Source organism: Glandiceps talaboti, chromosome 3 (genome assembly GCF_964340395.1).
Source record: "Glandiceps talaboti chromosome 3, keGlaTala1.1, whole genome shotgun sequence".
Classification (NCBI taxonomy): domain Eukaryota; kingdom Metazoa; phylum Hemichordata; class Enteropneusta; family Spengelidae; genus Glandiceps; species Glandiceps talaboti.
In genome coordinates this window covers 21615115-21687203 of record NC_135551.1, presented here as the reverse complement: position 1 = coordinate 21687203, position 72089 = coordinate 21615115, and the positions used below count along the sequence as shown (strand labels likewise).

At 36.6% G+C, this 72089-nt stretch overlaps 2 protein-coding genes across 2 annotated transcripts; one reads left to right on the top strand and one right to left on the bottom strand.

The window, feature by feature from the left end:
* The first annotated feature begins 25626 nt into the window (after positions 1–25626).
* LOC144454020 (uncharacterized) lies at positions 25627–32241 on the top strand. The gene is made up of 5 exons (XM_078145425.1): positions 25627–25689; positions 29141–29211; positions 29895–30311; positions 30998–31083; positions 31845–32241. Exons 1-4 carry the CDS (start codon positions 25685–25687, stop codon positions 31075–31077), a joined length of 573 nt encoding a protein of 190 aa, XP_078001551.1. The 5' UTR covers positions 25627–25684; the 3' UTR covers positions 31078–31083; positions 31845–32241.
* A 9268-nt stretch (positions 32242–41509) lies between these two features.
* Positions 41510–45172, bottom strand: LOC144433210 (uncharacterized). Its single transcript, XM_078121519.1, has 5 exons — positions 45063–45172; positions 43797–43867; positions 42774–43181; positions 42130–42534; positions 41510–41950 (listed from the first exon to the last, which is right to left on the bottom strand). The coding sequence occupies exons 1-5, from the start codon at positions 45065–45067 to the stop codon at positions 41871–41873; spliced, it is 969 nt and encodes a 322-aa protein (XP_077977645.1). The 5' UTR covers positions 45068–45172; the 3' UTR covers positions 41510–41870.
* Positions 45173–72089: the final 26917 nt, after the last annotated feature.

The following is a 72089-nucleotide window of genomic DNA, read 5'->3' as shown; positions in this document are numbered from 1 at the left end:
TGCCGATCAAGACATGAAAACCAATGTCTGAAAGTAGTTTTTGCACATTGTAAAATAGAAACGATACATCAATATTTCGAGTATATGAGTGTATGCGACTTAGCGCCAGTGTATATAGGTAAAATGGGCCCATATATATATATATATATATATATATATATATATATATATATATATATATATATATATATATATATATATATATATATATATATATCAATTTGGTTGCGGATGGAAAGATTATAGTCAAAAGATCGAATTCGGCTAAAAATTCAAATTGCTTTAGCTTCGAGGGGTAGCAAACATAAACTTCCATCCCACGGGAATGACTAAAAACATTAAATGGAGCCATGCATTTTCATTTATCTATACTGTAACCGAAAGCTGGAATCGGAACGTCGAAGTACCGCGAGGAGCTCAGTGAGGTGGGAACCAAATGCGAATGTACTGTTGGCCATGAGGTGACATTCAGGACACCCCCTTTACGCGGCGTCAAGAGTTGGCTTAAAACTGTTCCATACCCTACAAATTCAAAATTGTGATAGAAAATCATATTTTGTGAGGTTTTGACTCATTCTTGAATCATGTTTGCAGTAAAGCACAATCTTTTTAGGACACCTGGTATATTAGAGAAATTCTAGTATATATACCGATAATATAATTAACCGATGAGTTAATACTTCTACGTACCAGCTATGTGCACTCCGACCAAAAACACGGTAAGATTCCTAGTGTTAGTCGGTGACAATAGGGTGCAACCAAGTTGTTGGTATCTTTCTGATGGAATACCCGAACAGATTTTAATCCCAGATGAGTTCGTCTTCATGAATCACTGTGGGATACAAATTATCTGTTCTTTGATGGTGTGTCAATATTTTTCGATTATTGTACGATTCAGATTTATACAAAGTTTTAAATATTACATTGTATCGCCTTTGTGGGAACGATCACGATTTATTTCACTTAATACCCCAGGCCTCCCTGTCCACGTACCTTGGAGCAAATGGACACTCCATGCAATAATCACAAATTTGTTGCTGAAGAAAAAAAAACACGTCAAAGAAGTATCCATGAAAAATGGCAACACCCAGTCCTGTACTTGAATACTTTTAACTCTGCTAACCAGAATACACGCAACAGAGCGTATGATATGCTGTATCACGTATCAATAAAATGTGTCTGTCTCTTTGTATACTGACTTTGTATTATACTGGAGATAAAATTCAGTGCGTTAGATAAAAAAATAAATGAGCTGACATCATAACCTACCTTACATAATACATCTAGTTCTAAGGTTATCCTGGACTTCACGGTTAATATTTTAGTTAATTGATACCACAGCCGCGTACCGTAGCCTGCTAGCCTACGGGTGAGAATTAGTCACTTAAATCGTTCTACTATGATTTGTGGAGTTCCTCAGTCGCTCCCGTAGACAGGCAAAGCGTACATTGGAACGTCCTCAATAGGGCTTGGTGAAAGCATTCTATTGCAACTCAGAGGGAAAATAATTATAGGTACAATTAGATGATTAACTGTCCAAGACACCAATTTTAAACAGATCGCCACGACTATGGTTTTTTTTAATTAGCGAATAAACATTTCTCTCTGTTATGGAATCCATCCCGATACACAATTATAGCAACTGTGGAAGGTTATCCTGTAGTTAGACCGATATTTAACCAAATATCAAAGAAAAATCAAGTCCATAGAAACCCTGAAGATAGTTAATAAGGTTTAACCGAAATCGCTAACTTAAAGATTTAATTTTCAATGATTTAGAAATGTTCACGGATTCAAGTCTGTTTATCATGTAAACTTACACGCCGCCAATACAGGACTAACTCTCCTTTTTCTACCTTTAATTCCCAACTTTACCTCTGCAAGAATTCCTCGCGAACAGTCCAAACCACGGCCGGATAAATAATTGGCAAGTGTGGATTGTAATTGATGTACGATCATGTACACTGAGAAGACACTTTGTGTTGATAACTTATTCCCTCTATGTGTAGTGTTGATTTGAGTGGTTTCCCAGCTTACGGAATGTAGCATTACTTTCTGTATTTTAAGTTATATTCGTGTTAGGATTTTTTTCTCCTACTTACGCATTTTACGTTGGTTTGATTCGACACAAGACGATGCACCATGTAACAAAATAAGCAGTTATTATATTAACACATTCCATAACACAGAAGCACGTCTTAGTTTTGTCGAAAACGTACGTAGTCGGTTCAATCGACCAGTTACGAGATGAGCGTCAACGAAGCGTTACTCTGGAGACACGTGGCTTTAGCGAGGACAAGTCATGATGTGTTTTTAGTCAAGAAAAATCGTAAATCGAAATGATCCACAAGTCCGGAACATACTTCTAAAAATTACCGGTTGTACAAGTTTGCCATGTTTATCCTGGGTTGGCGCCCACTCAGGATTTTAAAAAATTACAACACAGTGACTGTAAAGAAGATCAGAGTGTCTTTCTGTTTGACTCTACCGAACAGCACGTTTTCCCTAAGCACCCCAGTTCTCCTGTCATGGGGGCACTCCGGTTTCTCCTGTCATGGGGGCTACATGCCCGTTGGGGACCAAGTAGGATAGGTTGCATGTGAATATTTTAATCCTATGCTCATATAGATCTAGCGGCTGCAATGGGTGAATTGTATGCTCCCCAGGGAGTTGTGGTAGTATAAACTTAGTATTGTTGCGCCGTAACTTATGGTCTGTACAAGGCGTGATAAATTATGACTTATTATAATGTTTTATTAATATGTAGATGGGTACTTGGATGCATCAGAAATTGATGTCAATGAACTTGGAAAGTTGCAAATATGGTATATCTTGATGGCAAATAGCATAATGAGACATTTATGCCTCACACGCGATTCCTCAATCCATCCCTATGAGACGTGTACCGTAGCGGGAGTGTTGTTGATGTCAGTCAACTGTACAGCTTAAGTAAACAGTACTGTACTAGAACATGCATGGTTCCCGCGAATTTGAAACAGGTATTGCACAATAAATTTATCAAGTGTGTTGTATATGCCAGCTTGTTGATTCACATGGAAAGTTAAAGCTTCATGTAAGAAAAAAAGTCGTCAAGAAAGTATATGTACTGAGTAAAATCCCAGCCTATCAGTGTTAAAAACTAGCATTCACTTTCTTACTGATTTCTAGACAGTTTTCTGTGTTTGACAGTATAAGAAACGCAGAGGGCTGTCTAGAAATCAGTAAGAAATTTCCATTAAAATCTCCGTTTTTGTTCTGTATGTAATTTTCGAAATGCATATAACTAGCTATAGGCTTCTCTATCTAGTCTGATCAGTTTGTTAAACGTGGCTTGGACATTGATTTTCATCTCGTGTATTGATATAAGGTGTAATATGATGTCGATAAGACATTTCTATATCTTAAACTGGTGGAAACCACTTCAACCGAAGATATGGAGAAGCCTGAGGGGGGTGGGGGGTGGGGGGTTACGGAATATTATGTCATATTCTTCACCCTAATGTGTCTAATAGTCACACATGTCTATAGATTAAATGTAGGGCGTTTGTTTGTTGTTGTTGTTGTTGTTGTTGTTGTTGTTGCTGCTGCTGCTGTTTTATTTTATTGATATTTGTTGGAATGCTGGGCTTTTCAATTCCATACAACCCCTAAAGCTGTGCAAACTCAATCATTGCTGTAACGTTTAAAAAACTAAACAAGTACAGTGATGGGACACGAATTTTAAAGAAATATAAAGTACAAATCAATCAATCGATCGATCGATCGATCGATCGATCGATCAATCAATCAATCAATCAATCAATCAATCAATCAATCAATCAATCAATCAATCAATCAATCAATCAATCAATCAATCAATCAATCAATCAATCAATCAATCAATCAATCAATCAATCAATCAATCAATCAATCAATCAATCAATCAATCAATCAATCAATCAATCAATCAATCAATCAATCAATCAATCAATTCTTTCATTCATTCATCCACCCATCCCTCCATCCATCAATCCAACCAGCGATCCAGCCAGCCACCCAGCCAGAGATAAAGACACAGGCATAACATCTCTTTCCATTTATTGTCGCAATGATGTATTAAAATTGCTGGATGGGCGGAAGGTTGGTTAGTGCTAGTATCACTGCATGAATTATTTTGATTAAAGCAGAACCACAATTACAGTTTTGATAAACTGTACTAGAATTTTTACATTTTCAGATATTTAACTGAAGTCATATCTCTTAATTTCATCTCTTCATGCTTTCTACAGACAGTATGTATCAATTGTCTTCCAGAGAGTGTTGTATAAAAGTTATTTTTAGTTCTAATAATTACCATGCTGGGGTGCCTTCCCCAAGTCATCAAATCGTTTGTTAGAAGAATCTTCGTCTATGACTGTGCTTTCGTACAAACAAAATAACAAATCTCGATGTCTAAAAATCGAATGGGTAAAATAAAATACATGGTTTGGCTCTATTAAAAATATCTTTTCTATCGGATGAAAATTTATGTTGGAACCATGGCCCCCTGTCTTTAACTTGAATCAAAGAAACACACAGCCATAAGCTTGTGTTCAGTGTCATTTTTTGTCTTTAAACACAGGCCTGGCCGTGTACAGTTCTGATGGGCTTTTTGTCGTCGTCATCGTCATCGTCATCGTCATCGTCGTCGATTTTGAATGTTTTCCCATTGCTGGTCGTGCACAGACGATGGTGGAAAATGCAAATGTCGAAATCGTTGCCTATAGACGTAGATAGACACGGTAGCATTTATGAACAATGGAAAAATTAGTATTGTTATTTGATGGATAGAATAGTCGAGCTAGGTTACATGTAATTATGGCTAGATATAATCTTTTATCATGTGAAATGGCAGGTACCCAGACTGACCGTGTTCAGGGACCGTGTACGGTAACTTCACATGAAGTGGGCAAATCAGGGACAGCATGGTGAGTATGTGATCGGTCGGGGTCATGGAAAGTCGAAGCTTTGCAAGTAAACGAGCCAAATGGCCCTTTCATATTTTCCCATAGCATCACTTTTTGAAAACATTTGTTGTACGAAAGAGTTTTCTCTTCCACTAAAAGCAGAACCTTCCATTGAGTATTTAGAGCATTTGCAAATAGAGTAACTTGACTCTTGTAGTACGTACGTGATATCGTGCATTCTCATAGACCAGGAGAGAAAAACACCTTGTATTATGTTTGCACACGTTTTATCTCCATACTGACGTCTAGTTTGAAAATAGACGCCTTGAGAAGAGTAGGCTCAAATAAAACCATTGCAGCCATTGCGAATAAAGTACTTAGAAATACATGACCATCGGTCTAAACAAATACACAACGATAATTACTATTGCATAAGTTTATTCTTTTGTTCTGAACTAACTTTCTCTATAGCCCTAAATTTTAATAAAAAACCGAACTGGGCCATAAGCAAAAATCTACCGATACTGACAGAGGTATGTGGATTTCAGAGGCATGAATGCATTGAGAGAATTCAATACCTAGTCTGTCGTACATTTCTAGGAGTTTCCACTAATGCACCAAATGTAACAGTATTAGGCGAATGCGGTCGTTACCCAGTTTTCTTGTATAGTAACAAACGTTGTATTGGGCTAAAATTTTGAACATGCCATCATATAGATATCATAAGAAATGTTACAATATGTTATACATTATTAAAGAATCTGGGGTAAGAGCCTGAAAAACTTGGGTAAATGACATAAAGAACCTTTTATTTACTTGTCATTTACAGGAGTTTTGGGAATCTCAGACGGTGAGGAATGTTGATATGTTTTTGTTTGTATTTGTCGAGAGATTCAGGAAGGTTTTGTTTTCCCAATGGTATAGTGAAGTGTGTTCCTTTGATAAGTTATCTTTGTACCGTGAGTACAAATTTTCTTTGGAGCCGGAAAGATACTTACGGTCAATCAAAATTTCTAGACATATGCAAATGCTTGCTAGGTCTCACTGTTCGTCACATTACCTGCGCATAGAGACAGTCAGAAAACACGGCATTGAATGAAATCAGAGAATATGTTTATCGTGCGATTCAAATGAAGTCGAAGATGAATATCATATTTTATTACTAGTTCATTTTTCAATAACCATAGGAAAAAATATATTTCTAGATTTTACTTTGATCCTCCGTCTGTATAGAACTTTGTCGATTTACTTTCCTCTAACAATGTAGATACACTACAGCGTCTCGCAGTATTCTTATTTCATGCCATGAAACTACGTAAAGAAGTTATCAGTGTTACGTAACAGTTTCATTGCCTTTCAGTACTGCTTTACTGTAATATTTGTATATTGTATCTTTGGGCCGACGGCCTCCGAATACGGAATAAAATAGACCAGTTATTATATTGTAAACTACACCATTCAAAAAATAAAAGAAACCAATGGCCATTTACACAAACGTATTAAATACATATCAGAATCGGAAAATATTCTGGATGTATATTATGACCATGTCACTTTCATTTTGTGCTTTATCATATACGCAAAGTCGTACATTTCTTTGAAGACACACTTTTACACATTAACTACTTCGCACTTGACTTGTGGCATACCTGCTGATTTATTCAAAATAATGTAGATATATATGTATCTTTGTATTAGTTAGAGCGAAAAGGCCTTTTTCGCTGCCAAAAAAGGACTTCATCCCGAGAAATGTATCTGACAACCATCGTACTTTAGCCGACATTCTGAAATTCTGTGGTCCAGAAAAATTTCTACGTTCAGCCGTGGGCAACATTCTCATAGTTTGGACAAGTTAGGACATCTCTAATCCCCCTCCCCGCGTTGTGATTGAGTCATTAAAACACCTCTTGGTTCGCCAGATTTATCACAAACGCACATCATAAATTTTACCACCATACAAAACACTGACTCAATCTGAGTCATGTGAGCAAGATTTATTCAAATAGAATGTTTAGGCGAGATAACCTTTGGTCCGTGTAGCAATACAATTTGTGGTCCAAGTTTGGAATGCTAAGCTTGATAATTTCATGCAACACGAAACTTGTTATAACTAAATCATGTGAAAAAACCTGTCATAACTTTCAAACCACTGACAAAGTGAGCAGTGAGCAGTGAAGTATCTATCTATCTATCTATCTATCTATCTATCTATCTATCTATCTATCTATCTATCTATCTATCCACCTCCCTGCCTGTCCATCCATAATTAACAAATTTAGGCATTATCTTAAGAGTGTAAACTTTGAATTTCAAATAATGTGGTACATGTTAATATCAAAACGCAAGTGTCCTATAAAGCTTGAGGTGTAACTTTACAAAATTAATGACTTAGGGTAATAAGTTGCTATCTGAGGAATCTTACAATGTCATATAATGGGTAAGTAAACTGATAGTAACAAAGTATATGTGTCCCCTATAGCTGGTTGATTGTAATGGTCATTTCATAATTAATGAAATTTGCAAATTTAACGATATACCATCTAAACTATAGTAGTTAAGAATTCCACAATTTGATAATGGGGGAGGGAACTAATCGAACTGTCTTGCTGAAGGCATTCAGTTTACATCTGGTATGCTTTGTCTTTCTTTCAATGTAATATCATGTTTGGTCGAGGTTTCTTACTACAAAACGTATTATGGTAGAAATAAAGCTGTTTTTGATAAAGAATATAGATGCCACTGTCACAGATGACATTCATAATTTCAATAAATTCAATATTTTAACAACATCGCATGTCCTAGTTTGACTGAAAGGTCAACAGACAGTCTCAAGGATATCGGATTCAGACCACAAGATTCTAAACGTACTTGAGTACATTAGGCGACAGTCTGCATTTCATAAATAGCTAGGATTCATAGTGATCATTCATCAATATTTTGAGAATAGTCTTTTGGGCATGGTAACATCTCTTGAAGACTTTAATATGGTCTGCATTAATTATTTGGCCATTGGCCATGCGTTATGTAAATTTAGACTTTAAGGACGTCACAATAAAGAACACTTGGGACTGGCAGCAGGGGGCACTTGGCTTCGGGGAAGTCAATGAACGAGGCACTTGCTAGGTGCTTGCCTTGGTTTCCAGTGTAGATCTTTAAACACAAACTGTGTGTAGTCTGAGCTAATTTCCTAAGGTTCAAGTGGTGATCCCGGTACATACAGAAATTGAGTCGGTATAGAAGTTGAGCCGGACATAAGATGTGAGAGTGATTCGAGTGCAGTTACTTGGTCTGTCAGCTGTGTGCGAAGACGAAAAGTAACATTGGTGGCGATCCGGAGCTTGAACACCCATTTATGAGTATAATGAATCAAGTTTGAACCTTACGAAGACTTACCGACAACCTTTAAGAAGAAAAACACAACCCCACTGCGTGAGTAAAACAAATTAACACTGTAACGAAGAAATAATGCCTTGCACGAGAAGGAAAAGTATGTACAAAAAAGAATTCGGAGAAGATTCGAGAACTTTTCGAAAGGAAACCTAACGATGTGCCAATGGTGGGAATCCTACTCGAACTAGAACAGCTACCATTGCAGTAACGGAATATAAAATTGCAGAAGAGATTAAGTTTTAAGGAGAGATTGTGTCTGAAAGCGTGGAATTTTGAATAACGAGACAACGATAAAGACTATGACAAACTTCGAAGTGAAGCCTTCAACGCGACCAGCTGACATTCGATTGCTACAAGATCAGTTTAATTTTCAAAAAAGATCGGACGCTTATACAGCAGGACGCAGTAGTTTGCTCGTGAAGTACATATTTAAGACTTTTGATGGACAAAGAACTCATTAATCATACGGGAGTAAAACCTTTTTCAAAGATTGACATTTTTTTTGCTCAATTCATTTCTATTCATGATCGGCGATTTTGTTACTGTGTGTACAAAGCTAATCATGAGACATGTGTAAGAAATGATAATTGTATGCTCGATTTAGTTTGAGACGAACAATTCTTGAAATCTATTTCTTTTATCAGAACCATTTCAGTGATGCTGTTTTACATCTCTGTGGTCGCGTACAAGCAGAAATAATATCATTGATTTATCTATGCAGAAAATTTTAGGTTTAATAAGAATATTTATCGAAGTATGGAGTATTGGAAACTCCTCGAAGTTGTATTGACTCTGAGTTGCTGTGAGCCGAACACGCTACAGATAAATGCGTTGCTCACACGTTAAGTCGGACTTTGTGATTTAAAGTTCCTACAGTAAAGAAAGGAACCATGTTGATATAGTATTATATTGAATCTGCTGTACGAGATAACTATTTGAATTCAAATTTGAGTGTAAAACAGGGATCCGACCGAAATGAGCGGTATTATTGTCTATGTAAAATTCCTTTCAAATTCCGCAAGAATTTATGAAATTCCTCAGATGAACTGCTAGTCGTTCAAGTTTCTTTTTCAATCGTAGATGACGTAAAGTTGCTGTTTTTGTATAGAGAAAAGTATAAAAGGACGGTACAAAAATGGTCAATTGCAAAATCTTATCAAGTGGGCCGGATTTTTATCCGACAAAAACTCATGGGAACCTAGTCAGAATCTGAACAAAGCTGCATTAGAGGTCCTCAAACGTGCACCGGTTCCAATTATAGGGTCACCAAAGGGCAAACAAAAATGTCCATAATCATTTATAGATACAAAGAAAATTGCACCCATATACTCGATGAGAAAGGACTATTTTCACTTGAGCTGCGTGCATAATTTCTAGTGGTATTGATTCAAAGGGTATATTGAATTGCAAGGAGACAATTGCCAACCTACTTATGGTCGATCACGCTACTTGTAATAAAAACTTAGTTGACTTATTGGATTAATGTTAATGGTCTTACTAGTTCTGTACAAGTCGTTAACATACTGAAGATGTCAAATTTTAAACATGGATGAACAGCTAAGATGCCTGTAATGTCGGTTTAAATATTGTAGGGTTTCTTACACGACAATGATTGTGTCGGCGCAACTGACTTTTCTTGATGACTGTAACTGCTGGCTAGTTAGTGTAACTTAAGGATATACATTAATAATAGCTGGAGGACAGTGTTCTTGATAGTTGATACCAGGGTGAAATCACAAGTTATTGGACTTAGATTACTTGAATATAATTGACTGGCTAATTTTGACTTCGCTAAACACAGACGACATCATTGACATCAATAGTTTATCACACAATTTCATGCTACACATTTTTTCATAATACTGATTTCGTCTGCAGTTAAAGATTCAATTTCAAATATGATCACGAATATGGCATGCTGACATTTGTCAATGACAATTTTCAATATTGGTGTGATGAAATATTTAAGAGTTAATGTTTATTCATAGCATAGATATTTAATGTCATCATTTGATTTTACGAGACATATACCTACATTTCTTTCAGATAGGAATACTTATCTTATAATCTAGTTATGAACACGATGAATCGGATATATCTTGGTCAACATTATAACATTCTTCTATTTATATTTCTTTATGTTCAACTTTTAAGTGCTGCAGATATGAAATTCCTAGCAAAACTGTTTAAACCTGAGAATTCTATTGATGAATGTACTTGTCCGGTAGTGTTAATGAAAATAGTGGGGGCCCGAACGGTACTTTATGTATGGTCATATCTATCAGTATGTTTGTGTGAATGAATGAAAAAGACTGGCCAGTCGAACGTATGTTTGTGATGTGATTGAGAAGTACACAATTCAATAGCCAACTCAGGATATAATTATTCTACGATTCAATTTTCTATTTATCTGTGATGTCTATCTTTGATGTCATTTCTTCATTGAAGTACATGTTGACGAAATAAGTATATCTGATTCGGAATTTGAGATTTTAGTAAAAATTAAATCTTAGTTTTCAAGGGTCGTTTAACTTTTATATTTCTAACACGAAATACGAAACAGCGTTAATTACTCTTCTTTTCTATTTTCATTTATGAAAGGCAAATTATTTTGGATATTTTAATGTGTGACGGGGACGTAGGGTAAAGTGTCACAGATGACATATTCATAATTTCAGTAAATTCAATATTTTAACAACATCGCATGTCCTAGTTTGACTGAAAGGTCAACAGACTGTCTCAAGGATATCGGATTCAGACCACAATATTCTAAACGTACTCGAGTACATTAGACGACAGTCTGTATTTCATAAATAGCTAGGATTCATAGTGATCGTTCATCAATGTTTTGAGAATAGTCTATTGGGCATGGTAACACCTCTTGCAGACTTTAATATGGTCTGCATTAATTATTTGGCCATTGGCCATGCGTAATGTAAATTTAGACTTTAAGGACGTCACAAAAAAGAACACTTGGGACTGGCAGCAGGGGGCACTTGACTTCGGGGAAGTCAATGAACGAGGCACTTGCTAGGTGCTTGCCTTGGTTTCCGGTGTAGACCTTTAAACACAAACTGTGCATAGTCTGAGCTAATTCCCTAAGGTTCAAGTGGTGATCCCGGTACATACAGAAATTGAGTCGGTACAGAAGTTGAGTCGGACATAAGGTGTGAGAGTGATTCGAGTGCAGTTACTTGGTCTGTCAGCTGTGTGCGAAGACGAAAAGTAACACCACTTAAAAATAACCATTGCAGTACCAGGCCTAACTATTATACAAGGACTGCAATAAATATTCTGAATGAGTGACATGATCATGACATTTAAGTGAAAGGAAAGGCGGCACAATGCATGGAAAGATAAAATGAAGTCAATGTAGACTTTAAGACACGCACGTACATAGAACCCGATTACACATCAATAAAGAAATACAGTGTATCCCCTGTACAACATCTAAATTAGACACCCCCTCCCCAAAGAAACTTCCTGATGGTTGGTATCGTGGTCGCCTAACCTAGATCCTTCGCGCTGGTAGATTTCGACTAGGTCCGACTAAACGTTCCTCCTCGTATCGGTCTCGGGACGTTGGTCGAAATCCGCCAGCGCAAAGCTGTGGTGTATGCTAGCTGTATGGCCACGATTGCATTGCGTTTACAAACCCTGACTGATGCACGCGTCATCGTTACGGTAGCGTCAGAGGAAAAATATGCTCTGTTTGCGAGAATGTGAAATCTCACGAATTGCAAACTTCAGTATGAGCGCATGGTACATGGTACAAAGTGTCTGGTTTGATCAAATATTCTTAGTAAATAGTATTGGCCCATATCTGACCCAGCATTTAAAAGTGGACACGACTCGATCACATTAGCAGAACATGGAATTGAATGAACTAGTCAGGAAGATAAAATCGGAATCGGGACAACCTTCATTAGCGGTGAAATACAGTGAGGACCGGCATGGGGACCGATCCCCATGCCAGGCCCATGGGTCGGTGTTCGAGTCCTACACTAGTCAAGAGTTTCATTAAATTTGGCTGTACGTGCGAAGAGTGCGGTTCCACGGGTATTCTGGTTCCCCTCTGTACTGACACTTTTTCTGACATGGAATCATTTGAATAGACATCTAAATGTGATTCCACGATGAACTAAAGGCAGTCTACAGCATTCGCTATAACCCCCGTGTTGTCCGCGTAATATTCGAATTACGCATACGACATGTAGTTGCATCGTGTAATGACAGGTACACGTTTGCTTTAGCCTTGATCCTTCGCATGGTTGATTTTTGGAGTGTTGTGGGGACATAGAAGAAACCAATTGCAACTAAGCAAACCAGGGCTGAGCAAAGGATATAGGCTAGGTTTTCATCCGCTAGCATTTACTCCAAACGTTGACAACAGTGCATGGAATGGAGACGTGGACAGCATAATATTCAGATACCTAAATTATTCAGATTCAATTTCTTGTCGGCCCTGCATGCCCACCGAGGGCTGTCCCTGGTAAACGTTGTTATCATTTGAGAATTTCGACCATTTTTCAGCATGCTATAGTCAACAGAAAAGCAAGACTCTTGGCAAGATATCGTAGTGAGAGGAGAAGTTGCAGAAGTTGCACCCTCAGGTATGCACCACCCCTCTTTTGGTTAGCAGATTTTCGCACTATAAATTATTAACAAAATGTTGTTAGTAGATAGTCTCAGACTGGTTGTTGATAACACGATACTTATGATACTTAAAAAAGATTTGGAAACAATTTAAAGTTTTTTTTTTACGCATTCTGCAATCCTCCACTTTCTAAATCTCCGAATCCATTCCTAACGTAAATAAACGACACATGACTTAATTCAGTCACAGTATTTATCTTTAGGATGGAAATTGTTAAATTCATGTGTACCTTGGACAACTACGGGAAAGTGGGCTCGGTCTGTTCAGTGTATATTCAAATTCTATCAGAGACGATGAAATCCTACTGAAATTTTATAAAGTTGGGAGGAAAACTGAAAATTTTGAACCGGCGAATATTCAGTCCTGTAGTCGCCGGTGAAAACTATAGGCACAATTTGATGGTCACCTGCCCAAGACACCAATTTTAAACAGATCACCACGACTATGTTTTTGAATTAGGCTAAGCGGATAAATATTTCTCTCTATTATGGAATCCATGAACATACACAACGTCAGTATTTATAGTAACTGTGGAAATGCCACTGTACGTCGTCAGGTATACATGTACTTAGACAGACATTTTTACCAAATCGAGGAAAAATCAAGTCCATAGAAATCCTGAAGACATTTAATTTTTAATCCCAAATCGCTAACTTAACTATTTAATTTTCAATGATTTACAAATTAATGTTCACGAATTATTGTCTACTTAATATCATGTAAACCTACACGCCGCCAATTAAAGACTAACTCTCATTTTTCTCCTTTCAATTCCCAACTTTGCCTCAGCAAGAATTCTTCGCAAACCGGTCAAACCGAGGCCATCTAATTAATTGGCACTGTGGATTGTATCTGATGCATGGTAATGTACGCAGAACTTCAGACACGTTGTATTGATACCTGCACATACATGTATCTAATTCCCTCCATGCCGTGTGTGGTGTTGAGTGGTTTCCCAGTTTACGAAAGTTGCTCGTAGTGCAGCATAAAATGAAACATCGTCTTCTATGTGCCATGTAACACAATAACTGGCTATTATGTTAACACATACAACAACATTGAGAAGTGCTTAGTTTTGTCGAAAACGTAGTCTGTTCATTCATACTCCTGAGACACGTTGCTTTGGCGAAGACAGTTCACTGGTGCATTGTAGTCAAGAAAAAATCGAAAACAGAAATAGCCAACAAATCCGGAACATATTTCTAAAATCACAAGTTGTATAAGTTTGCCAGGTTTATCCTGGTTCAAGCCCACTCGGGGTTTGATTAAAAAAAAAACTTGCAACACTGTAAGGCCTAACAAAAAAATGTCTGGTTCCGATTACGCTCAATTTTAGAATAGGTGGGGTAGGTAACTCTGTTTGACGTCACATTGGATTTGTAATACCTAGGAGGGAGGGCTGTTTACAAAGCAAACTAATTCCAAAATATGCAAAATTATGTGTAAATTGTCAATATGAAAAACGACAAAGTTTGACCTTCAATACTTCTTTATTCATGATGTATTACAAACAAATTGGCATAGCAAGGCACAACAACACCAATACCATGATTGAATCTGTCTATTTGGCACATATTACTGTCATATAGGTTCAGTTACCACTGTTTCCATGGAATACCACAGTGGCAATGTATAGTTCAAAGTCCCTATTACACGCACTGGCTTCTATGGGTATCACAGTAAAGTATCATGCCATTCTTTATCATTTGTAGTTTATTCGGAGACACACCAAAATTGTCCTACAGTCAGTACTTGACTTTTTGCCATGTTTCACAACCTTTTTTTTACACCTTTTCTTTTACAGCTGACTTTGTAGTTTTGTATGCAGGTTTACCTTCTTCTGAGACTTCAATGATATCCCCATGACTACAGTCTTAACATACTTCTGTCTGAGGTATGTTCTAACTGTAGCTTGAAGTACATTCTGCATAATTGAACTCATGTGTGTTTGGCACATAAGTATACCATTCGAAATATTAAGACCATCTCTAAGCACCAACTGTAGTTGTTTATTTTCCTCTTGTATTGTGTGGTTTCTTTAAAAGAATGAATACACGTCTACGACAAATGACAAAAGAAGAAAAAAGATTGTATAGGAATATCGTTCACTAGTGTATTTACATGTGTTACTATTCACATTCAATTCATTCTCATGTACTAATGTTGTTTATCAGTCTCTGCAACTATACGTGGCTGAAATACTAGAGTATAGGTTCGTGGCATACTGTGCAAACCGGCACTGAATTGAGTATACCACACACTGGTAAACTGAATGTTTTACAATTACAATCATGAAACTAAATGGGTTTCAAAACAAAAATGTAATATTTCTGTTATTCATATATATAACATGCTCCATTTCTAGCTTTGGGCTAACAGTTGCAGAGGAATATATTTGACAGGTGGCCAGACCGACAGACAGACAGACAGACTGACACGAAAGCACACACATGTGCTTTCGTACAGGCTAAAAACGGTGATTTAAGTCACCAACTACAAAATGGATACAACAACTTGATATAAATACTGTAAATAGTGTGGTTTTATATTAGATAAGGTTGGTTTGATTGTCTAAAAAATGTTTGAATTTAAAAATTAAAATCTGAATGCTAAATCTTTAACTGAGCACACAAGGTCTTATTCAGGGTATGTGTACATAATGGCCTATCAGAAAGAGTTGTTGCTTTGATTTTATTATGTGGGAACTGGTGGACCATGTTTAAAAAGGCGAGCAAATAGCATACCCTGGCTTTCTACAATCAGGACATGATAGCACCCTGCTGTGACAGCACTACAATTATGGAATTGGTCACTTTTGCACCCAGTAAATTTCAATTCTGACCTAGTTGGCAATACATATCACCAAATGTCTTGAAGTTGGATCCACAGTAGACTCTAGTCGGTAAATCAGGAATTCTATTTATATACATAAATTATCAGGTGTATATAAAACCAATAAGGAACGTACATGAGAGTTCATTGATATAAAACAAAGACTGGAAACAAAGTTTGAAAAATTTCTAATTTCAATATATGTGTTACGAAGTTTTTATCATATGCTCATGCCTTGAGTTAAAGAAATAGTAAATGTACATATGGTTCCTCAACTTTCCATTTTAACATAATTGGCACCAATTTACACATCGGAAATCACCACCACCACCACCTCCTCCACCCCACACACATACACAACACACCTCCACTATTAGTACGTATGGACTAACAGCTAATTCTTGAACGACAAACGACCATTTCTTTCATATTGTTTAATTTAACCAATTCTCTTGTCCGTTTATGGTGTGTATAAGCCCCCCCCCCCATAAAGATGCAAGAGGTATTAAAACGTCTCTTATAATCAATTGCCATCAAAACCCTCGTCTTCTAAGACTCGACAGGCTACGATATCTCTCACTACACTGCTTTCTTCTCTACTTCGATTCGCCATTGTGTTATCGAAAGACACCCACCCTAAATACTAGTTTTAAAAAACAACTTACCGTGAACTTGGCGACGCACTAGTCGACGTTCTATATCGCAAAGTACAGAAATGGCCTCCTAGTACAAAATCTTTTCGAAAGAGTGCATTTACGGCAATGGCGGCTAGTAACGCTCACTCATGACAGGTAGCGAAATGCTCCGGAAGTTGATGAAAAGAGTGTATTGACAGTACTAGTAATGATGTGTATATACTAATGTTGCACAATGACGGGTGGCGGAAAGCATGTTAGTTGGAGTTTACTGATACCACAGCGTACAGTAGCCTGCTAGTCTACCGGTGAGAATTAGTAACTTTATCATTCTACTGTGACTTGCGGAGTTCCCCAATCGCTCCCGTAGACTGGCAAAGCGTGTATCGAAACGTCCTCACGGGGTCCTGGTGAAATACTACATGTAATATATAGAATGCAGCAATCCATTGTAACAAAGAAGAAAACATAGACATGATCATATGGTTAATTTTCCAAGGCATCGGTTTCAAACAGAGCACCGCGACTGTACCTTTTAATCGCCTATGACCAATTCTCTCTATCATGGAATCCATGCAGTTGGCTACTGGAGCTATTAAGGTAGTCCTGCTTGCACACGGAGTAATCCGGGACTCGATTCTAACAATTGTCCCTCCCGTCTCTTGTGTCAGTAATATAGACACGTGCACCGTCTGCAAGCAGGCCTACTATTAACGCAGATGACAAGTTTGTAAATGTCACTGTACGGTTATAATATACATATAATTAGACCGACATTTTTACCAAAATAAATAAATAAATAAATCTCAAGTCCATCGAAATCAAGTCCATTGAGGACTCCATAGCTAGTTGTATCCCAAATCACTGTAATTTGCAATTTTCAATGGTTTACAAAATTTTGCTATTTCTTGTCTGTTTGTCAGGTTAACTTACACACCACCAATAAAGGGCTTACTCTCCTTTCGACTTTGAATACCTCAATTTTGCCTCTGTAATAAATCCCCGTGTACAGTCTAAATTATCGTAGATTTAACTGATAATCACTGATGTACGATGTACGATGATGTACAGAAGACAATTTATTTTAATAACGGCACAAATGCCATATACACCCTGCCCTCCGTGAATGGGTGACCCTAAAACGATTGACAACCCGAATGACAGAAAACGAATGACATCATTTACAGTGTGTAAACAGTGGAATGACACCCTTTTCAACATTCAGTTAGTTGAATGACACCCTCTGCACTGTAAAACAAGTCGAATGACAGCCGCCACTCTATAGCATAGTGGATGACAGCATTTCCAATGCTTTGAAACTGGAATGACAGCATTTCCAGTATGCAAACAGTGGAATGACACCCTTTTCAACATTCAGTTAGTTGAATGACATCCACAACAGTGTAAAACAAGTCGAATGACAGCCACCACTCAATAGCATAAGTGGAATGACAGCATTCCCAAAGCTTTGAAACTGGAATTACAGCATATTCAGTGTGTAAACAGAGGAATGACACCCTTTTCAACATTCAGTTAGTTGAATGACACCCGACGCAATGTAAAACAAGTGTAATGACAGCCACCACTCTATAGCATAAGTGGAATGACACCATTTCCAATGCTTTGAAACCGGAATGACAGCATTTCCAGTATGCAAACAGTGGAATGACACCCTTTTCATCATTCAGTTAGGTGAATTACACCCAGAGCACTGTAAAACCAGTGTAATGACAGCCACCACTATATAGCATAAGTGGAATGACACCATTTCCAATGCTTTGAAACCGGAATGACAGCATTTCCAGTATGCAAACAGTGGAATGACACCCTTTTAATCATTCAGTTAGGTGAATTACACCCAGAACACTGTAAAACCAGTGTAATGACAGCCACCACTCTATAGCATAAGTGGAATGACAGCATTTCCAACGCTTTGAAATTGGGATGACAGCATTTACAGTAGGTAAACATGTACAGTTGAGTGACATCCTTTTCAACATTCAGTTAGTTGAATGACACCCACTGCACTGTAAAACAAGTGGAATGACAGCCGACACTCTATGAAATAAGTGGAATGACAGCATTTCCAATGCTTTGAAACTGGAATGACAGCATTTACAGTGTGTAAACAGTGGAATGACACCCTTTTCAACATTCAGTTAGTTGAATGACATCCACAGCACTGTAAAACAAGTGGAATGACAGCCACCACTCTATAGCATAAGTTGAATGACAGCATTTTCAATTATTTGAAATTGGAATGAAAGCATTTCGAATATGCAAACAGTGGAATGACACCCGTTTAAACATTCAGTTACTTGAATGACGCCCACCGCACTGTAAAACAAGTGGAATGACAGCCACATCTATAGCATAAGTGGAATGACAGCATTTACAATGCTTTGAACCTGTAATGACAGCATTTACAGAAGGTAAACAGTGGAATGACACCCTTTTCAATATTCAGTTAGTTAAATGACACCCACTGCACTATAAAACAGATGGAATGACAGCCGAAACTCTATAGCATAAGTGGAATGACAGCATTTTCAATTCTTTGAAACCAGAATGACAGCTTTTACAGTAGGTAAATAGTAGAATGACACCCTTTTCAACATTCAGTTAGTTGAATGACACCCACTGCACTGTACAACCAGTGGAATGACAGCCGCCACTCTGTAAAAAATTACAGCATTGAAAATACTGGAAATGTTGTCTTTGTAAATGCTGTCATTCCACTTATGCTATAGAGTGGCGGCTGTCATTCGGCTTGTTTTACAGTGCAATGGATGTCATTCAACTAACTAAATGTAGAAAAGGTTGTCATTCCACTGTTTACATATTGGAAATGCTGTCATTTCAGTTTCAAAGCAATGAAAATGCTGTCATTTCATTTATTTTATAGAGTGGCGGCTGTCATTCCACTGGTTTTACAGTGCAGAGTGTGTCATTCAACTAACTGATTGTAGAAAGGGTTGTCATTCCACTGTTTACATACTAGAAATGCTGTCATTCCAGTTCCAAAGTATTGAAAATGCTGTCATTCCCTTTATGCTATAGAGTGGCGGCTGTCATTCCATTTGTTTTACAGTGCAGAGGGTGTCATTCAACTAACTGGATGTATAAATGGGTGTCATTCCACTGTTTACATACTGTAAATGTTGTCATTCTAGTTTCAAAGCATTGAAAAGGCTGTCATTCCATTTATGCTATAGAGTGGCGTCTGTCATTCCACTTGTTTTACAGCGCATAGTGTGTCATTCAACTAACTGAATGTAGAAAGGGGTGTCATTCCGCTGTTTACATACTGTAAATGTTGTCATTCGTTTTCTGTCATTCGGGTTGTCATTTGTGTTAGGGCCACCTTCACTTGGATGTAATTTTCAATGGTTTACAAAGTTTTGCTATTTCTTATCTGTTTGTCAGGTTAACTTACACACCACCAATAAAGGGCTAACTCTCCTTTCGACTTTCAATACCTGAACTTTGCCTTTGCAATAAACCCCCGTGTACAGTCTAAATTATCTTGGATTTTAACTGATAATCACTGATGTACGATGATGTACAGAATACACTTTATTTTAATAACGGCACAAATGTCATTATATACCCTGCCCTCCGTGAATAGTGATAATTGTAGTGGCTTCCCATGCCGGTTTCCGAAAACTAGTATCGTCTGCTGTATTTTGACACAGAAACGATGCACTATTAAAGAAAACAAAAAAACATGCCAGTGGTACAACTCAGATCTGAGAAGCGCCTAATCCCGGCGCCCCAATATTTTCTATTCAATCGGCCAGTTACGAGAAATTGTGTTATTTGCTGGCCTTTTTATGTATTTGAGAAAACGACAAGTCCACAACTTTTCCACATAACCGCAACTCTTTCTGATATGCCTGTATGTACACATACCCTGAATAAGACCTCATGTGCTCAGTTAAAGTTTTTATGAGACAACGAAACCATCCTTTACGCTCTCTAATATAAAACCACACTCGTGAACTTCAAGTCAGTATTTATATCAAGCTGTTGTGTCCACTTTGTAGTTGGTGACTTGGTGTGTGTCTGTGTGTGTGTGTGTGTGTCTAATACATTCCACTGATATATCATCAACTGCTAGCTCAAACATAGAAATGGACCATGTTATATTGATCACAGAAATATTATATTCTTGTTTTGAAACCCACTTAGCTTTACGGTTGTAATTGTAAACCATTCAATTAACCTGTGTTTTTATACTCAATTCCATACCAATTTCCACATTATGCTATCCACGCCAAGTTATAGGCTTGAATTTCAGCCATGTATAGGTGCAGAGACTGATAAACAACATTATTAGTATATGAGAATGAATTGAATGTAAATAGTAATACATGTAAATAAATTAGTGAAAGATATCCCCATTCAATCTTTTTTCTTCTTTTGTCAGTTGTTGTAGGTGTATTCATTCTTTTAAAAACAACACACAATACAATTGCAAGAGGAGAATATACAGCTACCGTTGGTGATTTGAGATGGTCTGTATATTTGGAGTGGTATACTTACGTGCCCAACACGTACCAATTCGATTGTGCAGAGGGATTGAGTGCTTCAAGTTAAATCAGATATGTAACTTTCACATTTCAGTACACCACTATTCTACCAAACATCCACTGACAGAAGTATGTTATGATTGTAGTGATGGGGATATCATTGAAGTCAGAGAAGAAGTTAAACCTGCATACAAAACTACAAAATCAGCTGTGAAATTAAGGTTGTGAAACATGGCAAAATATCAAAGAACTAGCTGCAGGACAATATTGGTGTGTCTCTAAATAAACTGCAGATGATAAAGAATGGCATAACACTTTACTTTGATACCCATGAAAACCAGTGCATGTAATAGGGACTTTGAACTGTACATGTGCATTGCCACTTTGATATTCCATGGAAACAGAGGTAACTGGACCCCCATGACTGTAATATATGCCGGGTGTTATTTCTGTTTTCGATATTTTCTTGACTACAATACACCAGTGAACTATCATTGTCAAAGCTACGTGTCTCCGGAGTACGAATGAACAGACTACGTTTTCGACAAAACTAAGCACTTGTCTATGTTGTGATATGTGACAATAACCAGATATTTTGTTACATTGTACATCGTGTTATGGCACATAGAAGGTTACATTTTCTGGTGAACTACGAGCAACTTTCGTATGTTGGGAAACCACTCAAACCAATACTACACATGGAGGGAATAGGATACATGCAAGTATCAAAACAAAGTGTCTTCTCAGAGTACATGATCGTACATCAATTATTACAATTTGTAAATCATTGGAAATTAAATCTTTAAGTTAGCGATTTGGGTTAAACCTTAACTGTCTTCAGGATTTCTATGGACTTGAGTTTTCTTTGATTTTGGTTAAAATGCCGGTCTAAGTACACGATAACCAGATGACGTACAGTGACATTTCCACAGTTGCTATAAAAGCTGATGTTGTGTACCTTTATCTGCATGGATTCCATAATAGAGAGAAATGTTTATCCGCTAATGAAAAAACTCCACAGTCGTGGCGATCTGTTTAAAATTGTTGTCTTGGGCAGTTAACCATCTAAAAATTGTGACTATAGTTTTCCTGCACTGAGTTGCAATGGAATGCTTTCACCAAGGTGAGGACGTTCCAATGTAAGCTTTACCTGTCTACGGGAGCGATTGAGGACTCCGCAAGTCATAGTAGAACGATTTAATTAGTTACTAATTCTCACCCGTAGCCTAGCCTACTGTACGTTGTGGTATCAATAAACTCCAACATAGTGAAGTTCGCAGGATAACGTAGAACTAAATTTATTATGTAAGGTAGGTTATGCTGTCAATACATTCCTCCATATACATGTATACTAGAGTTAAGGAAAGTAAATTATCATTTTCAAATTTATAATCATTTTCACGACATCAGTAAGAGTCGTCAATAGTTTAACGTCCAGAGTACAGTGATACAATACGTATGTTTGGCGTCTCGTCAAGTGATGGGAGCAGAACGCTATTAACAGTTGACAACAAACCCAATGATTACAGACACTTTTTAATGTACTCCTTTCCTTGCGAGATCATACTCTCTATTACATGTATTCGGTATTCTGGTCAGCAGAGTTTCAAATCAAAGTATTCAAGCACAGGATTGGGTGTTTCCATTTTCCATAGACATTTTTTAAGTAATATTAATTGCCAACAAATTTGTAATTATTACACAGGGTCTGTATTTTCATACACCCACCCACCCACCCACACGGCTGGGAATAGATATTCACCGAAATTAACGGTAATCTTGCCCCCAATCTTGATACAATAAATTATTTACAACTTTGTGTAAATCTAAATCTTACAATGGGCCTAAATCGAATACTATTGAAACGCTATTAAAGAACACATATTAATTCTTATCCCATGATGATTTGTGATGACAAACTAATATTCATTGGGTATTAAAATCTAGTTTCAACAGGAAAACCCCCAGCAATAATGAATTGGTTCCATCTTTCTGTACTGTCATCGACTAACACCAGGAATCTCATTTTGTTTGTTTGGATCGGAGCGCGAGCGGACACTGCTGGTATTTAGAAGGGAGTTAACTATTCGGTTAATATATATAAGCTTGTGACCGCTCTAAAATTTCTCTGATATACCAGGTGTGCTAAATAGATCGTAGTTTACTGCAAACATGATTCAAAAATGGGTTGAAACCTCGCAAATTAAGTTTTTTAATAGTTTAATTTTGAATTTGTAGTATAACAACTTTGGGACAGCTTTCCGCCAACTCTTGACGCCGCAAAATGTTGGCATATTGAATGTTGCCTCGTTCCAAACGGACACATTTGGTCCCAACGTACCTCCCCGGTATATGCATAGACAGTGGAGGCATATGCCTAGACGGTGTGTATGGTATATATAGACGATCAGATCTGGTTTTTCGGTTACAGTATAGGGTTAAAACACGTAATTGCTTTAGTTTAGAGGGGTCGCCAATATACATTTTCATCTGGTAGAAATGATTTTTTTCAAAATAGAGCCAAACGGTGCATTTTATTTCACCAATTCAAGATTTATTGTGTTGTTTGCACTAACCAACCTTCCGTCCATCCAGCAATTTTAATACATCATTGCGACAATAAATGGAAAGAGATGTTGTGCCTGTATCTTTATCTCTGGCAGGCTTGCTGACTAGCTAGCTAGCTAGCTGGATGGATGGATGGAGGGAGGGAGGGGTGGAGGGATAGGTGGAGGGATAGGTGGAGGGGCGGGTGGAGGAAATGATTGATTGATTGATTGATTGATTGATTGGTGTACTCGCTTCTATATACCAAAACAGAGAATGCGATGCTACATTCCGTAAGCTGGGAAACCACTCAAACCAACACTACACATGGATGGAATTAGATATATTATTGGGTGTCTATTTTGCTACAAGGCATGTAGACCGGGAGGCCTGGTGTATAATTGAAATAAATCAAGATCTTTCCCACAAATATGATCTTACAATAAGCCTAATCCGAATAAAATTGACACGTCATTAAAGAACAGATCATTTGTGACCCATGATGATTCATGATGACGAACTAACATTCATTGGGATTAGAATCTGTTAGGGGGTTTTGGAATCAGAAAGATAATAACAAATTTAATTGATAGCACCCTACTGTCACCGACTAACACTACGAATCTTACCGCGTTTGGTCGGAGCGGACATCACTGTATTTAGAAGTGTTAACTCGTCGGTTATATTATCGGTATGTATACTAGAATTTCTCTCATATACCAGGTATCCTAAAAAGGTTGTCGTTACTGCAAACTTGATTCAAGAATGAGTCAAACTTCACAAATTAAGACTTTCTATCACCTTGAATTTGTAGGGTATGGAAAAATTGTCCGTCAACTGGTGGCGTCACGCAAAGTGGACGTCCTGAATGTCATATCCGGTTCCGTTCCAAATATGCACATTTGGTAGCCAACTCATACTCCGTGAATTCCCCCGGTGTATAAACGTTCCAATCCCGGCGTTCGGTTACAGCATAGGTAAAATAAAATGCACAGTGCTATCTTTTTTAAAGATAATTTCCGTTGGATGGATATTATATGTTTAGCTACCCCTCTAAGCTAAAAGCAGTTAGAATTTTTAGCCTAATTCGACACCATTACTTTCCATCGGAAAACGATTTATGAATATATTGGCCCATTTTACCTATACACGCTAAAGTCGCAAGTACACGTATACTCGAAATATTAATGTGCATCGTTACTACTTTAAAATGTGCAAAAACCAATGCCTGAAATTGTCTTTCATATCATGATCGGCAAATGCTCAGCATTGATACTTTGTCATCAACATCAAGTAGTTTCTCGTACGTACACTTCCTTCACCAGACAGACAAACCGCATCCAGCACCGATATTTGTTGGGATTAAACGGACTTTACGTGCAGCTTCAGGGAACTCGTCAGCAACGATTACCTGCATTCAAATATCGACCTTGCAATCGGTATTTAGAATTAGCGACAAACAAACGTCTTGTCAAATGATTCCTTTCATTGGAGTGCAACTTGAATTTAAGAAACGCACCAACTTCGATCTAAATGTTTCATAAATAAATTACTCATGTCAGCGCCAATTGGAAATTGGATCGTTATGAACACATTTGATCAGACAGAGAGACAGAGAGACAGACAGGCACAGGCAGGTATGCATATGGACTAAGAAAGATACAAAAGCAGACCGAGAGAGAGAGAGAGAGAGAGAGAGAGAGAGAGAGAGAGAGAGAGAGAGAGAGAGAGAGAGAGAGAGAGAGAGAGAGAGAGAATTTCTAACAGCTAGACAGACAGGTATGCCGACGTAGAGCCACACATAGAGGGGAAAATTGAGGGATTGACTCGTTTCGGTGAAATAACTTTCTCGTTCTTTCTGTACTTGTTACATCAAAACAAATCAATCATGCATATGAGCCACACCTGTTGATACACGTGTCGTAGCGGCATAGCAACCAAGTAATATGTTTCTATTTGTTCGCGTAAACATTCAGATTGCAAATGGTTACGAAAATAATTGTCCAATCAATCATTATTCATCTGTAGTAACATGACAGACTTTGTCTGGACCAATCAGCGTACAGTTCCAGGGGACATGCGCAAAGAAATCTATAAAGCCATTTGAAGTTCGTTGTTTGATACCTGCATCTCAGTCGTATTCGAAGACAGAGGAAGAGACGTAAAATGAAGTAAGTTTTGATTTTTTGCGCTGAGTAGATGTGAAAGTCTGATGAAGTCCTGTAAACTCTACATGTTTGTAGCTATGCGTATGAGTGGTTGACTTTTTATCCGTATATGTTCCGTTAAATATTTCTGCTTTTTTGGCGCGCATTTATGATATTTTCGCGATGTGTTGATTGTTTCGGTTTATTTTTGAGATGTCTTCTTGTATTTGGTAGAAAGTTGTTGTTTATATGGGAATTTCAGAAATGAAATGGGATGTATTAAAGTTATGCGACTTTGAAATTCAATATTTCGGCCAAACTTTAAAAGCAGCCTCCTAGTCGGCGACCTGTTTAATCGGTGCGTGACTAACGACGTCCAAGTGAAATCTTAATCTATCCAGAGATGATGTGATCGTTTTTGACGTAATTACAAACAATGAATACGTGCTTAAGAAATAAATATTCAAAATTACATTTGACTTTGGAACTTGTGTTTAAGGTGTTGATATCAAAATTCAGAAATTCTTTTTTTGAAGCCTAATCAAAATCAAACCATAAACAACGTTTCACGTTTCAAAGTTTTATTGGAAAGTTAAATTCACCTTTTACTTGTACTGTCTGGAGTTTTCTTTGAAGTTTCCAGTTTGGCGCCATGTGTACTTAAAATGATATAGATTTAAAAGCGAAAACCAAGGGAAAGTGAAAACAGAAAATAACAGAGACCGTCCGAATATGAACATAGCATATCCTGGTGGACGTCCTAAATGTACAAATAAATTGTTAATTTGTAATCCATGGTTGAAGCGGGACCTCGTTTCAGGCGCATGTTGACTGACTAACACCATCCATATCCATCCATCCATCCATCAATCCATCCATCCATCCATCCATCCACCCATCCACCCATCCATCCATCCATCCATCCATCCATCCACCCATCCACCCATCAATCCATCCACCCATCCACCCATCCATCCATCAATCCATCCATCCATCCATCCATCCACCCATCAATCCATCCATCCATCCATCCATCCACCCATCCATCCATCAATCCATCCATCCATCCACCCATCCATCCATCCACCCATCAATCCATCCATCCATCCACCCATCCACCCATCCATCCATCAATCCATCCATCCATCCACCCATCCATCCATCCACCCATCAATCCATCCATCCATCCATCCATCCATCCATCCATCCATCCATCCACCCATCCATCCATCAATCCATCCATCCATCCATCCATCCATCCATCCACCCATCAATCCATCCATCCATCCACCCATCCACCCATCCATCCATCAATCCATCCATCCATCCATCCATCCACCCATCAATCCATCCATCCATCCATCCATCCACCCATCCACCCATCCATCCATCCATCCATCCATCCATCCATCCATCCATCCATCCATCCATCCATCCATCCATCCATCCACCCATCCATCCATCCATCCATCCATCCATCCATCCATCCACCCATCCACCCATCCATCCATCCATCCATCCATCCATCCATCCATCCATCCATCCATCCATCCATCCATCCATCCATCCATCCATCCATCCATCCATCCATCCATCCATCCACCCATCCATCCATCCATCCATCCATCCATCCATCCATCCATCCATCCATCCATCCATCCATCCATCCATCCATCCATCCATCCATCCATCCACCCATTCATTCAGTGACGGTTGTTTTGGAATTCTTTTTAGGTATTTAGTTATCGTCAGCATTACTTTTTTTAATAATCAAATGTATTTATTGTAATGCCATTCCGATGGTGTTATTCATTTAAATATGTTTTTGTGTTGTGACCTAGACGGGGGTGGGGAGGGGCAGGCTGCACAACTCTGTGTAAAATGAAATCAGGTGACTCTGGTGACACTTCCAAATCCAAACCCAAACTCTTGACAATTCAACACACCCAAAAAGGAGACCCTCGAACTATGTACTTACTTGACACGGCAGGTCGTATGATAAAATGATAGCTAAGACCTGATCAAAACAATTGATTATTTTACAAATGAAATGATAACAATTGTAAGCATAATTTTGAGAATGCAACCAATATTCTGAGCAAAATCTAAGTAACATCTACCCATGAATTTGGGCAGGTCTTTAAAACAATATTCCAACTTAGAATACAGAATTAATGCGCACAAAAATACCCACCACTTTCCAGCACAATTTGGCCGCGAATCGACCTAACCGGCATTTCGTTTGTGTAACTGTTAACGAACACAAGGTCACCGTGTCGCTGGACTTCCGTGCGATCGATCAGCTAGTACTACGGTCTGGGAACTCGTGGTAATAGACTTGACACAGTTTAGCGAAAGATCAAATTTAATGAGATCTAATCAGCTTCGCGTCGTACATTCTTTCCCCCATGCACGCGCCTCGGATAGTTTTCCTTTTTTAATAACACTGACAGCTAAGATAAGCTTATCTTTCGCTAAACTTTGAGGAGTGACTTTGATTTAATGGTTATCTATCGAGTGGCACAAATTTTGCAATAATGTAGCGATAAAAAGTACCCCCGAACAGCTCATTATATTTCTGGATTCTCTTTTCTGATTTTTTCCCAATTACTTTGATATTTGGTATGTTCCAAGGGTTGAGTCTATTCAGTTTTGATACGGAAAGGCGATATATATCACTTCATAATTTTGACGATTTCCTTTCGTATTTTGGTCAAAAAAGATTTTTTTTCTGAGAAAAGTGCTCATCAAATTGTTTTTATATTTTATTATAATTACTCAAAATTCCCATTGCCGACTCTTGGCAGAGTCTATTCAGATTAATTTACTCAAGGGAAGATGTTTTATTTTTAATTTTTGTGTAAAATTTCTTGCCTTTTTATTGTAACAGTTTTAGCTATGAAACAATCCATTCATATTTCAATTTCCGAAGAAACCAACTTTATCATACATTTTTGATAAACTGTGGGTTGAACGTTTAGATGTACACTCTTAGTGTACTTCAAATGATAATTGTATTCATGTACTCTAAATATATTTTAATCCTCATCAAAATGTTCATTACAGTAGAGAGCTATTTTGACATTCAATTTTGTCTTAGGAGGCTTAGAAGTAATTTTTCATCATCATCATCATCATCATCATCATCATCATCATCATCATCATCATCATCAACAACAACAACAACAACAACAACAACAACAACAACAACAACACTATTATCTATAGACGTTAATTCAGTACTGATACTTTTGGATGCAGTTAAAAAGCTAAAATTGTTAATAAAACTTCATGGTAGATATTAGTAAATATAACAACATAAATTTTCCAATAATCTACTTTTTCATAGTTACGTACAGGAGCTAAGGTGAGTTTGAATATTACTCTAGGGGGGTTAATATCACGTCTTCTGACTTTCATAACACGATAATTTGTGTACGCCTGACATGTTTCTTTTTTCATTTCTACCGTATAGGAACGTATATCTATTATTACCAGTCCTTGTTGTCGTTGTCTTCATTAACATATCGACAACAAATGCTGCTGGTGAGTAGAAAAATATAATAAATAGCCATATGTTCAGCCGTGGTACAGGTTTTTTTAGTGTTAGTTTTAGTCACAATGAATAGAGGATATTTAAAACATTTAATCGACTTGCAAAATTGTGAGATACTTTTAGTTTAGGGGTTGTCGGTAGCCGAGCGTTACCATAGACATTGGAGAAGAACTGTCTATGATCAAACTTATGAGGATCAAAGGTCAGTGTGCTGGCTTATTTTTTTTGGCTCGGTTTAAATTTGTATTCAGATATTCATGAACTAGGCAAATGATACCATATAAGCTCATGTGTGCATAATATAGTTCTCCATGAAGATTATGAATAATGTCCCAAAAGCAATTAATTATTAAAGCTACTCAACCAACGATAAATATAAGCCTAAATCAAATTCGAAAATCACAGATTAAGATGGAACATGTATATGTCTTACCAACCATTGCTCTCAAGGTTAATATAGAACTCTAAAAAGTCAAAACCACCTAAACATTGAAATAAATTAAATTAATGATAAAATGGTATTCCGTACGTTTCAAAAACGTATCATTACTGTTATTTCCGTTTGGTGCAATAAAAGAAAATGAAAAAATATTGTCTTCCAATTTTTCCGCTCAATCTAAACTGTATTGTGTGCTGCAGCTTTTGATGAAGGCTTGTAATCTTCATTTGTTAGATGACATCGCCGTCACCACATTCACATTAAAAACTCCAGACCCAGCAGCATCAGGTAGTTTTACGCAAGGTACGGCAGCTAACATCGTATTTGATCTAGTATACACTGTGGATACATCCGCAACGCCAGTGGCCGTGAAGGTCTACTTCAAGACAAGTGGTGGAACAAAGTCTACTGAAGTCACCGCTGGGGGCAGTGCTGCTCCTACTAGTTCTTCTACAGCTATCACTGCTGGTGGTACTTATTCCGGTTTAACAGCTACCATCACACTGGATGCTACAAACTGTGCTGATTACACCAAACTATGTGCTGCTGCCACAGTTAAAACTGGTACTACAAACACTGATACTACTAATGACGAGGCTTGTGCTGACTTTGGAACAGGAGCTACCAAGGCAGGCACTAAGATATGTAACGGTACGTTTACTTTGACCTTTGATTTACATCGTTTAATAGTAGAAAGAATTAGTGTGTCCACCGTTACGAAAAATACAAGAAAAGTGCAGTATCAGCAGGGTAGATACCTGCTATATAAAAACTACCAACTATGTAACTTGCAATTTATTCGAAATCTTCACTACATAGAAGTTCATTGGTGTTTTTGCAATTTAACCGGAATATATTGTTACTGACACACAAACACAACAACAACTGAGGTTTAATTTGGTTCAAATCCTGAGCAAAATATATCAGGTCCCCCCTGTTCCAACATGCTGAGCCAAGTGTTTTTATTCCAGTTCATTTCTTTACTTTCCCTGTTTGTACAGGTTCTGAATGTCCACGGTCTGATGTCGGCAGTTGTAATGATATTACAAACAACTTGATTTTGGGTTATCGATTTTATAGCTGATTTACTCCCAAATCTAAACCCACAGTAATTCCTATGGTAGTTCTTCTAACAAAGATCAATGAAGATGGGTCAACATGATTTGTGTAGTATTGATAGGCCTACAAATGGATTGACATGTATCACATGATGTGTCTTGGTGTATACGGACAGAGTGCATGTTATGAGATGACAGTATTAACATACATATTGACTAATACCACGTTGTCCCTAACAACCGATAATTTACATAGACTCTCTATCTATTGTATTTCAGCTGGTAGTTCAGCCACTACATCCAGTACTCTAATGGCTCTAACAATGGTCATTGGTGCTATTCTGTCTTGGAAGATATAAATACAGGTATGTAAATACATTTGTCATGGTATATTTATCATGTGTACAATTATCATCGGCAGGACACAGTATGAGGGTAATCCGGGAGGTTAATACGACCACATCGTGTGTGTTTTTACCTACGACTGGACTTCTTTAAGTTCTTTTTACTAATAGACGCAAACTGATATTCATCCACTAGGATGTGTGGGAGTGATGTCGAATGTGGGATTTGTGTACGAGGTGGGAGTCGGGGTCAGGTAGGATGGAGGCGTCACTCTTTGAAGTCACGGTCGATTTAGGGTTATAGGTTTATTGTTTTTTTTTTGGCAATGGAGAACATGAATTTCAAAATAATGGCAAATGTTCTCTATCAAAAATGATAGTTGGTAATAATATTAAATGAACTTCGTAGAATAGTTTTGCCATCACAGCACTGGTGCCAACATATATTCTAATAGCCTCTATGAAGCATAAAACAGACTTGAAGGAAGAAAGAAAAAACAAGAAATAAGAAAAACTATGAAAAGACTACTTTTTTTTTTATAAAATTGAAAGTTCATACTTTGTCGTTTCTTATACTCTCAAGATATTAAAAAGCTGATGTCTGTATATTTGTGTACACTACATCAATAAGAGCAAGAATTGAGCACTGTGATATGTGACATATTCAAGACCGTGTCCTACTTTTTTTACAAGTTAAATAAGTCACTTTTTTACAAGTTAAATAATCTTACATGACTATGATTTAGTTTGAATACTCAACTTGCTTCTTATTTTCTTTACAGGAATACAGATGCCATACCCGGACAGCGCCTTTCTATTCTGGTTCATCATAGAATACATCATCATTGATTTGGAATCTCCACTTTAGTTGTTAGGTCAAATTCACTAACCTTTTGTTGAAATGCTAGCGGTACCCATCCCTCATACTTTTCTATTAGTCAAAAAAGATACAACTCGGCAATGGTTTTACTTACTCCCAATTAGTACTAACAATTCAGGCATTTGCTGGTGTAAGTAGAGTAACTTACCACTTCATATCTTCCCTTCAATATTGAACATTTTCGCTACAGAGTATGGATATCAATTTGTTGTTTGTGGAAATAAAACTTTAGTTATCACCCTCGGATTTCAGAACCCTGACAATACTGATTTTGTAATACTCTACTCTAAATGAAGAACCCCCCTCCCCCCCCAAAAAAGCCCCGCAAAACAAAAACAAAACAACCCACCAACTCTTATTCTGCCTTCATCATCCGGGTACTTACTAGCATTTTTTGGCATTTTAGCTAGATTGATTCTGAGTGTCCTTGACACCAGATATTTATATAATCAGGTATTACAGTGTACCTTAGCTTATCTATAAAATGTTACCATGGCAACCTGTGTGTTTCAAAGACGGTGGTGCATAGACGACTGGCGTACGTCATTTCCTTTATTTAGATAAAGGATTTGACGAATGCTATTGAATCTCACCTGAGATCAGCACAGGTTAGAAAAACTATTGTCTTGTCTGTTTATTTGACTGCCTTTATATTCTTATTTCCTTCCATGCCTCACGTCACTTCTCTCTCCCTTCTAACTCCCTCAGTTTCCTTAACATCCCTCCTTTTTTGCTCTGTGTTCTCCTTTATACCCTCCTTTGTTCTTTTCCCATCTCTTTTCCTTATTCTCTCGTTCTTTCTTGTCCACCTTCTTTCCCTCTCTTTCACCTATCTTTCCTACCTCGCATCACTCTTGTTCCCATAGACATAGTCATGTTTTGTTTGTTTGTTTGTTTGTTTGTGTGTTTGTGTGTGTGTGTGTGTGTGTGTGTGTGTGTCTCTCTCTCTCTCTCTCAGCCATGTTATAGAATATGCTACTTTACAGTGTAATAACTCATTTAAAACTGACGATACGATGTCAGTCTGCACAGAATGAAAAGAAACAGTTATTATAGCTGTACTTTGGAATCTGTCATTATATATTCTAGACTTGAAAAGAAAATCACCGAAAGAGATAAAGTTGAATAATAGTTTATACTCGACTAAGTGAGGATTGCCAATGTAATGAATTGTTTTGCTGTAAATGAAGTCAACTTGTGTGAGGATAATAAAATTGATTACATTGTAATTATTGTTTGATTTTGTAAATTGCGTGAATGTTTAGCTGCATGTAAGAATACTTTGATAGTGAGTTAAAAATATGTGAGTCAATTGATATGATTACTGTTTTTGAGGTTGTGTTTATCAATGATGAAAGTTGTCATGTTTTCAACAAGACCCACAAACGTGCCCCATTTTCATGTTTTAATTTTAGAAAATTACAGAATTCCCATCATTTTACCCCATTTTTGCCCTTCCGCAATTCAAAGTCTTGAGATAAAAGACAATAAATTCAAGTCAGCCACGAATGGTTGTGATGGTATGAATGGGGATGCTAGTGATGCAGTCGGTGTAACCTTGTTTTGGCAAAGCCATGCTACACAGAATATATTTTATATATAAGTTGCTATTAGGCCTTCGGACAGGACAGGTCATGTCAGGGTAGTTCAGGTCACTATAGCATTGTTATCAGAGAGGTTTAGATGCGCGTATTTAAGTGTGTTCTATAGGTGTAGCATCATAGTTACGTGATTCAAAGCAACCCAGGCGTTCTGTATCAGACGATCCTATGTCAAAATGGCGGTGTGCATCATCCAACAAATTGCATTTGCAAATGTAACTTTGAGTGTATTATGCATAACATAGTCATTTTATTATTTATATTCAAAAACAACACTTGCAAGAGCGAAGCATATATGTGTACTGGTAAGATTAATTATTCCACAGAGCGTGCGTTGACCCAACGCTAGGTCACACTCACAGGTCACAGATCACTTCAAGAGTATGAACAGTACGGTAAATAGCAAGCTCACGGGGTTGTAATAAAGATAGCGTTTTAGGGCTCCTTCATGTCCGGAAGAAACTGTATGGTACATTCCAATTGGCCAAATCACCCATGTCGACAATATTTATAAATACCCTAATCTCTAGTATTACGAGAAAATGAGAAATCGAGGCTGACAAGTCGCAGGTGGCAGTTTTGCAACTCGCAGGTCGTTGTCCTCATCGGTCTTCCATACGTTTGTGTTCTGAACACGTAACTAAACACAACTTTGTATGCATCATTATGTGTACGCCTGCACGATAATGTATCTAAACCTTCCTACTGTCAATGGACACACGTATAGTACTAGTAGTACCCTTGATTGCAATTCATTGTGATGTTGGGTAAAGGTCACGTCAAGGTAATATGAGGTCAAACACACAGATCGTTCAGTCACTATAGGTATATTAGGCCTACTACTATTGTCTTTGCCTGTTTACATCGCGATGCTTGTTTCACTAATATAATCACAGAAAAAACAAAATTAGCACAAATAGCGATGTCAACAGGTGAATATTGCCTCACATTTATAACAATTAAATGTATCAGGTGTCAGGTGATCTTGAAGACATGTGGTTCTTATAAGCTTATGTGGATGTCGACTTTTCAATTTATTCAATGCATATGTTTTTGGGTCAACCACTTACATGTCCTAAAAGCTTATCATGTCATATTTATCTGACCTTTCATCGGACTGGTTTATTTAATTCTATACATACATACATACATACATACATACATACATACATACATACATACATACATACATACATACATACATGCAACCAATCAATCGTAAACTTATAATAAGTCAGGTGGGGTGACACAAATTTCATTTGTTGAGCTCTCCTAAATGAAGCCTATAACCATAAGTGGTATGACTTTGTGAAAATATGGCGACATATGAAGGTAGATCGTCGGCTGGTAAGTTACTAGGAGGTATAGTAGTATATAGTCATCATGAGTCTCTTGCTTTCACATCGGGTTGTTTGGACTAAATTCTACAATTCTCTTTCCATCTCTATGAGAGGGGTAAAGGGACAATGTCAGACTGGAGTCCCGACGTACTCAATCTGCGAGCAGAACTAAAAATAGGTTTTTGTATACTCGTTCAATAGCAAAATACCTAGGGTATAAGCTTACTCCAAGAGAGTGGCTATGTTTTGTTGAGGATAGAGAAAGATAATTTTTAATTTTTGTTTTGTGATATGTGTTTCGTTTTTGCCTTGGTACTAGCTGCCCGCGAGGCGGGATGGGGTCATGTTAGCCTTGCCAGCATGTCTCAATCGAATGGTTTACTGTTGAGATTTCGTGACTTGGAGTCCAGAGAAGAACACAAAGGAATTGTAACCCATGACCTCAAGGCCACTTAAATACCAGTATTAAACCGCAGACAAGTATTTACTTACTTGTCTGTGATTAAATGGTTATACGACACACTGTGGTTTCTGACAGTGTTCGTTTCACAGACAGGTTAATTATCGTCAAATGTCATGTTGTCAAAAGAGATATAGTTCGTTTGTTTGTCTCTGTGTGCGTGTTTGTTGTTGTTGTTGTTGTTGTTGTTGTTTTTAGCTTGCTTGTTTCTTTGTCGTTAGTGTAACCATTGAAGCTTGATTCCCCTGTGGTTTGATAAAGCACATACGATGGTTGATACAGTATAAAAAATGTCTGAAAAGCAAACCTATATTTAGTGATCTACAATTTGTTCTCATTTAATGACTTGTCCCTTAATACTGACCTTGGCAACCTGCCCTATTCTTAACTTTGGCCCAACTCTTAATTATGCTTATACTAAGAAATCTACAGTGAAAATGGAATCTCCCGGCGGACGTTTTGGGGCGTACATATTGCTGTATACCATCACTTGCAACTGACTGATCTTAAACCTGCTTGTATTAATTATAAGATATAACTTAATTAAATAGGATCAGATAACTTATTATACAAATAAAAAAAATCGCACTACTATAAAATAAACAATTCTAATAATTTCAGAAGACAAATTGTAACGCCATAGAAGGCGTTCATCATTATATTGATGTTTCACATGATCAATTGGCCACAAAGTGTCGACACCACTTCTAAAATATCCGTTGTCTTTGATAAACAACGCCTATCTGTAAGAAATGAAACAAAGTACTAATACGATCATAGCATCACAAAGCGCTGACTATCCAAACTGTTTACTTGTACGGCAATGGCGATGTCATTGTCAACAGACAAAATAATACTGACTGGTAAGTTGTGATAATAAAAAGTATATGTTTTAAATAAATAAGCAGATGTAGGAAAAAAATGGGTCGAAAGTAGTCGTCCCAGTGAGATCATAACACCGTAACAGTAGTACTAATTAGTGGGGTTATATCGACTTACTGAATACCCGAGTACACGGTGTGTACGTACGCTAACTGTGTTTGAACCGCCATTCATATACTTCATGTGAACGTCTATGTAATTTAAGGTCTGATCGGTTGTCAATCTTTAACGGATTTTGTAAAATCATCATTACCAGAAAAAATCAACAGATCAGGAACGGCCAAATAATTTATTGACGGTGAGCACTGAGCATACACTGCGTTCCAGGGTAGCTGGGCGAGGTCTACCGCACACAGTTCCGCACGACGTGTGACTCGCGCTCCGGAGAACACGCTAGTATATATACAGCCCGACGAACCTCTTGCTTTGTTCTCACTCTCAGTCACACCCAACTGCTCTCGACCTTGCGAACAATGCATTAAAGTTTGCATTTATAAATGCTTGGTCTTCATTCACTGACAAGGAAACCAAAGTCATACAATAAGGTCATGAATATGTCTAAAAGGAAGTGCACTGTACTATTGTACCGTAGTACTCACATGTATGCGCGTTTTGTTTTTGTTATTTTTCGGCGCCGCGATATGGACCGGTACATACATGTAGACGTTGCTATCGCAAGTAAAAATTCCCATTATGTACAGCTAGTAACGTTTAACGTTATACTAGTATGTTCTTTTGAAAGTGTAATTTATGTTTCTTATCAGGTGAAATAACTTTCAATTCAATTCAACATTAGGACTCGTAATCACAGCCAACAAAACAAACGTCATCGTTGCCAGTGTCGTACAAATGTAATATAGTAGTACACCATGACACCATGACATCTTATCATTCATTATCGTGTTTCGTGAGTTTGAGAGTTATGTAGTACTAATAAGAAATCATTGAAAACGTTTGGAAACTTATCCTCTGTATGTTGAAAAGAAGCGAGCTGATTAGAACTCAGTTCCAAATCTTTTGTGAGAAAATCAGTGTAGACTCAAGCGTTGACGTCCCCCTACGACTATACTTGTCTGTGGTAAAGTGTATACATTCCTGTTTCGACCGAGATTGACAGACGCACCATCTGCTCCAAATCCAATAAGTTTCTGCTTCCAACTTTCATCAACTTTGTCACATATAGTTTTTGTCACGTTAACACCATCGTCGGCATGTGCTGAGAATAGGCAGAGGGCATTTGAACAACATTTTTGACAACTTTAGCTGGGACTTGAAAATTCACAAATATAGAGCTAAAATTTCTTGCATAAATCACGAAATTACAAGACTACCCTTATTACGGAAGGCATTTACTTTAATCTGGTTGACGCTGAAACGGCAATCATAATTATGTTTGAATAAAAGTGAATGAAAAATGCCAGGTATCAAACCGTCCAAGTTTGGTGCGCGGTCGTCCGTATACTATATACACATGATGATATTAAAAAGTATTCCCCATTTTCCCCATTGCCCAATCTTAATTTACTATACATCAATGGTAAACGTACTTTTCGTTCTGCAACCTTACACAAAATACAGACAAAAATACGTTGAGAAAAGTACTATCAAATGAGACAATAATTGCTTTATGATCAAGCGACAAAAAACAGGAAATTTCAGCATACGGCAAGTATATTTTGATTGCTCATATCTGATGAACGCTTGAATCTAATAAGCTAGAAATCAACAGATATATTGAGCTGTCTATCTTAGCGATGTCGGTCTCGGGTTTGTATGCACTAAGGGTACTACGTGTAGATTAAAGCTCGTCGTAAGACCCAAATGATATCTTCAGTCGGCCTATACAAGGCAGCGTTCTAGTACACTTATCTAAGATCAAGGTTATGTTTCAATCTCGGGTCATCGCATTAGTGTTATCTTAATAAATATTGTATTTTATTTTATTTTGACCCAACTTTTCCTATATTTCTGCCAAAACAACCGGGTTTCACACCTGCATTTTAATGTTAGTCGGGAGGATACCTTTGAAATACCTTTGTGTATGTCTGCATTTCCCAAATTTATACAAATTGTCCGACGTGTAGAATTTTACTGGCAGACGATACATGAGCTATGCGCATGACAAATGAATGAAAAGAAGAAATGCTTCAAACAATGTTGACGATTTTCATTTCATGCAGGGAGAAAGTAAACTTTAAAATACACTTACCTTGTTCCATGACACAATTTCGTCGAAATATTACTTAAATAACAACTTTAAAATCCACATTTTAGAGTAACAATCGTACGATTGTCACTTGGCAGACCAGAAATGCAAGAGAGGGTCACAGCAATGCGACACATGGTACTCCCCAATGACAAAAGTTCGACCTCGCACAGACTTTGAGAATTGTAACTGCAGTGGAGCATGCGCAGTCACTATCGTGACATGACAGCCCATCACAATTTGATGAATCGGTTTACCAGTAAACACATCAGAATTTTTAAGATCACATTTACAACTTCAACGCCATCAACCTGAGTTCCTAGTGTTTATATTACATGTAAAGAGAATTAGCAAGCTGATTATAGTCAAGTATGATCATGATGAGAGAAATCCCGAGGCCTGAACAACTTTTGCGTTGGGCGTGTGACATATAGGTAGTAGTGGTTTTTGTTGCATATTGGAAGGCGTGTCTGGTGTAATAATAATACACATAGGAAGGAAGCTAATATTTACACAAGTCTGGCCATAGACCCTCGTCCTTTTCAGGTTTTCTTTTCAAGTTGTTCATGCGTGCATCGCACCATTGAATCAATTGAAAGGGCACCAAGCTTACATACCTGGAGGTGATCATCATTCAATATTACTCTTGTTAGTTGTTTAATCTTGAAAAATACATTCTTTCATTTGACTTTAAAACTTATAGATGGTTCATCCGTTCAACATGTTTTCATTTGTGTAGGTGATAAAGACCTCATTAATTCTCCTGATGAATTTTGGAATGAATGGTTTTCAACAAGTGTCTTTCGTACATTTCAAGAAACATTCAAAACTTCGCTAACATTTCCACGTGACTTGTTAACAATGTACATTAATTAAATAAAGGAATCAAAAAAATGCTTTATTTTTAAAAAAAATGTTAATCACCAATTATTATTGAACTATGTCTGACGTACTTAAATCTGCGAAAATAATATGTTTTGAAACTGTTTGGACACTTGTTAGGGACGACATCAATAATTCAGTGCAGGATAAAAGAATTCTTTTTGTTAGGCCTCAGATCCCCACCCCCGTTTCTAACTTAAACAGTTAAAATTAATTATTTTAGACAGCACAACCAATTTCAAATCAGTATGCAGTAGTATGTATTACAATGAATATAAAGCCTGTGTGTAATGAGAAAATTGCTCGTTTATTGACACTTGAATATATTTTATTGTCATGCATTTACTATAGCGAAAAGTCTTCCATTTCTCAGTATTTTTTTTGCAGAAATATTTGTATTTATGGGCACAAAACTGATTCCACTAAAATAATTTTTTTCGGATGAGAACTAAAATGCTTGAAAACCCCACCCCAAACTAAAAGACACGCGCATATTGCAAATCTACATGTTGTATTAGGCGAGTAAATGATAACCCTCTAACCATTGGTGGCGCTCTCCATTTCGCATGCTAGTAAATATTGACAAGGTTTCATTGTACTAAAGTGAGAGAGTCTTCATTAGTAAAACAGAGTGATGTAGGTTCTATGGTGACAGTGATGTACACGTCGATGTTCGAGTATAATAAAACAGATTGAAATTGAACTGCAAAGTGAGGCTAGCGTTTAATCCAAGTTTTGATAACTTGAATGGTACCCGGAATTGAGACCGGAACATGTTAAAATCTAGTCAGCGTCAGATTCCAATACTGAGATTTAACTTCTTGCCCGACCCTGTGACGGTACGACCCCAGACATACACCGCCTTCTCTGGTTTAGCACTATTATCAAATGTGTTCAACTTTAGTAGACTGATTGATGATTACACGATCCCTACTTAAAAGTTTTGAAACAATCGATGAATTAACCATTTTATAAATAATAAAATAATAACATTAATTTTTCTTAAATATGTTATAATTTGTTTCCAAACATAGTCTTCACTCGATGAAGAAAAATGTTTTATAAATAATGAAATAATAATATTTGTTAAAAAATAGTAGTTTATTGTAAAAATATATCTTTTCAAAAATATTTTTTTTGCAGTAGCATTCGAGTAGCTAAATAGTATGAATGAATCAAGTCATGTGTCACATATTTACGTTACGATTGGATTTGGAGAATTTAAAAAGTGAGGGATTGCAGAATGCGTAGAAAGTCAGCCTACCGTTCAGAAATATTTAGCTGGGTACAGTGACTATAAAACAGTGAACACGTACCTCCAGGGTTTATTCTCAACACAAAACTAGGGTAACATGGATGAAACAGTACGTAGTTTGGCCATCACGTCTGACACACCTATACATATAGTATACCTGTCCATAGGAGACTGAAACTTATTGAAATAACGTTAGCCGAAAACCACACTTCTAATATCACTGACTTGTAAAGGGATATTCATATGAAATATCCTGTAGTCTTATATATGTAGGACTAAATCTAAACTACTTCTACAATTTATGAGACAGTTTATAATATGAATTTAGTCCTAAACACAGCTAGTATAAGAAAACGTCTTTTTAAATACAATATGACGACATATTCTGACTGGTAATTACTTATTTTGCATATTGATATTATCGGATTTTATTTACAATGTGCTATGTACGGAATTTCACTGATGACGTAGACAATTTGTCCATTTAACAAATAAAACATTCTTCTAACATCGAAGACAACGATTTCCATGTGATGCATGGAGAAAGTAGACGATACAATACACTCACCTTGTCACATAATCGTGTCGCAATGGCTAAATAACAGCCTTAAATTCCTAAGTTTAGAATTAAAATCCTCAAACCAGACATCTAGAAGAGGGTCGGCGTGACACACGGTAGTAGTACTACAATGACACCAGTTGCATGCACAGTCTGAAACTTGAAACGACCGTGGGCATGCGCACTCACATCCTGGATACACTTTTGCTTACTGTTACCATGGAAGTATACTTCCATGCTGTTACTCTAACGTGACATGCCCATTACAATTTCATGAATTGTTACACCAAACTGTTGAATGCATATATAAATCATGGAGTCCAGAGAGCGTGAATACACCCCCCCCCCCCCCGCTGTAAAGCGATAAATGATCACACTCTGACAATTGGTGGCGCTCTTTAATTTGTATGCCAGTATCTTCTGACAAGATTCACAAAAGAAAAGAATAATCACATTAAATTCCACACTTCTCGGTACTGGATAAAGACTCACTACAACTTGAGATTTACGTTTGATGGAAGTAAATATACACAGACTAGTTCATGAGAGAGTTTCAATTCAGTTCTTCAAGTTACTTACAGTCAAAATACCAATGACCTCTTTTGCATGTGAATTGCCCCCGATTGCCTCTTGCCACAGAGAGTTGAGTCCAACAGTTTCCTTCCAAGTCAGACCAAAATAAAACTAGCCGTAAGTTCGTAAATCTATAAAACACGTGACAGATGTTTTTTAACATACGATTTCTACGTCCTCCAAGACATAGTAGCAGCAATGACCATTGTTAGAGCCATTAGAGTACTGGATGTAGTGGCTGAACTACCAGCTGAAATAAAATTGACAATTCATGTCAATATATGTTGTAATAGATGACGTTGTTATTCCAAAATTCATATTTTCTATGGTGGTTTTGAACTATATATATAATACTACAAGCGTTAAGCACTTTTTGCTCCTCTCTTTTTTCCTCGTTTTGCATGGAAGCTGAAATCAAAGTAAACGTACCGTTACATGTCTTTGTGCCTGCTTTGTCAGCTCCTATTCCCAGGTCAATACAAGCCTCGTCACTCACCGGAATAGCATCTGCAGTTGTAAATTCGATAGCAGCACACAATTTATTGTAAGAGACACAGTTAGCATCCAGTGTGACTTTAGCCGTCAAAGCAGAATAAGTACCACTACTAGTTTTAGCAACAAGGTTACTGCGACTCGGAACACCATCACCACCTGCAGTAACTTGCGTAGATTTGATGGATCCAATAGCGTCACTGAAGTATAACTTGACGGCAGATGGCGCTGCACCATCCCCATTGACAGTGTACGCTAGGTTAAACGTAATAGCTGTTGCAATGCCTTGGATAAAACCACCTGTTGCTGGTGTACTCAAAGTCAGCGTGGTTGCAGCAATACCTATGTAATTGAAATAAAATAGTGTAAATATAATTATTACTGGTTCATTTGCTTCGACTTGGTCCATTCCCACTGCACTGTCATTAAAGCTAATGATACCATTTACCTGCTCAGTTTTATCTTTTTCCTTGATGACGAATGTACAGTATCACTGATAAACAGAAAAGTAATTGTACTCTAACTACCATGTAACCATGGCATCCAAAGTACCATGACAACCATAGTCAAAGTAAACATACCATTGCATGTCTTTGTGCCTGCTTTGTCAGGTCCTACTCCAAAGTCAATACATGTGAAATCATCTGATGTATCAGCATCTGAAGTCTTCAATACGATTGCAGCACACAGTTTGGTTGTAATAGCACAGTTATTATCCATCCGGATTGTACCTGTCAAGGCGGTAAACGTTCCACTGGTAGTGACGACAGTGCCATCAGCGGCGTTATTACCAACTGCGACACTTATAGTATTAGGTTGTGTTGACCCATCACCATGACTGAAGTACGCGTGCACACGCGACAGCGTCACCGCACCAGTCACAGTGTACGCTAGATTGAATGTGATTGATATTTCACTAGTACTTTGGGTAAATCCACCAGACGTTGGATCTGGCGTTATTAAAGTTAATTTATCAGCGGATATAGTACCTGGAAAGAATTAAAAGATAAGTAGATAAATGAAACAACGGATAACTAGTTGTATATATGACACATTGCAGTCAACATGTTTAGTACCAGAGACGATTGCTTATTTATTAAATATCAAAAAGAAAGACCTGTCAAGCAAGCTGTCGACACGTATTCCTCTAGCCTTAAGTTCACGGGAACCATTTAAGAAGTTGAATTATTAAATTTCACAACATCATTAGTGCATTTTAAATGACCAGATGGATGAAAATTTGGATTTTAAATTAAAAATGAAATAAATCTATAATGTTTTTCTACGTGGAAATATAAAGTGAAACAGAACACCACAAGTCAAACAATTAACACAGTGTACTGTGTGACAGTTTGATATTGTAATTACATACATACATACATACATACATTTTGTACATACATACATACATACATACATACACACACACACACATACATACATACATACATACATACATACATACATACATACATACATGCATACATACATAGAGGTAGTGATTTGTAAGCAAACTGGGTAAAACAAGTAAATTCAATGCATCGTGACGTTTCACCCATCCTTCAAGATGATGACATTGCACTTTGATTGAATTTTCTACTTACTAGCATTTGTCATCGATATGTTGAAGAAAGCGACTACAGCAACTAAGACTGGTAGTAATATACAGAGGTTCCTAGACAAAAAAAAACCAAATTGATAAAAACGTGTCAGGCATTATAAACAATTGCTACAAATCCATTAAACGAATTTGAGATAATCTTCCCAAATACATCACGGTAAAAAACACAAACCTCCTTACGATAACGGCAAAGACGTACTTGTTGCATCAGCGGAAAAGTAATACACCTGGACTTGCGGAAATGTTCACAACATCTCCACTAAACAAGTCAAGACATAGCCCCTGCGCAACATGCATTTTGCTGTTAACTAGTGCCTGTAATATAGTCCTACAATGTTATCAGTAAGGTCACTCCTTGTAATATTGGTGTAGACAATTTGATTAGTGACCCATTAGCAAAATTTCAAAGTTATTTAGCAAATTTGAATTTGACCTTGAAGATGAAGTTCAAGGCCAGAATCGAAGTCTGTCAAAATAGTAAGCTTACTTCTAACAATGTGCGGGTACACATTTGAATTATGTCAGTCAGACTCTCTAAGTATAAAGCTTAATGCTTGAAAACTTGCCTTGATAAACATAGGTGGAAACATGTGAATGGTGTCTCTAGATACAAAACGTCCTAAAGTATTGGGCTATTTTCTATTTGAATTTGGATATGAAGTTCAAAGTTCAGGGAATACAAAAAAAGAAAGCTTATGTATGATAACATGGTTTTGTACACTTGAATGGAGTCTCCAACTTCCTGGGTTATGGTAAAAACAAAACAAATTTGGGCTATTTGACCTTGAAAATGCTGGTAAATGTCAAAAACCAATGTCTTATCAGAAGTTTACTGTATATTATGTGGGATGTGGGGTAGACAATTGTGTCGTGTCTGTATATGTATGAAAGTGTGCATTTATAGGACAAAGATGCCGCCAGTTTGTCGTAAAGGTCAAACATTACAAATTAAAAGACGGGCAGATTCACACTATAGTGGGTGAAATTTGTGTCAAGTTTGGTTGAAATTGCGGTATGGATGTCAGAGATATTGCTGACCACAAACACACAGGCGGATGGATGGACGCATGGTAGCGATGCATAGTACGGGCCGAGGTTACTCCAGGACATAGTGACGACTGATAAGTGTGCAACAAAGCATAGCATGAACATAACCTGTCACGTAGTCCAACCCCTCAATGTAAAATCTTTAGAATTGTTAGAATTGTCTGTTTGTGTTTGTGTATATGTCCACGTAATCAAAACTTACTTCATTTTGACCCTGATATCTCTTCCACTATCTTCAACAACACTTCGACTTAACTGTAGACGTCAAAGCAACAAACTTCACTTTATTTACAGGCTTCTGTACTGTGGGCATGTCCTTTGAACTGTTTACGCACTGAGGTTAAACAACTTCAAACAAGGTGTGACATGTGTTGAGAACAACAACAAAATGTGGTTGCTATGCTACGGCATGTGTATCAACAACAAGGCTCGTATACATGCGAAAAGATGCCATATCAATTAGAAATGTGACTTTATTTCGGTTTTTTAGCACAACTGAACTGATAAGGTTCAGTAGTGCTATAGGCATGGCAAAGTGTGTGTGTGTGTGTGTGTGTGTGTGTGTGTGTGTGTGTGTGTGTGTGTGTGTGTAAACAACTTAAAAGTAAAAAAACCAGACCGATTGCCATGATATTCGATGGGTGTGCATTATGTTGTAGTTTATTGATGTAGCTAATAATTTTAATGAATAATTTGCATAATTAATTAATGATTGCTGAAATTGCTTTCAAATTTTGCAACATTTGGTACATACATCAACCATGACAAAGCACACATCTATAAAAAATCATTAATTATGCAAACTGCTCATTAAAATAAAAGCTATGGCAACAAACTGAATAGGATAAGTCCGCATTGTCATGGTTTATATATATGAAATGATAGTGTATTTGCATGTTTCAGCATAAATGACAACTGGTACCAACAATATTTGCATACATAATTCAGCACTAAAAACAAAGGTATAAAATATAGACAGAGTGAGGGCGCCCTATATACCACGGCTACATATCTACTATAATTAAAACTGAAGTTGTGTTGTAGCTCACCGAACAAAATGCGATTTATTCAGATCTGGTGGTTATAAAAAATATTATTTGAACTATGACCCTTTGCAACACGTACACATGTGTTCAAAACGACAAAGATTGTACAAAATGCATGAATGATTTGTAACCGTTACGTTTAAAATAAGCTGTGGCTGGGGGGGGGGGGTCAAAGGTTCGAATACTATTGTGTTTTTGCTAAGTTGCTGAATGCAAAACACGATGTTTATCGTCATTAGTTTACCACTCAATAAAAACGTATTTCGAAATAGTATGTGTAGATTTTGTAATAATATCATACGGTAACATTTACATGATATATTGTAGCATGATGTTTAGAACAATAATGTTCTAGTGATGTTGCAATAAATTAATGTTGCAATAAATTACAGGTGGAAAGACAGATTTCTGAAAGCCTTACCATAATTATTTGTTGACAAACTTTTGAATAGTAACTGTATTACTAATTACTAAATTCGACATGTTAATTCTATTGTCTATGTCATTCTTAGCATTTTGGAAAATAAATGAAAATTACTGGGTTTGTAAGGACAAACAAGTATCACTAGTCCAACTACACTAATATTAGAGATGTTTAGATGCGCGTATTTACGTGTGTGCTATACGTGTAGCGTCATAGTCACGTGATTTGAAGCAACCAACGCGTTCTGGATCAGACGATGCTACGTCAAAATGGCGGTCTACACGTAACTCTTAATAGTAATACGTTAAAGAGTCATTTTTACCTCCCGTAAGGGTACGGGAGGTATTAAAAGGGGAAGGTGTGTCTGTGTGTCTGTGTGTCTGTCTGTCCGTCTGTCTGTCTGTCTGTGTGTCTGTGTCATCATTTTCTAAAAATCGGCTGGCTCAATTGTAATGAAATTTGGGATTTATAATCTTTAGGGTAATAGCTAGACCTGATTAGGTTTTGAGACAGATCTGTTAATGTTTAATTAGAGAAATTTGCATATTCATGAAATCAACTAATTACGCAATATCTTAGGACTGCATACTTCAATTTCAATATAATTTAGTATATTCGTTCAACATAACAACATACATTTGTCCTATAAAATTCGTAGATGTATCTTACAGCGTTAATGAATACTTTGCATAATTAATTATTTTTGGTAATTAGGCTATATCTTAAGAATACATACTTCAAATTCATCATAATTTAGTACATACGTTAACCATAAGAGAACATATATGTCCTATCAAGTTTGTTGATGCACCGTACAGTTTTAATGAATAATTTGCATAATTAATGATTTTCAGTAATTAGGCTATATCTTGAGAATACATACTTCAATTCCAATATAATTCAGTACACACGTTAACCATAACAATCACATATGTCCTGTAAAGCTTGTTTGTTTACGTTTCAGTGTTAATGAATAATTTGCATAATTAATTATTCTTGGTAATTAGGCTATATCTTACGACTGCATACTTCAATTTCAATATATTTCAGTACACATGTTAACAATAACAATCGCACATGTCCTGTAAAGCTGGTTGATGTACCTTTCAGTGTTAATGAATAATTTGCATAATTAATTATTCTTGGTAATTAGGCTTTATCTTAAGACTGCATACTTCAATGTCAATACAATTCAGTACATACATTAACCATAAAAAATTGTGTATGTCCTATAAAGTCAGTTGATGTACCTTACAGTGTTAATGGATAATTTACATAATTAATGATTTTCAGTAATTAGACTATATCTTAAGATTGAATACTTCAATTTCAAGACAAATTAGTACATAATGTTAACCACAACAAAGCAGGTACGTCCTATAAAATTTGGTGCTATAGCGTACAGTTTTTATGAAATATTTGCATAATTAATGATTTTAGGTAACTACGTTGTATCTTAAAAATGCAAGCTTCAAATTTCGTATAATATGATACATATATCAACCATAATAATACGCACCTGTCCTATGAAGTTTGTTGCTACAACTTTTACCTTTTAATGAGTATTTTGAATAATGAACGATATTCAGTAATTGAGCAGTGTCATGCACTCTTCGAATTCCGCATAATATGGCACATACATTATCTTAAGAAAGCACGCTTGTCCAAAAACAAAGCCTGTTACCATAGTTTTTTTAATTTTTTTAATTTTATTTGCATAATTAGTGATTCCCTTACGGGAGGCATTCAGTTTAAATCTGGTTCTCGTATTAAATGTCGTATTTTTTTATATCAAAGTTCGGAAGCACAACTGTAAACAAATTGTTCGGTTTTCCGTTTGTGTATTTGTGGGGAAAATGAAAAAAATACTGACATGTTTAGAAAACAACAGTCGTGTACGTGTGTGGCGTTTATGGACAGAAGACGTCAACTCGCGCGCGCGTGTCTTTCACGTTTGTGTTCTGAACGCGTAACTAAATACAACTTTGTACGCGTCATTACGCCTGCACGATAATGCTCTTGTACACGTAGGCGTTCAAACGTGTATCTAAACCACTCTAATCAATTCATGCAATTACCAGTTGTAACTTGTTGTTGTTGTTGTTGTTGTTGTTGTTGTTGTTGTTGTTGTTGTTGTTGTTGTTGTTGTTGTTGTTGTTGTTGTAGTAGTAGTACCGGAAACAGGACTTGAAGGAATTTTGTAGGTATGAAAATTACAGTTGCTGGTTGGCAATCGTTACGCTTTCCATTCATAAACTGAAGCTAAAAAAAAACAAGACCCCATCAATAGATTTCACTATTATGCATGCCCTTGTTAGTGTTTGCAAATTCTTTCTCATAATAACATTTTCATTCTTATTTTATTTAAGTAAAACCCTTACAGTTATCACAGTCAAATGTAGTACTAGTGGTATACTCTTTTTTTTAAAGCAAATTAGCAAATACTGAGCTCATAGATTAATTTTCACATTCCAGTATTTTCATGGACGTTTGCCAAGATTTGATTCGCTCGCTCGAGCTAAACGATCGAGCGACAAGGGAGAGGAGTAAATACTACCACCGTTGGAGGCGCTGTTCAATCGGTACAGTGTGTTCCAGTCCGCCGTATTTATATTTAATTCCAGGGCGATTCGATCGAGTTACTGCTTGTATTTCTTTGTGTATTGTAATTAGATATTTAGTATTAATTAAAGATATTGAAATAATTAAAAACAAGAAATTGACGGAACTTGTCTTTCTTCATATTAGTCAGTTGTTAATAGACACCAGAATTGTTGCCTCATGCCCGTGCTCTAATTATAATTATAGGTGAATTTTACACTTTGCAACGAGATCTCACTTTGGCATGTTACGTTTGTTTGTTCATGATCATTTCGAAATACAGCACTAAGTACATTTGGGATATTCAATAGAATAAGGACACGTTGTAATACATACTGAACTATGTTTACTATAATGCCCTAATATTGACAAAGGTTATATCCCATAATATACCAATATCCGCCAAGGAATTTCAGATATAGTGTTAATAACCAACTGGTTGAAAATACTTCCTAATTATAAAGTACACCTGTTCTTTATAGCAGTTGACAAAAAGTTGTAACTATTCATTTCCTATTTATTTCTTAGTAATATTTATTTGGGGGGGGGGGAACAACCATCAAACACATGAATTGTTGTAGACTGATGACACCAGAAAGTTTAGCAAAATTAACACTTTTGACAAAATTATAAAACAGGTTGATTCAAATTCAACAAACGGTAGCCAAGGTATTCATATACGAAGCCACTATTTGTCCTGAAGACAGTTTGGAATAGCTAGCATTCATGTGATGATCCAAGCAAATTAGTCAAGTTGTGACAATTTCAACGCTGTGACGTCATCCCTGGGTGTAAACAATATCTAGAATGTCTCCTATGACATCATTATCAATGTGGGAAGGATGCACTGGGGGGGGGGGGCAAGACAATTCCTCTTCTTAACTTTCATATGGTATACACTAACCATTTTAGTTACAGTATAGATTCCATCAATCAAGGAGAAATGGAATTTCATGGGATAATATTTAATCAATATTTGGAGGTGTGTTTTGACAGATACGGTATTCACCTCAATGCCCTTGAGAAATGGTACTAAAATCTGTGTCTACCTTTCTCGTCATATTGATATATTTCAATGGAAGAAATTCACTATACTAATGACACACTTAAAGAAATGAAGTCGCACTCAGTTTGTTCACATATGATCCCTGCGCAATTTTTTCACAAGTTTATTTTCTAAACTTAGATTTTACAGCACACCAGATTCAGTTTAAGAAAAAACAAAAACAATATGACCGTTGCTCCTACAGTATAGTGTGCTTTATTTGAAGCAGTAATGACGAGTGTATGGGGACTGAACGATCAGTGTGATCTGTAACCTCACATTACTTTCAGTTCACCTTTCAACCATTACCAATTGAGGTGTAATACATATATATACCTGTGGTTATTTACAAAATTAGAATAACAATGAGTGAACACTAAGTTATAGTTAACCTGAGCTATTCTGACCTGACCTGACCTGACCTGACCTGACCTATCTGAACACACATAGACTGCCTACACATTCATGAATGACTGGTGTGTTTTTTATTTTGGTTTGTTTGTTTTGTTATTAGGAGGATGTTTTCGTAGGGATTGGGTGAAGTTCCTCGTCTTCTTGTCTCAAGACATGGAATACAGGACAGACAATGTTAAAGACAAGACTGTCTCAGTGAAACTAACTAGAACTAGGGAGTCTAGTTGGAAACATATGCATGGCTACGTTCAACAAAAACAACAACAACAACAACAACAACAACAACAATAATAATACATACAAATAGCAAGCTGATCAGTTGACTAACATACACTAAAGGGAACCATTTTTACACTGTCGTACACAATATACACTGAAAGACAAGTGATAATCAAGCTTCAAATATTTTATTATTCTCATTTAAATTGAACATTGTTGTAATTTGCAACACAATAACCACACGAGTAACTCTCACTTAGTCGAGAAGAAGTTAGCATTATTTCTATCTCTTTCAGTGAATCTTTGCACATGACAGATTCCAAAGTACAGCTGAAACAATCGTTGTCTTTTCATTCTGTGCATACTGACATTGTATTGTCAGTTTGAAATGAATTATTACACTGTAAGGTAGCATACTCTATAACATGGGTGAGAGAGAGAGAGAGAGAGAGAGAGAGAGAGAGAGAGAGAGAGAGAGAGAGAGAGAGAGAGAGAGAGAGAGAGAGAGAGAGAGAGAGAGAGAGAGAGAGAGAGAGAGAGAGAGAGAGAGAAGCTAGCAGGGACAGTGTAACGTACAGCGACACAAACAGACGAGGGTGTGAACAAGAGTGATGCGAGGTAGGAAAGGTAGGTGGAAGAGAGGGAAAGAAGGTGGGAAAGGAAGAACGAGAGAATAAGGAAAGAGATGGGAAAAGAATAGGGAGGGTATGAAGGAGAACACTGCAAGGGGAAGCCAGAGAGCAACAAGGGAGGGATGTGAAGGAAACTGCGCGAAATAGAAGCAAGGGAGAGAGAAATGGCGTGAGGCATGAAAGGGAACAAGAAAGAGAGGGAAAGCCAGTCATGGCGTGAAGCATGAAAGGGAACAAGAATGAAAGGGAAATGCAGTCAGATAAGCAGACAAAGACCAGAGTTTTTCTAACCTGTACTGATCTCAGGTGAGATTCAATAGCATTCGTCAAATCCTTTATCTAAATGAAGGAAATGACGTACGCCTGTCGTCTATGTACCACCGTCTTTGGAATATACAGGTTGTCATGGTAACATGTTATAGATAAGCTAAGGTACACTGTAATACCTGATTATATAAATATCTGGTGTCAAGGACACTCAGAATCAATCTAGCTAAAATGTCAAATGCCTAAGTACCCGGATGATGAAGGCAGAGTAAGAGTTAGTTTTTAAATCTTCATTTAGAGTTCAGTATTAGAAGGTTAGTATTGTCGGAGTTCCGAAGTCCAAGGGTGATAACTAAAATTTTAGTTCCACAACAAATTGATATCCATACTCAGTAGCGAAAGTGTCCAAAGTTGCAGGCAAGATTTGAAGTGGTAGGTTTCTCTCCTTACATCAGTAAATGTATGAATTGTTAGTACTAATTGGGAATAAGTAAGACTATCGCATAGCTGTATCTTTTTTATGTAACTAGTCGAAAGTATGAGCGATGGGTTCAGCCTAGCATCTCAACAAAGATTAGTGAATTTGGACCTAACAACAATAATGGAGATTCCAATTCAATGATGATGTATTCTACGATGAACCAGCAGAATAGAAAGGAGCTGTCCGGGTATGGAATGGGTATTCCTGTAAAGAAAACAAGAAACTAGTTGAAACAATCAAACTAAATTGCATTATGTTATTTACATTATGTAACTTTTTAAAAATGTGGGACACGGTGTTGAACAATCTCAATGCTCAATATATACTGGCTCTTTGCTGTAGTTTATACAAATACAGACATCAGCTTTTTAGTAGCCTGAGAGTATAAGAAACAACAAAGTATGAACTTTCAGTTTAAACAAAATGCAGTCTTTACCCCTTTAGATTTCCCATTTCTTATTTTTCCTTCTTCCTTTAAATCTGTTTTACGCTTCTTAGAGTCTATTATTGTCTATGTAGGCACCAGCGCTGTGGTGGAAACACTGTTCTACGAAGTTCATTCAATATTACCAACTATCGTTTTTGTGGCAGACAATGTTTACTGTTATTTTGTAATTCATGTTGCATCTCCATTGGGTAAACAACAACAACAACAACAACAACAACAACAACAACAGCCTATAACTTATCCAATGTGGCTTAAATGTCTCATTTTGGACAAAGACCCCGCCATACACCGTACCCCATACACAATTTTCACATTCTACGCGATATCACTCTCCATATATCTTAGAGGTTGAGTAGTATTGGTTCGCATCAAAGAATTCCCGTCATAGATTAAAACAGCAAACAATCAAACACACAAGATGTGGTCAAATTAAACTCTACGGCGTTCTGTGGATGGGAACTCTTTAAACGTGGGAATTTTACAAATAGCAAATGTACAAATTGCAAATGAGTTTACCTTTTTTTAATACATCCTCCAAGACATAGTAGCACCAATGACCATTGTTAGAGCCATTAGAGTACTCGATGTGGTGGCCGAACTGCCCGCTGAAATAAAATATAGATAGAGCGTGTATGTAAATGATCTGTTGCTAGGGGCAACGTGGTATTAGTTAATATACATGTCAATACTGGTATCTCATAATATACAATCTGTAATATGCACAAATGTACATCTGGTACATATCATTTATCAATTACGCATGTTCGTCTTCATTGAAAAAATGAAGACATGCAATTACCGTGAGTCCAGAGTTGGCGAATTTATAGATAAGATAAAACGATGAAGTCAATTGTTCAAAACCAAGTTTATTTGTAATATTAAACACACAACAGACTACTTCATACAAGCAAATACGTGGTACATGTACTTACATCCACATGGCTTTTTGCCTGCTTTGTCAGCTCCTTCTCCAAAAACAGCACAGGCAGCATTATTACCAGCATCATCATCTTCTGCACCAGTAGCAAATGTGATAGCAGCACATAGTTTGGTGTAAGCATCGCAGTTGGTACCATCCAGGGTGACTTTAGCTGTTAAACCAGTATAACTACCAGCAGTTGTGACGGCTGTAGTACCATCGGGAGCTCCAGTGCCCGCGGCGGTAACATCAGTAGATTTCTTAGTACCAGCATCATCGCTGAAGTAGACCTTCACAGCCGACGGCTTTACGGATCCAGTTACGGTGTACTCTAGTTTGAATGTTGCATCTGTGGCTTTGTCCTTTGGGTATCCCTCTTTGGCTGGGTCTGGAACAGTCTGTATCAACTTGCTTGCCACGATATCTGTGTGTTGATTGAAGTAAAGCAGTAACATATGATTAAAATCTCAGGAATATTGATTCCAAGTGCTTCGTCAATGAATTCCGAAATGAATGCATACAATGATATGAGTTTTGTTACTTTTCAATATTTCAATAGCAAGTGACTTTTTTTATGAATATGATAACATTTGGATTCCACATACAAACGCGAAAAGTTAAACGCAATAAATGGCAGATAAAATCGTAATGAATTATGTTCAATGTTAACATGCAACTCAACAGCAGCTGTGTCTAATTCTTAGTTCATTGACATTGACAACCCAGCGATACCTTCTAAAAGTGAATATTGTTCAGTGTTATGACAATAGTTACTTAGTTGGTTTGTTGTCGTATGATCGATTACAGTTTTAATCTGTTCAAGGCTGTCCTTTTCATGTTAATATTACAAAACGAATCCCCACTTCGACCTCTGAAAATAAATTCATCCGTGTATGCATGATATGATAAACAAGGCAAATTAAACGTTACGCACCGTTACATATCTTTTTGCCTGCTTTGCCAGCTTCAGGGCCGAAAATGATACAAGCCTCATCGTCTGTGTCTCGGGGTGTTAGTACAATAACAGCACACAGTTTGGTGTAAGCAGCACAGTTGGTAGCATCCAGTGTTATTTTGGCTGTTAAATCGGCGTAAGCACCAGCAGCAGTGAGAGCTACAGGTGTTGAGGGGGGAGCATTGGCGCCACCAGCGGTAACTTCCGTAGATTTTTTCGATCCATCATCGTTGCTGAAGTAGACCTTCACAGCCGTTGGGGATCCAGCAGTTGCAGTATAGGCTAGATCGAACGTAATGTCCGCTTCAACGTCTTTGGTAAAACCACCTTTTGTTGGATCTGGATTTTTTAACCCTAATGTGGTTGCACCAATATCTAAATAATCGAGTAAAAATGATACATCTGATTAGGAACTCAGGAAAATTAAGACAAATGATAAAGGATTTAAACCTACATGACAGCAACAATAAATTATGTAAAACATAGCATGAATACTGAGCGTTATTTTACAATATCTCGATAGGAATCTGCTTATACATAAATGCACATCAAAATCGATGATGATCGCTTTCTAATATATCGCATAATTGAGAAATTTTCAGAGTTTCAAATCAAATTATACCGACTGATGAATGATCAAATATGAACACAATAGTTAAGTATAATCTTCACTTAGCAATAGTGTACTTATTGTTGGTAGATCACACACCCACAAACAACCTGAATGACATACTAGTATACTAGTATTTTATGTAATTATGTAATGGATACCAACAAGTGTTCATTTTCACGCTAACTTACATATCACCGGGTTGTTTCTTTTCTGGCATTCCTGCTTCCATTGTAACATACGTAACAAAAATCACAAATACATCACGACGAAAATCCTTGCTACTAATATGTAACAATGTAAATCAAAAGTCAAAGTAAATGTACCGTTGCATATCTTTTTGCCTGCTTTGTCACTTCCTACTCCGAAGTCAATACAAGCCACGTCGTTGTCTGAATCAGCATCCTCACTACCACTCTCAAATATAATAGCAGCACATAGTTTGGTGTAAACACCACAGTTATCAGCATCCACTGTGACCGAAGCTGTGAAATCAGTATAACTTCCACCAGTAGTGACAGCTGTACTACCATCTGGAGCTCCAGTACCTGTGGCAGTAGCTTCAGTAGATTCGGTAGACCCACCGTCACTGAAGTAGACCAAAACTTCCGTTGGCGTTCCACCATTGCCCGTTACCGTATATGTTAGCGTGAACGTAATGTCCGTATTAGTATCTTTGGTAAAACCACTTGATGTTGGATCTGGAATTTTTAATGTCAACGTAGTGGCAGCGATGTCATCTAAAGTGAAGAGTAAACATTAGTGGATAAAACACAACTTATAATCGAGGAAAAGAGGCATACAAGGCAATCGATGTATATTTTCAATCTGTTTATTCATGGGCACCAAAACAAAGTTTCAACACTCATATTACATTTTGCTAATTTTTATAAAAGCATTTTTTTCCTTAAACCTAGATTTATTTGGAAGTAATGATTGGTAAAATACGAAAACGTGTCGTTTTCGAATTTGATTTATCACTGGTTGATTTAACTTTTAGTCAATTATTCCTAATTCAATTGGGCAAAATCAAATATATGAAGAATTGAACTAGATATATATTTATGTCATGTATGATGTGCCTCGTGTCCCTGACGAGAAAACCATTTAATATAAAACTCAAATAGAGTGACCTTTTCCTATTATCACATTGACTTTCTGCAAAATCACGTGCCTTGATTTGTGTTCGAAGAAGACTACCATCATGAACATGTAGAATAAAAATATACCCAAGGAAAAGTAAGAAAATATGTGTTTTCGATAAGGCCTAATAAAAAATTGTGTGGTTCCGGTTACATTTAATTTTAGAATAGGTGGGGTAGGTAGATTTTTTATTTTATTTTATTAAAATTTTTTCACGTCTAATTCAGGTTTTCCATTATTTTCCAAATGGTCTCCGTGTTGTTTATTTCTTCCTATCAGATGTAAAGCCATTACAGATTGGAAGAATAGTTTTAGAGTGTCTCTTTTAATTGATGGCAGTTTTCGCATCTACTATTTCTCGAGAGACTTTACAATTTTTGCGATTTTGTTATTTTTTTGTCGAATACGTAAAAAAAAAGTTTAGGGTCGGTAGTGAAAAGCTAGGTGGGGTCGGGTAACCGGAACCAACAATTATATTTTTAGGCCTAACTCGACCGACCCTAGTTTAAGCCGCCGACCCTAAACGTAATAATAGGCTGATAGTATACTAAATGTCCTTTGTTCACCTCTTTTCCTATCGACCAGGTTGGCGTATACTGCTAGTAGTATGTAAGATTACATTTTGATTTGTTTGGATTCCTGTTGACGAACACTGACAGGTACGTAGTACAGGAAATTCTCCCGACAGCCTCTCTTCAGTGTTTGGAACAAAACCTGACCCGGCTTATAATTTTTTTGTTAAAAACTTACAAATTTGGAAGATATTAGACAGATTTCTATATCCTCCTGTCTATTTATCTTTGACGCATTAAATAATAGTTTCTCTACAAATATTACTACCTATTTTGAAGTCCCTACCCATACTTATTCTACACGATCATCTGATAATGGCAACACAATATTGTATTTGCTGCAGTCAGACACTGGAATTCACTGCCATATCATCTAAAACAAATAAATTCAAGATTTAAATTCAAAAAGCTTTAAAATCTTACTTATCAGATTTGTGATTTTTTTTTTGATTTTTTTCCGTATATTCTTTATAGATTTTCTTTTTAATTCTCGACACTGTGACTTTTTTGTAAATTTTATTGCAGTAATAATTATGGGCTGTGGACTCGATTAGTCCGTTGGGACTACTTCCACAGTCCAAACCAGATATAATTCAGTATTCTTTTTGTTTGTTTTGAATTGTAGGTTTGTAATACTTGAGTTTATATTCAACTTTGTTCTATTCATTTATATCTGGTTGAATAAAGATTCAATTCAATATTAGGAATGGAGACGAGGGAACATGTAGACCTGGATTTATTCGATGCCATTATCAAATTGATATTTTTTGTCACAAATTTGAATGAACTCTGTGATCTAATCTAGTAAAGCCTTTATGTAAGGTGTCAATAAAAAACCTCTATACGAATGAATTATTGTTTTTTGATAAATCTTTATTTTGTCTACTTACCAGAAGCATTTACCATCGATGTGTTGAAAACAACGACAGCCACCACTGCTAACAATAAACAAATGTTCCTATAACAAAAGTTAGAGGAAATCAAACTGTCAGACGTCGAAAGTCTAAGAAATAACCACACTAACAAATCGGTAGGTATGATTGTCACAACTCCCCAAATAGTATAGAAACTCATAACGATAGGCCTACAAAGTAAGGGATTTTGTATCAACAAAATTATAGGATACTGGGAGGAATAGATTTTTTGTAAATTTTCACCCACGAGTAATTGGTAATGGCTTGCGTTCAATATAATCACATTTAACGTCTCATATCAGAAGTGATATTTCGCGTTGAGCACGTCATCAAGAACGATTGATCTGGGCATAAGTATATAAGAATTAGATGTTATTCCCCAATATTCTTCTTCGTTCAGCCAAGGAAACTACGAGTGACCTAAGGGGACTTTGTCACGAGTATTTTCCGGCTGAATGAAGAAAAATATAGGAGAATACATAATTATACCAGCACCAGTAATATCAAAGAAAAATCGGGGGAAAGTAATGGCAATTTTGAACCTTTTTGACTCATATTTCTAACACAGCAGAACCAATGACGCAGACACACATTGTCATGACATAGACGCGCGTTGTCGAGACGTAGAAAGACCAGAGTATATATTCCATATTTTTGTCTTATGCATGGTATAATAAGACATACTGTTGGTAAGATCTTTCTAACTATGACATCAATCTACTATTGTTCATGTTCAGTATCATAAAACATTACGTTGTATGAGATGTTGGCACTATATGAATTCTTTGATTGATTGTGTAGTACTAGATAGATGTGGGCGTGTTCCTCGGAGACTGAAACCTTCCGAAAAGTGTCAATGTTAAATATTTAACACATTCTAATTAATTATTATCAAATTATTGCAGATCATTTTTAGCTAGTAATTTTCCCTAGGATTGATAAATACAAATATAGATAATAAAACATAAATATAAACATGCAGCACGTGCTTAACGAGTAATCCCAGATACACATAGGCCCCAGTGAGGAAAACAATCGAACGAAAAGTGTAGCTGTGAAGGATAAACGGGTCATACTCCTAAAAGATAACATGTAGCTATTACAATGCTCAAACTTAACAACACTAACTTTCAACTCGAAAACAGCCAGACGTTCACAATTACTCAGAGCAAAAAAAAACTTACTTCATTTTGCGTCTCTTCCTCTGTCTTTGACTATGACTGAGATGCAGATATCAAATCAACGAACTTCACGTGGCTTTATAGATTTCTGTGCGCATGCCCCTTGGAACTGTTTACGCTGATTGGTCCAGACAACTTCTGTCATGTTTCTACAGATGGATAATGATTGGACAATCGTTGTCGTAACCATGGGCAATGTGTGTGTTTACTCGAACAAATAAAAACATATTACTTGGTTGCTATGCTACGGTACGTGTATCAACTGGTATGGTTCATATACATGATTGATTTGTTATGCTGTAACAAGTACATCGAATATCGTGAGAAAGTTATATCACCGAAACTAGACAACTCCTCATATTTTCCTCTCTATGTGTGTCTCTGGCTAGGTCAGTATACGTGACATGTCTGTCTAAATCTAGCTGTTGCAAAATTTGTCTGTCTGTCTGTCTGTCTGTCTGTCTGTCTGTCTGTCTGTCTGTCTGTCTGTCTGTCTGTCTGTCCGTCCGTCCACCGGTCTGTCTTATCTCACTGACCAGTGAGTTGTCAGTAACAACTTAGGTAGAACAACATTAAATGGAAAAAAGTTGAGCAAATGACGGTTCGAAGTTTTAACAATTATACGGTATTGCGTTGCTGTTCGTTACAGTAACGAAAAAATAAACTTAGGTGCCGTTGACTTGGAAATATTATGTCTTCAGTCAACAATGTTGAACACTTGTACTAGTAGCAATGACATTTCTTGAATACATTTCAACAAAAATCCATTTGATACCATGACTTACGCTAGGTTTTAGTGTTGTATAATGTATGTAGTTTTTGTGTACATGACATGGCTGAAAAACTGAAATTGAAAGCATGTGCGATATGGAGCTACCGTTGAAATGAAAGTTTAGCGCTCATTTGTCGCTTGGTGTGTTAACGTTACAATAAACTATTAGCAGTTTATGAAACAGTGTTTTTTATTTTACTATTTTCTTCCCCTGTTTATATTGAATATTGTGTTATCATCAGTGAATATTTGATTCAAGTCGTCGCACTATGGTATATGCATTATGTTTATTATACATTTTAACACAAGAGTATCGATTCGTTTGTTTGCACTATGCTTTGCATTGCACTAACCATCGATATTCTGAAAGTACACATTTTTTTGAGAGACAACTGTACTAATCATTCAAAGTTTCTTTTATCGCAATAACTGTTTACAATTTTTTTCCGCCGGAGCCTATACAATTTCTAAGTGGTCAAATTTGTTCATAACGATCCAATTTTCAATAGGCGCTAACATGGGTAATTTAGTTAAGCAACAGCTAGATCGGAATTGGTGCATTTCTCAAAGATTTGAAATTGAAGGTGCACTCCGATCAAAGGAAAAAATCATTTGGCAAGATATTTGTTTGTTGCTAGTTGTAGGCACCGATTGCAAGGTCTGTGTTTTAAAACAGATAACTGGTATCGTTACTTGGTGACTTCGTTGAAGTTGAAATTGTACGGAGAGCCCAATCCTAGCGAACATTGCTGCCGTTGACGAAAAACATGTCAGCGCTATGGAAAATGAACACTGGTTGGTAATATGATTAGGAAGCCGGGCTCTGACAATATTTTTCACCTTAAAACTATTCTCGACATTCTTTGTGCAATACTGATTAACTTTAGGTAAATATGCCTACAATCGTCAGGCTATAGAAAAATGACATACATACATACATACATACATACATACATACATACATACATACATACATACATACATACATACATACATACATACATACACACACACACATACATACATACATACATACATACATACATACATACATACATACATACATACATACACACATACACACATACACACATACATACATACATACATACATACATACATACATACATACATACACACAAGTAGTCCCTTTCTATTGGGCCTACTCACATTTCTGATAGACGAAATCGAAGTCTTTATATCAACTCTATATACCCGTTCTTTTTATCTCTACTCAGAAGACAAAGGTTTAGGAAAATGCTTATAATTTTACCTATAATGTATATGGTACGTAACAGTTTCATATTCCTCTCATTTCCTTCATAGGCCGGTGACGTGACCTACACGTCTTCGCAAATACAATTTCCTATTACGTTGCTCGGACTATTGTTGTTGTTGTTGTTGTTGTTGTTGTTGTTGTTGTTGTTGTTGTTGTTGTTTTGTGTTTTTTTGTGTGTGTTTTTTTGGGGGTTTGTGTGTGTGTGTGTGTGTGTTCAGATTCATAATTATACAATATGTAAGACTAAATTTTCGATACTGTAAAAAGGTCTCTAATTTAAAAATTTACCATGTGTCTCAGGTTACCTACAGTCAGTGAGACAGTTGACTCGGGCTTCACATGTGTTTCCACAGAACATAGGCCTTTAATGCTATATGGTCTGAACGTGTCCCTTGATGCCCATTTTACTACATTTTTCTGCAACTCACGATAAATTTTAACCATAGATAATGGATCTCTCCACTGACGTCCATGTGTAATATCAACGTTCTGATAATTACGATACGGTGTCCACTAATATTAATACTCGGCCTGTTTCGTGTGTTTTCATTTTAATTTCTCTATGATCGTGTTCTTTGGCTTCAAGCTCGAGTGGTGCTAATATTATGTAAAAGGAACGTCACGGTACTTTGACAGTATGCCACTAAACCACTTCGAGTATATAAGAAATTCAGAACCTGTTTCACCGTACCAGGCTTGTCAGCTCTGCATATTAATTATACGAGTGTATTGATGTAAGCTCATCTGTCAAAGTTTCGTTGCATTTGACAAATTAACTGAAGACAGGCAAGACAGCTCGTATGTTGCTGACAGCAGTGCGATGAAGTCAGCTTGATTTAAGATGTTGCAGAGTATTAGTTTGTAACGTGTTTTATACTTGAATGAAACAATACGTCGATTATTATTATTGTTATATTAATTTATTTATCCCTCATGGGGAAATTTGTCTTGCAAAAACACAGAAAAACATACATATAATCTTACGCATTAAAATATCAAGAACAACAGAAGTATGAAGACATTGAAAACTGTTGCTGTTGGAAGTTATGTGTGTTGTGTCAAAACGACAATAAAAGTATTCAGTTCGTTAGCGAATGTCTTTGCTTCTGTCACTTTCGTCTTCCTGTTCTTTTTTTTCCTATATACCAGAAAGAACAGCAAGGCCATTCCATGCTTTCCTCAAATCACCGGACTGAAACTGACTTTCAATTTTCGTTTTGTACATGTCTTTGCAAACGCGAATCTTTTGTTTTATCTTCCTTTGCAGACAATTTCCATCAGAGACCCTACCTTCAGCGAAAGCAATTGCTTTCTCCTTCAACAGGTGTTTTAAGTTAGACGTAACCCAGGGTTTAAACTATCGCAGAACAATCCCTTTATTAAGTCTAAGAATTACGAAAAAAAGGCAATTTCTTTCTGTTTACGAAAATATCTCAGACCATATTTCATCAAGTACGATACGAGTATGTCCCCGTCAAAAGAAATGCTTGTAGAAGAGTTTTCTCTGACTGACCAATTGATGTCATGATTAGAGTACTCGTTACGTAATTTTATGAGTCACCTCACAAAACATCTTTCACATTGGTGACCATGGCAACAAAAGAGTAGAAGGCACTGAAGCAGGTTTTTTGGTACTGTTATGAAAAAACAAGCGTAATACCACATTCAAATCCTACTTACTAACAACACAATTCCATTACAACGAGGTCGGGATATTTGAGGGTGAGGGGGTCAGTCACACTCTATATGAACCATTGATATATCGAGGATTTAAAAGGAATAAACCAGGGAATATATACAACCTTAAAGCACAACAGGTGAAAAACATCAACAAACAAACAACAATATATGGTATACGTTACAATGTTTCAGTTAAGGAAGGGTGTGTTTTTTTTAAAGTACAAAACGTCCATTGAAGATAGGGTATAGTATGTCATGTTATTTCAGAATGGACACTGACACCAGACATTCGATCGGTAAAAACATTTAACTTGCACAGACAAATTACACCCTTTAGAGAGAACTAATTTCTTTGAAATGTAATGCTGAGTTGAGCAAATACAATAATAAATGGAGAGTTCATGTGAATTGTACCGTTACTTCAGTAGCTATTTCTTATATTATGGTCACCATACAAAGGTTTCCATACTCGTCGTCCCATGATCATTTGTTTCTCATGCATCTCTCTCTCTCTCTCTCTCTCTCTCTCTCTCTCTCTCTCTCTCTCTCTCTCTCTCTCTCTCTCTCTCTCTCTCTCTCTCTCTCTCTCTCTCTCTCTCTCTCTCTCTCTCTCTCTCTCTCTCTCTCTCTCCCCACACACCCTCCCCACCAGCTATCATAGCGGGTGATGTTTCTGCCAAAAATCAAGACTGAACGACAAAACCCTGCTGACTAAGTATCTCCAAGTACAGCCCAAACCTTTTTCGCAACAAAGCCCACATATATTTGTAAAGGAATCTATAATTGTTATGTATGATTTCCACTGTTGTAGTGCACCATACTGTACAACTCTGAAGTGGGGCGGAGATGGGGGGGGGGGGGTTTACGAAAATTCTTGGGTTCATTCCTGGGGGGGGGGGGCATGAAATATTTTGAGAACGCGAATGGGGGGGGGCCGCAAAATTTTGATACAACCTTACAGAAGAAAATTAACTATTTCAAAATATCCCAATGGTCATTAAAAAAACTGAGACTATAAACAAGACTTACTGATAGTTGACAGTGCATGACTTTTCAACAAAGACTTCGAAATATTATTAAAACGGAATTAAAACACCGTCCACCGATAAAGCTAATTATCCTGCCTATATTACGGTGGTAAAAAACACAATAACAATTCTAATAGTATGGCAGGCTATGTGTTAAAATATTTATTAAAACACATTTTAATCTATTTCACTACTTGTATGTTGTGATAAATGTCGATGCCAGACTTTTCAAACAGACAATCAGGTGCTAAGTAAATATTTATTAATACGCCGTCAGATAGCTCATTTGTTTTACGTATAATACGGTGGTAGGCGAATGCCTTAAAATAGATCTTAAAGAAGCTAGCCGTGTGCTGAATTATTCATTAAAACATGTGTGTAGTCCCTGTGATAAATTGTATGTATTCACTGTCACTTTTGTGTTTGCAATTGTAATTTGCGTTGTTGAAAAATCATTATTTATCTTCATGAATTTTTTATCTTAAGTTTTACCATTAATTTTTGTTTTATTCGTTGTGGTTACGCACGTTTGTCCTCTAAAAAAACACCACTCAGTCATTGATTGGTCAAAACTTTTTGTATCCGTAACTTGTCATATACGTGCGTGGAGTCATGATGGTCGAATGGTTAGCGTGGCTGGCTTGGAACCTTGGTTGTAGGTTCGAACCCAATTGCTGCCATTTTTTTCTGAATGGCTAAAGTCCTTGGGCAAGATTTGAACCACGACTGTGCCTCAGTCACTCAGCTGTATAATTGGGTATCCTGGTTATAGGATAGAGGTCGCAATATGAATGCTTTAATCCTATGCGCTTATTGATGCTGCAATGGATTGTATGCTCTTCTGGGAGTTGAGAAAGTATGAAGGGCTGTTGTGACACTACAGATCCGTGTCAGGGGTAATAATTGTAAAGTGGTTTGAGCACAGATTGTGAAAGCTCTATATAAAAACCAACTTTATTATCATCATCATCATCATCATCATCATCATCATCATCATCATCATCATCATCATCATCATCATTATGCATTCATTGGTACTTTATACTCTGTTTCTGGTACAGTTAAACGGACACAGAACTGTGTGTATTGTTTGACACCCGATTTTCACCATTACTGTGTGTGGGGTTTGAGATGAAATGTTTATGCCCAAAGACAGACGTGTAGTTTTTTGATATATTTGAATGAAATGTTAAATTGTTGATATATATATATATATATTTCCCCCCCCCCTCTGCCTCCCTCCCTCCCTCCCTCCCTCCCTCTCTCTCTCTCTCTCTCTCTCTCTCTCTCTCTCTCTCTCTCTCTCTCTCTCTCTCTCTCTCTCTATTTCTCTCTCTCTCTCTCTCTCTCTCTCTCTCTCTCTCTCTCTCTCTCTCTCTCTCTCTCTCTCTCTCTCTCTCTCTCTCTCTCTCTCTTTGCGCTTCAATTTCTCTAATTACCATCACAATCTTCTTCTCCAACTTTAACATGCATGAGTAACTTTTCAATGTAAACGTACACCTAGAGTGACAGTAACTCCGGTTACAAACAAAAGGAATGATGAAGAAAATTACACTAGTCTATTGGTATGGTATGTTATGTTATGTTATGTTATGTTATGTTATGTTATGTTATGTTATGTTATGTTATGTTATGTTATGTTATGTTATGTTATGTTATGTTATGTTATGTTATGTTACGTTACGTTACGTTACGTTATGTTACGTTATGTTATGTTATGTTATGTTATGTTATGTTATGTTATGTTATGTTATGTTTTTATTTATTAAGGTATCCTATTTGGACTTATGAAATTATACAATACTTAAATAAAAGTTTACAAAAAAAGAGCAACATCATGATCAAGCCCTCTGGCTTACTGACACAAAGAATATCAAATTAAATACGTAAATAAATAAATATCACATATATGTCTTAATTGTAAATAAACGTTTTCCTAAAATATGTAATATAGTAATTTATCATGTCAGACACTTTTGAAAGACTCTTTTTCGGGGGGGGGGGAAGTGATGCCCATATAAAATGTACGGATATGTGCTGCCCAAATGGATCACATTTCACAGAAAAAATCTAAACATGGGTTGACTTTTCAACTGAAAGAATTCCCTAATCATGGGGTTGATAATATGGGATATTTGTCTTAATGCTTTAGAAATAGCCTCACAGCTGTTTTTGGATTATATATGGATAGATGTTTTAAACTTGGGCCACACACCCGTCTGAAGTTTGTAAGAGCACATTAGCCGCACTGGGGGAATCATTTTGTTGCAATGAGGGACAGCCTAACACTATTTTTTTGCCAGTCGGTATCATGAATGATATGAGAATATTATTTCTATATGTTTTTTGTATGTATGTATGTATGTATGTATGTATGTATGTATGTATGTATGTATGTATGTATGTATGTATGTATGTATGTATGTATGTATGTATGTATGTATGTATGTATGTATGTATGTATGTATGTATGTATGTATGTATGTATGTATGTATGTATGTATGTATGTATGTATGTATGTATGTATGTATGTATGCATGTATGTATGTATATATGTATGTATGCATGTATGTATGTATATCCCGACATTAACGGAACTAGTCGTTCGAAACGAACTAGACGTCATGCATCTATAACTAATGTCACGTGATTGCTGTGCAGGAATGAATTATTTACATTCATTCATCCATCCATCCATCGTCCACGCACCATTTCCGATTCCTAATGCTTATTTCATCGAGGCTTCAGATATATAATCATAAATATGCGTCTAATAAATATTCATGTTTGCTATGACTCATTAACGACAACACTTTACCGCTGAAAGAACAATAGAAAGTGTTTCAATTTGGTGTCCTTGGTAACCGAGCGAAATTTACTTGACATATATCATGAAATAGCTCTCCACACGACCCAAAATGTATGATGATACATATACCTTTATTTCCTGGAGTGGAGTGCCCTTTAGTTAAGTTTAAATCACAGACCTGGTGAGAAAAGAATTCTGAGTTCAAATGTAATGTAATGGTCATGCGAAATTGGTTGTAGGCGGTTTGTTTTGCACATATCGGTAGGATAAGGTTTTTGATAGTACAATAATAGCATCTTGATTGACAGCATGAAGATATCGATAATTTACAACAGTAGTGTCCATGGAGTTGCTGCAGGTCAAAAATTAGCTGAATCATTTTGAGTTAGTCCTGTCACAATAGAGGGACTGTGGTCCTGCATAGTACACATGAATAGGTGGCATGTATTTAAATTCGAAGTCTTAATTTCACGATACACTGAGATATTACACAAGTATTCCACACTTCCTCCCAAATGACCTGAGAGAGTTATTGCGAACAGCTGGGTTAACGATTTAGCCGTTAAAAGGCTTGTGAGACTACAGGGTCACCCATTTATCTACATGTTTATTCTTTTACCTAGAAAAGATAAGTTCTAATTATACTAGGGCTACATGTCTGCAACATATATCGTTATACAAATCGACCACATGTACCACTTTCACATTATTTGACCGTAGTTGGCGCTGTCTCGAGGTAGAAAATACTACTTGTTGAACAATAATCGGAGCCTTGGCCTCCTGATCCTGGTGTGGGTGCGGTGACGCTTATATCTAAAAAAGATAACAAAAAAAATAAACAAAACGCAAAAACCAAAAACAAAGAAAAACAACAACAAAAACAAAAACAAAACAAAACAAAAACAAATGCAAAAACTTTTAGAACCGTGATACGTGTGACCCCTCTTGTAATATACAGATTCAAACTAGCTGCACTGCTTAAAACTTCCGTGCGTTGGCGAGCAGCGGACGACCTATTGTTACGACGTGGCGTTCGGTCAATCGGTTATTGTAATTCTCTGATCATAACATAATAATGATCTTTTAGTCAATGAGGTGCGTTACAGCAGAGTTGATACAAAAGAATGGCTGGTTTGCATTTTAAGTATATTCAAGAGGAGAAGTCTTTTATATCATGCCATACTAAGTTTACAGCCGCCAATTTTCCCCTACCTACATTGACGTAGTTTAGGAAGAAGGAAGGAGTTAACTCCAGGTTAATTACAAAGTTGGTCACGTATATGCCACATTCCTGGACTTTGAAATTCAATACTGCATAGAACTGCAAAAAATGTTCCTGTTGATACACTTTCACTTGCGCCCTCACCGACAATTATTGCAAAGTTTCAGACTCACTACTTATTATGGCGGATCGGATACGTGGACTTTGATATTGTTTACATCTACAGGTGCTGATAAACGTTGAGATTGGAATCCCACACCGAACCACATGGTCTACATGGTGTACATGAACGGTTAGTGTATCGAGTAAGGGGCACAATAAGACCATGCAGTTGGGACTAGTGTGTGTTTTAGACGTGCGAGCGAACTAACTGGCAAAGACGACCAATCGATGTTTGCAGGGGCCATTATTCAAGTATCAATCAACCGTGCATTCACTGTAGTCTGTAGTGTAAACGGTGTGAACTTTATATAATTTTCAGGTAAGAGTCTTTTATTACACATTAGGTTTGTGTGACATTCATTGAATTGACACTTGAAGTTGGATATCGAGCTTTCAACAGAAGCGAAGAAGGTAGTTTAGAATGGGTACACTACCCTGTGAAGTGTCCCTTGCTATTTGTATAAACTAACGCCACTCTGATATGAATGCAGTGGTATCGGAAACATTAGCTTATTCCGTTCGTGAATCTAACGGTTTGCAAATCTAGTAGCAACCAAGCCGATAGACAAATACTCATAGCATGTTATTTGCTAGGAATTAAAGCGTACTTTCCCTTTACATCCAGGGATTGCGTGGTCTGAATAAGTTTGTAGTTATTCATAATTCTAATTAATTATTAATGTTGGAATAAAAACGGGTGGGCATGGTGAAAGGAAAGGATAGTGATCATATCTGTCTGTTCGAAGTTGTCTACATTCACCGTTTCACGTGTTATAAACAAAATTGAAACATCTCCCAAAATTTAGCTGTAAAGTAATCGAACAATTATAAACAAGTCAGTCGTCGGTAAAGAAAATGTTATACTTTAAAGAAGGAGAAAACAAGGCAAAAAAATTTCAAAGGAAGGTGTTAGAAATATTACAATGAAAGGTGTGTACCGGAGGAGTGCATGCACAGTGAGTGACGTAGGAGGTGTAGACGTAACTACTCATTTTCTCGTTGACTCTTTGACCCTGGTTGCCATCCATTTAGACACTGTTTTGTCATTGCAGTGCCCTCATAAAGTTTATATTTAAACAAACAGTTTTCACATTCATTGAGTATGTTAATTTATGAGGATTCACAAATTTATCATAAAAAGTGTGACAACAACTCCACCAAGGTTCATTTTCACAGCTGTCAAAAGATAGCATGACGAGGGAATTATCTAATACTGAAAATTTTGTTTGTAGGGTTTTAGCAGGATAATGTCACAAAATGAACACTACGGTTATTAGGTACTGCAGGGGTTTTTTTTTTTGGTCAATCAACTTATTTCAAGTTAAGGATACAGTGAACTAAATGAAACTGGTGTTCTCTTCTCAAAAGTTTGAATTACCAAAAACTGTCTTGGAACAAGATTTGAATGCATCGTACATACTGTACCTTAGTGATTCAGGTACATAGTACATTGTACTTTCTATTTTACTTGGCAAACTTCCCATTTCTACAGTCATTATTATTATTATTATAAATACATAAACATGTACTTCAAGTACATGTACATTGTCAAAATAAACAATTTAGCATAGTTATCCACATACAGACAGATGGTCAAACTAATCTAAGAGTTTGTACTGGATACATTTTGATATCTTCCAATATGTTCATCAGATCCGTAACACACAGTTAACATGATAAAGCCAGCAAATGGAGAATTTGACAAAACCTGCCGACCTGAACTGGCAAAATGGTACATGTAATGAATTAGAACCCTTGGTTGTGATACAAACGCTAATTATTGCTGATACATTGATAATTATGATAATTAGCATAAGAACATGAATAACACTTGGCTCAATCTAACCACATACATTGTACATGTAGTGATAACACTTCATAAAAACAGGACCAGGGGAATGTATTTAAATGAATATTTTACAATGTCTTGCTCATGATCTATTTACAATGTAGTTATAAAAATACAGCAATTTGTTTTTTTGATGTAGTTGACGATGTTTCCCTTGCCAATCTAGTAATTTGAATCCAGTATTTAATTAATTTGTATACCGATTATTTAATTAAAGATAACACTTATGTTATATTATGTTTATCAATTATCATTGTCAATTATTAATTTATATATATAATAATCAGAAAACATCTTTATTTTACGTTTAATAGGATTTAGTTAATTTAATGAAATTAATTTGAATAATTTGCTTGAATACTCTGTTTCTATGGAAATCTTTTCAAAATAATTGGTCTGTTTATGAATACTTTGTCGTTTTAAAGGCCCACTCTGAAAAAAGGGTTAAACATTAGGTGTGAAAAACAGTTGTCTGACAAAACTATATATAGAAAAAGTTGGCTCAGAATAAAAGAATAATCGTATGTTATCCTCATGTCTCCACTGATGCGATAACACTAATGTAAGAACCAGGGATTGAAACCCTGGCCTTTAATCATTTTGCATTTTGCGCACACAATCATGCTTTGAGGAAAAAAATTGACTCATTATAGAAAAAAATCACAAAGTTGTCTTAGGGAACAAAATGAAAGCTTGAAAATGAAAAAGCCTTCACTTACCCTCATTTCAATCCCTGTACATCTGGTTAGTTAAGTTTATTTTGAAATTATGATAAAAATCAAATTTAAGCAAAAGTAAATAGCTGGTCGTATTTATTTCAAAATTTTGATGGAATCAAATTGAGCAAAAGCAGGCATCTGAATGATTGATATGTCATAAAGGTGATGACCTTTGCCATTTATAGCTTGTTCCTGGGCTTGATTTGTATTGCCATGGAAACCATGTAACAGATGGAAGAGACCATAATGAAAGTGATAGATACATTTCATTGGCGATGACACTCGTATAATGATGTATGCATGGTTTGCTATAGAATGTATGATTTTCTGACAGGGAAGGGGACTTTATGTTAAAGTTTCTCACCCACACCCCACCCCACTCCACTATTTTATAGTACAATTTTAAACATATTTATACCATGATGTAAATTGTTAATAATATACATGTAGTAGAATCCGGGTGTTTGAACTTTCCAAAATACATTACCTAAGGCCTAAAAAAATAAATGTTTGGTTCATGTTACCCGACCCTACCTAGATTTTCACTGCCAACCCTAAACCTTTTTTTTTTACATATTCAAGAGAAAACAATTATAAAATTGCAAAAATTGTGAAGTCTCAAGAGAAATAGTGGATGCGTAAACTGACATCAACTTAAAAAGACAATATAAAACTGTTCTTCCAATCTGTAATGGCTGTACATCTGTTAGGAAGAAATAAACAACACAGAGACCATTTGGAAAACTATGGAAAACCTGAACTAGACACTCACACAGAAAAAAAAAATATAAAAAAAAATAAAATAAACAATCTATACCCCACCTATTCTAAACTTGAGTGTAATCGGAACCATACAATTTTTTTTATTACCGGTAGGCCTAATCACTACCGCCATTTATCTTACAGACCTGTACTAAGATGTACAAATGTAAGAAAATCTTCCTGGAAATAACACACAGATATCATGTTCGGCAATGATGAATGCAAAGGTGTATAGTTTAAATACATATTGTGCATTATACATGCATTAATGATTGCTGAAAATACAAGCATGTCATATCCATATGGGAATATTATTATCCTAGAAAAATGGAGTTTTGACTGACAGCATTCACCACAAGCAAACTGTGAAACAAGTGATGGTATTTAGTTCCAAACCTATATAAACACAACAACATCTGTCACTCTCTATCAAATCATACACCGGTATCATATGTTTGATTATTTTGCTATCATTAATGATTCCGATCAAGTAAATATTGCATGATGACATTTTTTTGGAGTGTTATAGGTAAGGCCTAACAAACAAATTGTGTGGTTCCGATTACGCTCAATTTAGAATAGGTAGGTAGATTTTTTATTTTATTTTATTGTATTTTTTTCTTTCAGGTGTATGTGTCTAGGTCAGGTAAATACATCTTTTCCAAATGGTCTCTGTTTTGTTTATTTCTTCCTATCAGATGTACAGCCATTACAGATAGGAAGAACAGTTTTTTATTGTCTTTTTATTAGTTGATGTCAGTTTCCGCGTTCACTATATCTGGCGAGACTCCACAGTTTTCATGATTTTTATTATTTTTTTCTCGAACATGTAGAAAAACGTTTAGGGTCGGCAGTGAAAAACTAGGTGAGGTCGGGTAACTGGAACCAAACCACTTTTTTTCTTCTATGCCTAAGGTACATGTACTGGTTGTGGTGATGGTCGAAGTGATCATAGTAGTGATGATGGGTATAGGGGCAGAGGTACATGTACATGTAGGAGCAGAGGTACATTAGGAGCAGGAGCAGGAGCAGGAGTATTATGGCAGTGGCGGAATGTGGAAGGGTGGGGGATGGG

What these genes read in the sequence shown, in the direction of transcription:
- LOC144433210 (XM_078121519.1), bottom strand. An exon ending in CATATCGATGACAAATGCTA is followed by an intron (nt 43,182 to 43,796) that starts GTAAGTAGAAAA and finishes AATTCTTTCCAG; the next exon opens with GTACTATATCCGCTGATAAA. An exon ending in AGGCACAAAGACATGCAATG is followed by an intron (nt 42,535 to 42,773) that starts GTATGTTTACTT and finishes TCAATTACATAG; the next exon opens with GTATTGCTGCAACCACGCTG.
- LOC144454020 (XM_078145425.1), top strand. An exon ending in ATCGACAACAAATGCTGCTG is followed by an intron (nt 29,212 to 29,894) that starts GTGAGTAGAAAA and finishes TTCATTTGTTAG; the next exon opens with ATGACATCGCCGTCACCACA. An exon ending in AGGCACTAAGATATGTAACG is followed by an intron (nt 30,312 to 30,997) that starts GTACGTTTACTT and finishes ATTGTATTTCAG; the next exon opens with CTGGTAGTTCAGCCACTACA.